This window comes from Rhinopithecus roxellana, chromosome 20, assembly GCF_007565055.1.
Source record: "Rhinopithecus roxellana isolate Shanxi Qingling chromosome 20, ASM756505v1, whole genome shotgun sequence".
NCBI lineage: Eukaryota > Metazoa > Chordata > Mammalia > Primates > Cercopithecidae > Rhinopithecus > Rhinopithecus roxellana.
The window spans coordinates 76,506,626-76,577,805 of NC_044568.1; the positions used below are offsets into that span (position 1 = coordinate 76,506,626).

Sequence of the window (71,180 nt, forward strand, 5' to 3'; positions counted from 1 at the left end):
TGATTAAACAAATTGTAGTATGTGTATGTATATATGCAATGAAATATGAAATATTTGTAATACCCTTTTGCCATAAAAAGAATAAAGTACTGATATATGTTATGACAAGGAAGAACCTTGGAAAAACTATGCTAGGTGGAAGGAAGCCAGACACAAAAGGTCAAATATTTTATAATCTAACTTATATTAAATGTCTAGTATAGGCAACTCCAAAGAGAAAGAAAGTAATTAGCGCTTGTCAAGGGCTTAGGGGAGGGTAATGGGAAGTGACTGCTGATGGTGAGGGGGTTCTTTTAAGGGTGATGAAAGTGTTCTGTAATTAGATAGTGGGGTTGATTGCATAACTCTGTGAATATACTAAAAACCACTGAATCATATACTTTAATGTGTGAACTCTGGGGTATGTGAATTATATATCAATAAATGTATGTGAAGAGAATCTCTTTCAAAGTAAGGCCATTCAAATTCCCATGGTTCATTCATTGTTATAGTCTTTATTTTATTTTATTTTATTTTGTTTTATTTTGAGACAGTTTAGCTCTGTCGCCAGGCTGGAGTGCAGTGGCGTGATCTCAGCTCATTGCAACCTCCGCCTCCCGGTTCAAGCGATTCTCCTGCCTCAGCCTCCCGAGTAGCTGGGGCTACATGCGTGAGCCACCACACCCAGCTAATTTTTGTATTTTTAGTATTTTCAGTAGAGACGGGGTTTTACCATGTTGGCCAGGATGGTCTCAATCTCTTGACCTTGTGATCCGCCCACCTCAGCCTCCCAAAGTGCTGGGATTATAGGTGTGAGCCACCGTGCCTTGCCATAGTCTTTATTTTATTTATGTGAGATGGGGTCTTGCTATGTTGCCCAGATTGGTTTTGAATTCCTGGGCTCCAGTGATTCTCCTGCCTCAGCCTCTCAAGTAGCTGGGAGTACAGGTGAGCACCACCATGCTCAGCTAATTTTTTTCTTTTTGTGTAGCGACTGGGTCTCCCTATATTTCCCAAGCTAGTCTCAAACTTCTGGATGCAAGTGATCCTCCCGCCTCAGCCTCCCAAAGTGCTAGAATTACAGGCCTGAGCAACCGCTCCTGGCCTATTTTTATTTTTTTAATGTAAGTGTGTATTACTCTCATAATTTGACAAGTGCTAAAAAAGAAAACATAAAAGGAATGCAACAAATTTTCATGGCTATTCTTACAATTATATAAACATCTGCTGTTTGAAATGTGAATAATTCTAATAACATTAAGGGCAGACAGATCACTTGATTCAGAATTTCATGAGTTTTTTTTTTTTGAGACGAAGTCTCACTCTGTCACTCAGGCTGGAGTTCGGTGGCGTGATCTCGGCTCACGGCAACTTCCGCTTCCTGGGTTCAAGCAATTTTCCTGCCTCGGTCTCCCAAGTAGCTGGGATTACAGACATGTACCACCACACCCAGCTAATTTTTATATTTTTAGTAGATACGGAGTTTCACCATGTTGGCCAGGCTGGTCTTGAATGCCTGATCTCAGGCGATTTGCCCGCCTCAGCCTCTCAAAGTGCTGGGATTAAAGGCATAAGTCACCGAGCCCGGCCTTTTTTTTTTTTCAAATGAGAAGGATTCTTGCTCTGTTGCCCAGGCTGGAGTGCAGTGGCATGATCTTGGCTCACTGCAACCTCCACCTCCTGGGTTCAAGCGATTCTCCTGCCTCAGCCTCCTGAGTAGCTGGGATTACAGGCGTGCACCACCACACCCCACTAATTTTTTATTATTAGTAGAGATGGGTTTTCTCCATGTCTCAAATTCCTGACCTCAGGTGATCTGCCCACCTTGGCCTCCCAAAGTGTTGGGATTATAGGCGTGAGCTACCACGCCCGGCTTAGGAGGTTTGATCTTTAAACTGAGGAGTAGGCATTTGACATTCCTCCATTCCAGGTGGCATTGGTGGGAGAACTGCTTGAGCCCAGGAATTGGAGACCAACCTGGGCAACAATGTAAAACTATCTCTACCAAAAAATACAAAAAATTTTCTGGGCATGGTGGTGCACACCTCTGGTCCCAGCTACTCAGGAGGCTGAGGCAGGAGAATGGCTTGTACCCAGGAGGTGGAGGTTGCAGTGAGCTGAGATCATGCCACTGCACTCCAGCCTGGGCGGCAGAGTGAGATTTCGTTTTGAAACAACAAAAAAGAAACTCTTAGAGGTTAAATAAAGCTCAGGGTCATGGAAATCAAGCAGATAGGTGATGCTTTTCAATATTTATTCCTTTTTCTTTAGATTGTCTTTGCTAACTGACAAATACTTAGTATAGATCCACCATTGATGCAATTCAGTATCATTCCTTCTTGTATCTATGGCTGAAATATTATGTTCTTACAAGAAAAGGTCAGAAACTTCTGGAACAGTGTCTGAATTACATGAACAAGAAGAAGAGCAGCCTTCATTCTGCAAAAGCTCGGAACCTTTGGACTGTCCAAAGTGGTGTGTGGCTTTTGAAGCAGGGCCTGCAGGCAGCGAAATGGTTCAGCAGCGTTCTTTCCTTTGTCATACCTACATGTGCAGGCCTGGACTTCTCACGTGCTACCGGGAATACAGAAATGAAGAAATTGACATATCAACAACCATTGGTCCTACACTCCGCAGGCAGTTTTATTGATTGATTGATTGACTGAGATGGGGTCTCACTCTGTCACCCAGGCTGGAGTGCAGTGGTACTATTTCCGCTCACTGCAACCTATGCCTTCTTTGCTCAAGCAATCCCCTCTCAGCCTCCTGAGTAGCTGTAACTACAGGTGTGTGCCGCCATGCCTGGCTATGTTTTGTATTTTTTTGTGGAGACGGGGTTTCACTATGTTGCCCAGGCTGGTCTTGAACTCTTGAGCTCAAGCAATTCTTCCGTCTTGGCCTCCTAAACTGTTGAGAATATAGGTGTGAGCCACCATGTCTAGCCTCATAAAATATTTAACTCATATACCTTGTGACTCTAAAATACTATTTCTAAGGATATATATTTGCATAAATACATGTATACACGCAACGATGTTCACTGCAGTACATATGTACAAGATGTTCATTATGGCATTGTTTATAATAGCCAAAGACTGGTCACAACCTAAATTTGCATCAATAGGGGCCCTGTTAAATACTGTATAGTGAATCCATACAATGAAATTCTTTGCATTATTTTGAAAGAATAAATAAGTCTTTAGGTCCCAATGTGGAGACATCCAAATTACGTTAAGGGAAAAAGGTTTGTAGGATAGTGCACATAAAATCATCTTTTTTTTCTTAAAAGGGGACATACTTGTATATAGGTACACACACATATACACACATGATGTACACATACACACATGACATACACATAACTCCGTTTTCAAAGGTCACAAGTTATTTCCTGGGAATAGGATTGGGAGGATGTAGAATGAGCTAGGTAGAATGATTTTTGTTTGCTTTTCATTTTATATTCTTCCCTAAAATTGGAAATTTTTTTTAGCCACTGCATTCGGCCTAATTTAGCATTTTAGATAGTGATCAATGTTAGGAAATAATATAACCAGGCAATAGGAGAGAGTGTGAAGGGTGCTACTTTAGACTTGTCCTAGTAGGCTTCCTAAACAGGAGCTATCTGAGGAAAAAGGAAGAGGAAGAGCTTCCAGAGAGAGCAGACTGGGGCAGGAAAGACCCTAGTGTCTCAGGGAAATAAGGCAGGCCAGCGTGTGAGCGTCCAGGCGGGGGCGGGAGAGCGAAGGGGAGGGGAGGGCGGGGGAGAGGGAAGACGGGGTGAGTGGAGGGGAGGGGAAGGGGTGCGCAAGGTACAAGCCAAGTAGGGGATTGTGTGAGAGGCGCCAGGGCCAGATCTTGCAGGGGTTTGCAGGCCACGATGAGGGGGTCAGACTTTCTTGCAAAGCTGCCTTGCTCTGTGCAAGCGCACTATCGCAGGCTGCGGGCAACACTGCACCTGGCCGGCCCCCTCCGCGGCTCCAGGCCGGCTGGTCCTGCCGTGGGCATGTAGGTGGGGATGGTGGGTTTTGCCTCTATGCGGTCACCGCCTGTCTGCGTCGCTGCCTTCTCCCGGGTCTCAGATCCGGGAGAAAGCCCCGGTAGGGGAGGGGGGCGCGCAGCCGCAGGGGCGCCCGGCTGTTGCGCGCTACTGGGGAGCAGGGGCGGGCACCGCGCTCTGCACCGCCATGCGGGTTCCGGCCGGGGGAGGCAGTGGCCGGTGCGTGACGCGGGGCGTGCACGTGGCCCAGGAGTGTGCTTTTCGGGACAGGTGCGGAGGCCGCCGAGCGCGCGAAGGCGCAGACGCGTGCGGGCACCCGGCAGCCTGGGCAGTCGGGTTATCCTCGGCTCCGTGGGCGGCTGCCTCTTGTCCACCAGGAAGGCGCGACGTCCTCGGGGACGCCAGGGCGGAGGGGCAGCTGAGCCGACTTCGCAACTCTTAAGTTTTTCTTTGGCGCTGTTGCTCGATTTGCCCGTATAATAAATGGGACTCTGGGCCGGGCGCGGTGGCTCAAGCCTGTAATCCCAGCGCCTTGGGAGGCCGAGGCGGGGGCGGGGGGGATTGCTTGAGGCCAGCAGTCTAGACCTCGACAACGTAACAAGACTCCTTCTCAAAGAAAAAAAATAAAGTGGGGGGGGGCACTCAAGAATAGGAAAGTGCTTTGCAAACTTGGACACGAGTCGGGCGTTTTATTCACTTTCCCTACTCCCCCTTCTATCTTTGGGAGCCCCAGGGACTGGAGTAAGCACGATACCACCCACTACACCTCTCAATGCCCGCGGCACAGTAGCCGCACTCGATTTTGCATCCCCCAGGGCCTGTAAACGCCGGAAAAGCTCCCGCGGGGTGCGGTCGCTGGGCCTGGTCACGTGATCCCCACTCGGCGCCCCAGAGCTCGGGGCAGCGAGCAAGTGCGCATGCGCATCCCTTCAAGCTCTTCCTCCCCACCCCCACCCGCTCCCTTGGCTCGGACGCAACCACTGTCAGGTCCTCCCCCTCCTCCCTCTTCATCCTTCCTGACATTCACTCCCTCCCCCCAGCCAATTGGTTACGTCAGGCAGACAGGCCGAAGAACCAATCACGGTGCTGTGCTCAGAAGCCGGCACGCGGAACCGGTCGGATCCGCCTAATAGGGGCCCTTGGAGCGGCCACGCCCCAACCGGGCAGGGGAGCTCGGGCCCAGTGGGCGGTGCTTCTCCAGTCAGCATGTGGGCGGGGTAGGGCGGGGACCAGCAGCCGCAGAGGCGTCCTTCGCGGCGGCGACGACGACGTTGCTCAGTCTTTGGGGTGGGCTCAGCGGTGTAGGCCGGGCTGCGCGGAGGGCTCGGCGGTCAGCGGCGGCGGCGGCAGTTGGGAGGCCGCAGCGTCATGGGGGAGCGTTAGACAGGCTGCGGCGGGCGAGGCGAGGGGCGGCAGCGGTCATCTGGTCCGCGGCGACCTCGGCGGGGCCCCGGGGTGGGAAGGCCTGGGGCGGGGGTCGTCCCTGGTTGCACGGGGCCGCGGGGCGGGGCTCGCCGGCCGTCGGGGTGCAGGAGGCCTGGGCCGCTGAGAGGAGGAGGCGCCGCCGGCCGCCGGGCCCTGCCGCCGGGCCGCTTGACGACGACGCTCCCGCGGGGGCCCCGCCTGAGGAGGACGCGGCGGCGGCGGCGGCGAGGCCGCGGGAGGCCGCGGAGGATGGAGGAGCGGAAGGAGGAGGGCGAGGCCGAGATCCAGGAGCACGGGCCCGAGCACTGGTTCTCCAAGTGGGAGCGGCAGTGCCTGGCCGAGGCCGAGCAGGACGAGCAGCTGCCCCCCGAGCTGCAGGAGGAGGCAGCGGCCGCCGCGCAGCCCGAACACAAGCAGCAGAAGCTGTGGCACCTCTTCCAGAACTCGGCCACCGCCGTGGCCCAGCTCTACAAAGGTGAGGCCGCCGCCGCCATCTTGGTGCCGCTTGGCCGCCCCCGCCTGGGCCGGGCCCTGTCGGCTCGGCTGCCGCTTCGGGGGGCCGTTACTGCGGCGGCCCAGGGGGTCCCGTCCGGTGGCGCCGCGGCTCTGCCGCCCCCTCCCCGCAAGATGGCGCCGTGGGAGGGAGGCCCGGGGTTGGGGGGGGGCAGGCCAGGGCCGGCGTGGGGGGAGCCCCGCTTTGCGGTCGTCCGAGGCTCCCCGCTCTCCGGGCCCGGCCGCCCGGTGTCCCCTTCGGCCCGGAGACGGGAGGGGAGGAGCCCCCGTCACAAAATGGCGAAGGGAGACGGCGGGGCGGCCCCATTGTGCCCTGAGCCGGCCACGGGGCGGGGACTGCGAGGGGGGCGCTTCCCTGCGCCGCGACTTGTCCCTGATCTGTGACCCTGAGCCCTGCGGCATCCCCTTCTCCCCGCCGCGACCCCCCTGCCCCCCGGTCCTCACACTGGGTTTGGGATCCCGAAACCCTTGAACAAAATGGCGAAACCTAATATGGCCGTTCCGGAGTGATTGACGCCCAAATAACATTCTTGTTCTGTTTCTTTTTCTATGTGTGTTTCCTTTTTCTTTCTTTCTTTTTTTTTTTTTGGCTTACTTTTCAGACCGAGTGTGTCAGCAGCCAGGACTTTCTCTCTGGGTCCCCTTCCAAAACGCAGCCACCGCCGTCACCAACCTCTACAAAGGTAAAGATAACCTTGCTGCATTGCCGATTCAGGGAAGGGCCGCCTGCGTCAGGGTGTCTCCCCTGCGTTCCAAGTGTGTTTTCTGCTCCCCAGCCCAGCTGCTAACCTTGAATACCTTGCAACTTGAGTATCCCGGCGGTGCTCTAGCTAGATCCACCGGAGGCAATTTTGACAGCCCCCGGGACAGATGGCAACGCCTGGGGACGTTTTTGGTTGTCTTCTCCTAGAGGGGGCTGTTGTTGACACCCAGTGGATAGAGGCTGCTGAAAGTCCTGCAGTGCCCAAGATAACACCCCCGGCCCCTCAGCGAAGAATTAATTATCCTGTCCCTAAAGTCAGTAGTGCTCAGGTTGAGAAGCCTTGAGCTGGGAGACGCTGAGCCTTGCTTCCCACTGGAAAAGACATTGAGGGAAGAAAAGAGTTGATGTTTTTTGTGCTACAGTCGGAGGTGGGACGAACTGTATGGAAAAAATTCTTGAGTTAGGCATTTGAGAACGTGGCAGTCTATGTAGTTTTGAAGTGCTTGAAAGCTTGCTAATCGGTCATCTGCGTGCATGTTAACGTGCTGCTCTTTTCTAGCATTTCATCAAGTGTTTTCTGTCAAAACGATCCTATGTCTTATGAGTTGCTGGCAGGAATTCTGTTGAGGGTTTTGAGTTGATAGATTTGTGTTTTATGGTGGTTCCTTTCTGGAGTTAATCCACCCTTTGTGATGACATGAAGATACGTAAGTAAACATTCTTGCCCATTGTGCTTTCTTGGTAACGGTGGGTTTAGGTTTTGTGCCTTACTGATTTTGAAGACTGAGAAATTTGGGGTTGATTTTTTTTTTTTTTTGGCAAGGTTTTTATGGAAAAAGGATTATGACTTTGTTAATCTTAAGAAAAACGTAATTAAATGCTTTCAAACTTTTAAGAGTTGCTCAGAACAGTGATGGAATTTTGTGCATTTCAAAAATACCGGCATAGGTTGAAACGGGCTATGAAGCTGCTGCGTGACTCTCAAGTTTTAATTTTTGCGTAAGAATGTGCAAATGGCCACTGCATCTTGTGGAAAAATATTTCTTATTGTGAGATTTCTTGTGTAGACTACGGTTTTTTGGGACAGTAATTTGAGAACTGGTAACAAAGTGGTGAAAAGGAACGCTAACTTTAGGGAATGAGGAACTGTAATACTTCTAGTCCAGTCTTACTGAAAAAAGGGAACATGGTTAAATAGTGCTCCAGTGGTTGGCTTTGATTTTGTATAGCTGTTTCTTAAATTGTGACTGAGTAAATTGCTTCAACATCTGTAGTGCTTGACGGTCTTGAACATTTTGAAATGGCTCTTGGTTTTGTCCAAAAAGGGAATTTTGAAATAATATTTAATTTAAAAAAAGGTTTCTTGGAGTGTAATTTACATACGGTAAAATCACCGTTTTAGAATGTATACTTCGTTTTTTTTTTTTTTAAAACAAGTAGAATATATCTATCACCCCCACTCCAGCCCGTGGCAGTCACTGATTTGATTGCTGTTTTTTCTTCTCTATCATGTCCTCAATAGAACCGTGCAGTCCTTATAGCCTGTTGTGTCTGGCTTGTTCCACTTACTGTAAGATTCACCCATCGAGTTCGCATTGCAGGTGTGCATAGTTCAGTGCCTTTTAATTGGCGAGTATTGCTCTGTGGTGTGGCAGTACCATGATTTATTCTTTTGCTCTTGTTGATGCTGCTTTGTTCTTGAAGGGGAAGGCAACACATTTTTAGTGTTTTTATGTGCCAGATTCTCAGCCTAGGCCATATGAAATGTGAGTATCCTCTGGCTTTAGTGCTGTTGGGTGCTTGTAGAATGTGTCCTTTAAGGACTAAGCTAGCAGTTTTCTTTAGTGCTCACTTTTCGTGTAAGATGGATTCAGCATTTGAACTCTGAAATAATCCTTAATTTGATGGCTTCATTTTAAAATGTTTACAATTTGCTAGTTTTCCTGCTCAGAAAACTTAATGAGGAACATTAATTTTATTTTTAGGAAACATCATATATGATTCTTGTATTATTGTAAATGCTAGATTGTCAGTCTGAACTAGTTTTATTTTGTACCTTGTTTCTGTATGATGAAAACACATCTTTTGCCTAATAGAAATGGTAAGTTGTGTCTTGTGGAATTTGATAGTATAATGTTTTCTTATTTGATTCAAGGAGTGTGTGGGTAATACTCTGGATAGCCTCACTTTTTCTTCTTTTCAGGGTGTGGTCTTTGGAGAACAGGCATACAGCTGTAGGAATAATTGGTTGCCTTAAATAGAACCAATAAAATTAGCAAGGTAGTGTCACAAGTGCATACAGCAGTAAGTAGTACTAAATTTAAATGATATTGGTTATAGTTCTGATTAAATATTTAAATATAATTTAAGGGGGTAAAAATTTGGTGGATACTTCTAAGTGGGCAGCAGGCAGCATTCCTGTATTTTGTATAAGTAAGCACTTAATCTGACAAGGTAAAAATTGGTTATTTTGCAGCCTGGGGACAATTTGGCACTCCTACCAGCTTCTTGGTAACTACCAAGAAGTTCATTAGGTTTTTATCTCAATCCTGACCTTCTTAATGAAGGTCAGGATTGAGATAAATACCCAGCAGATGGCCCCTTTTAGTTGTCAGTGGGCTTTTGAGAAGTTGAAAATTCAGTTAATTGGTTTTGTTGGAATGTGGCTAGAAGGATTTGGAAGATAATGTAAATGTAAGTTGAACTTGTCCCTTCAGCAAGGACAGAATTCAATAAAATGGAGTGCGTGGTTTCTTCTGCTGTAGATAGCAGGGTCAGACTTTTCTTCCCCTTTTTGATAAAGGAAGCCAAAATCCTGATTGCTGGTTTTTGATTTGATAAATGCAAAGAGGATGGTGTTTTTTCAATATTCAGTAGTAGTCTTAGATCAGTATATTTTGTGATACCTGGAACTAAAGAAGAGGAGTAAAAAATCATTTTAATCTAGCTAGGGTTGATGTTTACCTGGGAAATAGTTGGCCAAGCGTGCCTGTGCTCCTTACATTGGAGATCCCACTTTCCAGCAACCTGTGTGAGCCCGAGTTTGATTGTACCCCATAGAGCCAATTCTCTAATTGTTCTTTCTCAGCTCTTCATGTTTTTCTTCTTTGATGTTTGTTTTCTTTGCCTCCACATTTTGAAACTGCATTTGTAGCATTAGTTGCATGCAGTCCTGGATATTGCTAAAAGATGTTTCTGGTTATCTTGAACAGCATTTCCCTGAGCATCTGCAGCCTAGCAGTGCTTGCAGAGGGCTAGTGTCATTGTGAGTTGGAGTCTACTGCCACATTGCCTGAGTTCAGATCTTGGCTCTGTTACTTCTTACCTTTATGGTCCTGGGGACAATGAAGCCAGGTGTTACTTCATCATTGTGCTCCTTGACTTAATTTAAATAGGGATAACTACCACAGATTCTAGTACAGGCTCTTAGCTTTGTGCCTGGCATAGTGAGTGCTCTGGCATTCATTGTGTTGGTCAAGTTTTAAGTATTTTTTGGATATTTCTCAATGTGGGCAGGGCTTAAAACGAAGGGAAGTAATAATAGTTTCTTTTCTTTTTTCCTTGTGTTGGAATAAACTCTGGTGTGTACTTCCTTCTTCATCTTTTTTCCCTAAATGGAGTAAATGTAAGTAGAATTGACAGGAAAAATAGTCTGATGCCCTTAAGTCCTGATTTTGGATACATCTTGATGCCAAGCCCTCTTTATATGTCTCACCTCATTGTGGCCATTTTGGACTCGTGACCTAAAGGAGAACTGAGCATAACTGTAAATGTGTGAGCCAAGTGGCAGGTGACTTAGAAACAAATGGCCAGAAATCATATTCTACCTGGAGACTGGTGGAGCTGGTTTGTGACTCACTTGGCTGCAAAAAATTATTACTGAGTTTGAGACTTTGTTCAAAATACCTTAGTGTGGATTATAGTGAGAAACCCTGAGCATTATACTTTTCATACCTGTAATCCCAGCACTTTGGGAGGCTGAGGCAGGAGGATTGCTTGGGGGAATATAGTGAGATCCTGTGTCTTAAAAATTTTTTTTTAATTTAAATATAATTTAAGGGGGGGAATTTTTAATTTAAAAAAATTTTTAGCTTTGTCAGAAGCAGTAGCTTCAGTTATTCGTAATACTGTTTGTAGATTGTAGATTTTTACAGAAGACTGCTTTTTTTGTGTGTAGCTCTTATTTTTTTCCTTTTTTTTTTTGAGACGAAGTCTCGCTCTTGTCCCCCAGACTGGAGTGCAATGGCGTGATCTCGGCTCACTGCAATCTCTGCCTCCTGGGTTCAAGCGATTCTCCTGCCTCAGCCTCCCGAGTAACTGGGATTACAGGTGCCTGCCACCACACCAGGCTAATGTTTGTATTTTTTTTTTTTTTTTTTGAGACAGAGTCCTGCTCTGTCGCCCAGGCTGGAGTGCAGTGGCGCCATCTCTGCTCACTGCCATTCTCCTGCCCAGCCTCCCAAGTAGCTGGGACTACAGGCGCCTGCCGCCACGCCCATTTTTTTGTATTTTTAGTGGAGATGGGGTTTCACTGTGTTAGTCAGGATGGTCTTGATCTCCTGACCTCGTTATTCCCCCGCCTTGGCCTCCCAAAGTGCTGGGATTATAGGCGTGAGCCACCGCGCCCGGCCTAATTTTTGTATTTTTAGTAGAGATGAGGTTTCACTGTTTTGGGACAGGCTGGTCTCGAACTCCTGACCTCAGGTGATCCGCCCGCCTTGGCCTCCCAAAATGCTGGGATTAGGGGCAGACATGAGCCACTGCCCTTGGCTCCTTTTTTTCTTTTCTTTTCTTTTTTTTTTTTTTTGGAGACAGGGTCTCATTCTGTCACCCAGGTGGGAGTGCAGTTGTGCTGTCTCGGCTCACTGCACCCTCCACCTTCCAGGCTCAAGTGATCCTCCCACCTCAGTCACTGAGTAGCTGGAACCACAGGCACCCACCACCATGCCCAGCTAAGTTTTTGTAGTAGGGATGAGGTTTTGCCATATTGCCCAGGCTGGTCTCCTGAGCTCAGACGATCCACCTGTCTCAGCTTCCCAAAGTGCTGGGATTACAGCTGTAAGCCACCATACCCACCCTGTGCGTACTTTTTCTGTGAAAGGATATGTTGGTTGCAAGTATCAGAAAACACAAGTTGGGCTGGCTTTAGCTGTATGGACATGTACTGGACCCTTTGACTTAAAAGGCCACAGCAGGATTGGCTTAATTGAGCGGCCCAGGCTCCCCTACTCTGTTCTCCCCGTGTGTGCACTAGCATGCTTTGTCATCAGGCTGGCTTCATTATGTTGGCAGAATGGCTTGTGGCTCACGTCTTAGGGCCACTCAGTGAAGCTTAGAAGAGCCTAAAAATGACTTCTGTCATCTCTTGGCCATAAGGGGTCACTTGCTTACCCACAGCCATTAATAGGGGTACATAGGGTTATGCAGATGAGTTGAAGGGTAAGCCACAACCCCTTAAGCAAATGTGGAGGGAGTTTTTCTCAGAACATGGTTGCTATCTAAACAAAAACTTGGAGTGCTTTTAGAAAAGGGAGGACAAGGATTGGATGCCAGGCAGGCAACAAACAGTGGTTATTAAGATTCTTCCCCTGGGCTGGGCGCGGTGGCTCACACCTGTAGTCCCAGCACTTTGGGAGGCCAAGGTGGGCAGATCACCTGAGGTCGGGGGTTCAGGACCAGCCTGACCCATATGGAGATACCCCATCTCTACTAAAAATACGAAATTAGCCGGGCGTGGTGGCTCATGCCTGTAATCCCAGTTACTTGGGAGGCTGAGGCAGAAGAAACACTTGAACCCGAGAGGCAGAGGTTGTGGCGAGCCGAGATCGTGCCATTGCACTCCTGCCTGGGTGACGAGCGAAACTCCATCACCAAAAAAAAAAAAAAAAAAAAAATTATCCCCCTGGTTCCTGGTCCTTTGTTTTGTGTGCTAGGTGGAGATTAGGTAAATATGTAAGTAACTAGGAGGTATGCTTACTTTTGGATAACACTTCCTTAGGGAATACGATTGGAAAGTGTTTTATTTTGACTGTCCCTTAAATTGTTACATTCCTGAAGAAACATTACGTTGTCTTTACTGGTTGGAGTGCCATGGCTCATACCTGTAGTCCCAGCACTTGAGGCTGAGGGGAGAGGATCTCTTGAGGCTAGGAGTTTGAGATCAGCCTGGGCAACATAGTAAGACCCTGCCTCTACCCTTTCCCCCAAAAAAGAATAAAATACTTTTCTGTGTGGTGCAATCTAGACTAGTGCAAATCTAATTCTTAGGTTGAAATCTCATGTAGTCAGTAGTATTTCTTCAGAAGTGTTGTTTTGGTGTAGCATTGTGCTCTTACGGTTTGTAGGTTGTCTGTGATTGAGAGATGGCTTCTCATTTGAGGAAGAGATAGGTCATAGAAGGAACTCTGTCACTGAACTTTGGACACAAGGCCCTTTGAACTTCAGTTCCTTGTTATAAACTTGAGATACCTGCTCTAATTCACATGAAGTTTTGTGTGTATCAAAAAGCTGTAAGTAGTGTAATCAGATAAATTTTATTCAGTCACATAAGAAAATTATGCATTTGGTCTTCAGAATCAATATAATTATTTGCCCTCTGCCGCCACCCCAGCCCATTGTGATGGGAGTATTTGTCTTCTAAAATCTGTTGGATTCAGTTTCACATGCTTATATAAAAGCATTTAAAAAAAATAAAAGAAAATATGGGATACCTACTATGACTGGTGTGTGAATCAGTTCGTTTTCTTTTCTTTTGAGATGGAGTCTTGCTCTGTCACCCAGCCTGGAGTGCTGCGGTGCAGTCTTGGCTCACTGCAACCTCTACCTCACAGGCTCAAGTGATTCTTCTGCCTCAGCCTCCCAGCTAGCTGGGATTACAGGTGCCTGCCGCTATGCCTGGCTTATTTTTATGTTTTGAGTAGAGATGAGGTTTCACCATGTTGGCCATGCTGATCTCGAACTCCTGGCCTCAAGTGATCCGCCCACCTCAACCTCCCAAAAGTGCTGGGGTTATGTGTATGAACCACCGAGCCACGCCTGCCCAGTTCCTTTTTTGAATAGGGAAATGAATGTGTTGTGGTTAAAGGTTAGATTGACATTTCAGTGTCTTTGGAGTTTGCCTAACCTTCACATATGTGGCTCTTTTCCACAGTGACTTTGGTTTCGGGAAAATAATGTTGGACACAAGACTGGCCACGGTTTCTGTGCTCTGTTTTTCTGGAATAGGTACCCGAAAGCCCACGCTTCTAGAACTGGGGCGTGCTCAGAGCAGTGTTTGAGAGCCGTCAAGAGGCCATGTGTGTGTGTGAGAGAGATTATCCACTGGACAGTAGTTTGTCCTGGGATTACGTTAAAATGTAGTCATGCCTAACATTATCCAGTAAGCATGCAGGTCTCCTAATTAGCCCAAGGTATGAGAAAGATTTATTTTCAATCAGGTAACTATTTAAAAAGAGCTCTATTTTAAATACTTCACGATGTACATGAGACTTTAACTGAGGTTGGGTTTGAGTGGTAAGGCAATTGGACTTGGTTTTCAGAATATAGTGTTAATAGTATAAAACTACATTATGGCCAGGCGCGGTGGCTCAAGCCTGTAATCCCAGCACTTTGGGAGGCCGAGACGGGCGGGTCACGAGGTCAGGAGATCAAGACCATCCTGGCTAACACGGTGAAACCCCGTCTCTACTAAAAAAATACAAAAATCTAGCCGGGCGAGGTGGCGGGCACCTGTAGTCCCAGCTACTCGGGAGGCTGAGGCAGGAGAATGGCGTGAACCCGGGAGGCGGAGCTTGCGGCGAGCTGAGATCCGGCCACTGCACTCCAGTCCAGGCGACAGAGCGAGACTCCGCCTCAAAAAAAAAAAAAAAAAAAAAAAAAAAAACTACATTATGCCCCGGTGGTGCAAAAACACACCTAAAACCTTAAATGTTGTATCTGCTTTTCTCTTCTAGGACCTTCTAGTCTGTAAGTGTAGTGTTTGCAAAATGCATTACTTTTAGTGTACTCACAGTCAGTTCTAATGTTGAGACTTGGTCATCTCAGAATTTTTGAGGTGAAATAATTGTCAGTTGCATAATTTTTTAAAGAGGTTCACAACTTGTTACATAACTGTCTTAGATCTAAGCCAGGCTACTAGTGATTATTGAGTATTCCCAGTGTTCAAATCTGTGATGAAACCATTAGTCCCTTGCTGATCTGACTGTTGGACTTCTTGTGTCTTCAATCAAAACAAACCAAAACCTGGCCAAGCTCTTCCCAGGATAGTTTTCTTTTTTTTTTTTTTAAACCACCTCACGTGACCCCTTCCCTTTGGCCCTTGAGTTTTGTATCAAGTTTAGCTTCTCTTTTTTTGCTCTCTGGTTTGGCAGGTGTATGTTTACATGCCTACTTCATTTTTCTTTCTTCCTTTTTTTTTTTTGAGACAGAGTCTTATTCTTTCACCCAGGCTGGAGTGAAGTGGCACACTCTCGGCTCACTGCCACCTCCGCCTCCCGGGTTCAAGTGATTCTCCTGCCTCAGCCTCCAGAGTAGCTGGGATTACAGGTGCCCGCCACCACGCCCGGCTACTTTTTGTGTTTTTAGTAGAGATGGGGTTTTGCCATGTTGGCCAGGCTGGTCTCGAACTCCTGACTTCAGGTGATCCACCTGCCTTGCTAGGATTTACAGGCATGAGCCACCACGCCCGGTCATCTTTCTTTGCACTCTCCAAGCCTGCTTCAGACTTGTTTCTTGTATCCCTTTTACTATGCTTCAGACTTTTTTCCTCTGTTTCTCCAGGTCTGGGCTTACCCCCATTTGGCTTTTGAAGAATAAAATTTCCTTGTTCTCTTCAGAAACAGAAACTTCTTCATTTATAAGCTTGATTAAAAGCAATTCTTCTAGGTAGGATAGGTTTAAAAACCTGATTGCTTCTAGGTTAACACATTTTACATTTATCCTTTATGTGGTCTGATAAGATAAGTTTTAGTTGCTCAGTGACTTGGTTTCTCAATGCCTCCAGCTCTTTCAGAATCATTTAAGTTTTGGGTACAGCATTACAAAGTCATCTTTAGGTTTGCCCACCCATTTAGGGTTGGCTCATCTAACTCTTTTCCTAAAGAGATGGGAAAGTGGTGATTGTCTCTAATGCTATTTATATTCAAAATGGTGGAGTCCTTGCTTTGTTTATGAAGAAGTGAGAAATCAAGATGATTGATTCACATTATACCAGTAGTGAGACACTGGGGAAGTTACTTCACTCTTGAGCTGCTTTTTATGTTTGTAAAATAAAAAGTTGTGATGGAGAAGATATGAATGCACTCTATAGCATATCAGGTTTCCAAATTGATGTTGAATTCTAGTCCTGGTCCTTTTTATTTTGAAGTCTTTTTTCTTTTTAACATCCCAGGTCCTACTTTGATTATTTTTTTAAGAGAAAAGATCTGTGGACAATATCCTTGTTTTTCTTTCTTCAGCAATAAAGACTGTCATCTGCCAAAGAGTCGGCCTTATTATAAAGTTCTGGTTGTTCTGCTGCCCTCTTGACATTTTCTTTAATAGTGCAAATTCACCTTGGGATCCTCTGTGATGTCTGGATGATTGTCGTTTTTTTTTTTTCTGAAACACAGCTTTACATTGTTTGACTGTTGCCCATCCTTTCAGAGTCTACTGTAGACGTAGCAGACAAGAAATTAAAGCCGCCGGGTGCAGTGGCTCACGCCTGTAATCCGAGCATTTTGGGAGGCTGAGGTGGGCGGATCATGAGATCAGGAGTTCAAGACCAGCCTGACCAACATGGTGAAGCCCGGTCTCTACTAAAAATACAAAAATTAGCCAGGTGTGGAGGCGTGCACCTGTAATCCCAGCTGTTCAGGAGGCTGAGGCAGGAGAACCCGGGAGGCAGAGGTTGCAGTGAGCCAAGATCGAGGCACTGCACTACAGCCTGGGCGACAGACTCCGTCTTAAAAAATAAAATAAAATGAAATAATCAAAGCCGGGAAAAGTAATAGAGAAATGTACACAGTGTTGTTGCTTTTACAAAAAGTTCAAGGATAAAGTAAAGATGTTGGTTAATGCTGTTAAAGACATACTGGTGATTTTCTGCTGGCACAGCAGCTCAATTAAAAATAAATTGCAGTGACTTAAATTTTCAAATATTTTTTTAACTAGATGAAACCACTAAAAGGTAGGGATCATTTTACCAAAACCCAGGTGGAGTATACACAAAGAATCAAGTCTGGGAGATCTATTGGGAATGGTTGAGTTACAGGAAGCTGTTGGGAACTGGAAGGAGAATGAGAATATACCCAGGGAAATAAATAAAGGTTTTTGTTTCCACCATGCTATTTGGTTTTAGTGTTGAGCCGTCAATCAGAATTAATTTTTCCTTGTAAAACGTTTGTTGCTGTCTTCAGCTCGTTCCTGAATCTTGGTGCTGAATCTGTCAGTAGGAGTGCATCTCCACAATGATGTGGTAAATGCAGATGAGCGTGGCCTGAGGCATGTGCAATACTTAGACCTATCTGTTGAATGATGTGATGCAAGTTATTTTAGGTAGTTCCATTACAGATAACTAATCTGTTTCTGTTAAAAAATTTTTTTTAACAAGACAAGCTCCAGGACCGTGTTAAGTAAACGCTGAATTTAGACCATTAACATTAAATGTTATATATAACATTTTCATTATGACTGAAATCATTTCAGTTTATATTACCGATATAGAGGCCACATCATGGTATTCACTTTGGTTAGCTTGTGAAATGGTTTTCTTTAGGAGGGAATACAATTTGACTCTTAATGATAATGATACATGTTTTCTTTTTCTTTATTTCTAACAGAAAGCGTGGATACCCATCAACGAAGTTTTGATATTGGAATTCAGATTGGCTATCAGCGACGCAATAAGGATGTGTTGGCTTGGGTTAAAAAACGCAGAAGAACTATTCGTAGAGAAGATTTGATCAGCTTCCTGTGTGGAAAAGTTCCTCCACCACGAAACTCTAGAGCTCCCCCAAGACTGACTGTAGTGTCCCCTAACCGAGCTACTTCAACGGAAACTAGCTCATCTGTAGAGACTGATTTGCAACCCTTCCGGGAAGCCATAGCTCTGCATGGTAAAGCCGTTTAAACATATTTCTTTGGAAAAATGGTTAAGAGGGTGCCTGTGGACCCATTTTTCACTTTTAGGTTTAGGTCCAGATATGCTGTTTTTTGTCTATTACAGTAAACAGCTTGCTCTAGAATTGTTTACTAGAATGTAAGCTAAGAACTTACATGGGCGATTTCTGTCAGCTAACCCATCCTAGAAAATGTTTTTAGAAAGTTAGTTTGAGCTTATTGGTGTTAAAATGACATATCTTTCTGCAGCGTTGATTAGAACTTACCGCTTTACACTTATGTGTTGTACATGTTTTTCTCCTCTTCTGAAGTCAAAGAGGAAGTTCTTGTGTCTTAAGAATTCTGTTATATTTCTAATGGTCCATGACAGGCAAGTAAGGTGGGAGATTGTTGGGTTAGTTCTCATGGGACCTGGGACCTCCCTTGACACCTTTCTTACTTGCTCTGCTATAGATGGTGGGAGAGGATGGATGTAAGACTCGACCTTCTGCCTATGTCCCTCAGGTTCCTTGCGCTTTAAGAGGCGGGCCCAGCAGAGTGCAGCCAGTGGACAGGTGGATCGCTGTCTCCCCAGACCAGACCTGTCATAAGAAGGCACTCTTGGCTAGGGGATTTTAGTATTGCTGGAGAAACCCAGGGAATGTAGTCAGTGATAAGTCTGTTGTTGCTTGTTGCTCTCTAATACAGACTTCCAAATAGAACTGGGAGAGTTAACCTGTGTGACAGCATTTAATACTGCTTAAGGAGAGAAAGCAACAGAATAATAAGACTTGCTTGAAACCATGGTGAAAACATGGATCACACAGATGGCTAAGCAGGTAGAAGTAATTAGGTCATGAATTATTTTTATGTTTTTTTTTTTTTTTTTGGGGATGGAGTTTCGCTCTTGTGGCCCAGGCTGGAGTGCAGTGGTGTGATTGGCTCACCACACCCTCCGCCTCTGGGTTCAAGCAATTCTCCTGCCTCAAGCTCCTGAGTAGTTGGGATTACAGGCATGCACCACCACGCCTGGTTAATTTTTTAGAGACAGTGTTTCACCATGTTGGTCAGGCTGGTCTCGAACTCCCAACCTCAGGTGATCCACCCACCTCGGCCTCCCAAAATGCTGGGATTACAGGCGTGAGCCACTGCGCCTGGCCGTGAGTCTTGTTGACAGTTAACATTTTTGGGCCTTAGTACAGGTCATCTAAAACAAAGTAACCTGGTAAGGTACTAAGAAATAGTGGGATATAAAGAAACTTTATTGAAGTTGAATCATTGAAACTTTAATACCTGTAGAGATTTTTTTCTCTCCTGCAAACTGTAGTTCTTTCCTGAAACCCCAATGTTGTTTTTTCTGTGATAGTGTTTAGGACAATTAAAAACAAAAACATGAGAAAGTTCAGGTTGTATGGATGCAGTACTTAAGACTGCACACTGTTCCTGATAGAGTGGAGTAGTTAGGCTGTCAGAACTTTGGAAGCTCGGGCAAAAATGGGATTGATCTGTTTCTACTGAATTAGAGAGTTTCACATCTTTCCCCCTAAAGTTTGGGAAAACAGTTAACTAGAGGTGTACATAGTTTGTTAGATTAATTTTAGTGCATGGTAATATTTGATGCAGTTGTCTCTTAAGTATTGTGATTTTCTTCCTTTATTAAGAGGGTTGTGGCTCATTCCATGCTTCTCTTAAGGTATCTTTTTTACTCTATTGTACTGTTATATTTTAGAAGAGAGTTTTAAGAAACATGAAAACCACGCTTGTTATCTTAACGTAGCAGTAGTGTACATAGTAGTAAAAAGGGCAGGCCCAGCCCCCTCTGCCCTCAAAAAACTGTATCCTCCAACTCCCATGTATTTTCTTATATTGCAAGTGTTCCATCTGTGATTTATTGTTTTCCTGAACTTTGGGAGTTTTAAGTAATGATATAGTTGAAGGGACTGTTTATAATTTTCGGATGTTTAAGTTGTGAGGATTTAAAACTTAAATATAAGGTTTTGTGTAGGAAAAAGTGATCTTTACCTCCAATAAATTTCTTATGTAGCACTAATCCAGTACAGATTGGAGACTGAATGCATTCTTACTCTTAGGGTTCATACCTTTAATTCATGGGTTAAAACAGTGTTGTGGTGAAGTAATAGGGCCCCTTGAAAGGCTCTACAGAAACATAAATTACACTGAGTTGTGCCCTACTGCTTTGTGAGAACATCAGTGTATTAAGGAGAATGGTAGTTTAATTTGAATATTTAAAGTAATTTGAATGGTTCTAATACTAGGGCCATTGTTAACTACTAATGCTGATTAGTGACTTTAACTGGGTGTTCTTATCTGATTTGTCTGAAGTGAACACTGTTAAGGTCCTCTTTTAAGATGTACTTGGAAACACCATAGTTAGGGTAAATACAATGCCAGAATTCAGTCTTGCATATTATTTGCTTAGCCAAATTCATGAAGTATAAGTTAGGCCATATTGAAGTTTTTGGAGTTTTGCATTGAGGGTGGGACTAAATTCCTGTGTTTGGAGAGCAAAAGCATATGGGAAAAGAATTGGTATATTGAGGCAGGCTTGAGTTTATAATCAAAGCAAACTCAACGTTCCTCTTCATGTCCTATGTATTTAAGAGAGGACAGTTTTCCCTCAGTTTTTTTCCCCTTCCTTACCCCTATCCCCATGAAATACAGCCCAACCAAACAAATATGTTCTTAATTTAAAGGAGTATGGCAGACTTGATGCCTGCTGAATATTTCTTTTTTTTTTTTTTTTTTTTTTTGAGACGGAGTCTCGCTCTGTTGCCCAGGCTGGAGTGCAGTGGCCGGATCTCAGCTCACTGCAAGCTCCGCCTCCCGGGTTTACGCCATTCTCCTGCCTCAGTCTCCCGAGTAGCTGGGACTACAGGCGCCCGCCACCTCGCCTGGCTAGATTTTTGTATTTTTTAGTAGAGACGCGGTTTCACCGTGTTAGCCAGGATGGTCTCGATCTCCTGACCTCGTGATCTGCCCATCTCGGCCTCCCAAAGTGCTGGGATTACAGGCTTGAGCCACCGCGCCTGGCCTGAATATTTCATGTAGATAGTGTGTGACAATGAATGAGATCCCAAGTCATTACGCTTGTAAGCCTCGGAACCCAGTTTAGTGGGAGAGACTAATGTAAACAGCTTTAATCAAAAGTCTATCAATTGGCCAGGTGCTTTGGCTGACACCTATAATGTCTGCGCTTTGGGAGGCCAAGGTGGGTGGATCACTTGAGGTCAGGAGTTTGAGACCACCCTGGCTAACATGGTGAAACCTTCTCTCTATTTAAAGAAAAAAAGGTATATCAATATCAATTTATGGTTATCAAACAGGTTTTTTTTTTTTTGGAGACTGCATCTTGCTCTATAGCCCAGGCTGAAGTGCAGTGGCGTAATCTCGGCTCACTGCGACTTCCGCCTCCTGGGTTCAAGTGATTCTCATGCCTCAGTCTCCCGAGTAGCTGGGATTACAGGCGCCTGTCACCACGCCCAGCTAATTTTTGTATTTGTAGTAGAGACGGGGGTTTCACCATGTTGGTCAGGCTGGTCTTGAACTCCTGACCTCAGGTGATCTGCCTCAGCCTCACTGCTTGCCCGTAAGTGCTAGGATTGCAGGTGTGAGCCACTGCACCGGCCTCAAATAGTTTTTATCAAAGCTATTTCAATTAGTGGCTAGCAAGGCTTAAAGACTAATTCAGTGCTTTATTTTGACACTTGTCTGTAACATGTTGCTTTTTTTCCTGTGTCCTATGGGACCTAGTCATTTGTATGTTAGACTCACAGAGGAATTAAAGAGATAAACATGCATGTGCTTGCTTTGTTATCCTGTCTTAAAATTATTATAAATTTCCCAAGAGTTGAATTAATACTAATAACTGGTAACTCGTTTTTCTGTAAACAGCATACTTGAGACCAGAAATCTTCTGGACTGCTTTATGGATCTCTGCCTGCCATTCTCATTGGTCCTCTGTTCATCCCTTCTCTTCTAGAGCTTCTCCTTACCTTGGCTTCTCTTCTGCCACATTGGCCTGCCTGACCTGTCCTCAGGCCCCATCACTGCCCTAGATTACGTTCCCCACCTCTTCACTTCCAAATCTGGGCCTCTCGTTTAGATCTTCTCTCCTGACTGCCAGACGGCATGTCCCACTGTCCTCCGGTGTACATCTCCAAAGTGTCCCACGGGCATTTGTCTCAGATGAAGTTTCAGGCTGGACTCATTCTTCTGCCCCAATAGCAGAATGACTGATTGAGCCATTCAGCACATTCTCTATATGGCAGATTCGGTGCTGTCTCTGGAAATACATAAATATACAGCGATTCCTTTTTCTGTTGAGGCAAACATAGATTTGGATAATTTCTATTCAGGTCATGAATGTGGTATGTGGAAGATATTCTGAGAGCAGAAAGGGATGTTTCACAGCACAGTCAGCTGTGTGGCGCTCATGGCAGGCCCTCTGGAGGAGGTGAGCCTGGGCTCTTGGGCTAACGTTTCAGCTCTCACTTCCTTCTGAGCTGTTGTCGCCAGTCCATCTTTCATGAGACCATTGGAGTGATCTTTCTGGTCTTGTCACTTCATGGTTTAAAGTTTTCCTGGGGCCTACGCAGTGAAGTCCAAATTCAGCATGTTGTATTACAAGACGCTTATGATCCAGTGTTAACCATGGGTTAGGTATCCTAGCCATACTGTTTATCTCTTGAATACCTCTGTGCTCTTTGACGAGTCCAGCCCCTACATGTTCATACCTCACTTCTGTGACACAGCCTTCCTTCAGGTCTCCCAATCTCTGTAGCCTCCCTGAACTATGCATTTGCTCTGCTGCTTGATTTGTTTCTGTGACTGTCCCATTCCCCTCAGCACACATTATAGTATGGACCTTGTCTTGGTCCTTTTTTTCTTTTTGGCTTTAACAGAACATAGCAAAGAACTTGACGTAGATGTATTCTGAGTTTACCACTGGAGTTACCACAGAGGTCTGCTAAAGTGAATACAACACAGTCGGGACCCAGAACCTCTAGAAAGGGTTGAGAATTACAGCCCCCAGATAGCTACAATCAGGGAATAATGTAACCTGTTTGCCTAGGTGCTACATGGTAATCTTGAATTAGAACAACTGAGACTTCCATGGGACCTTAGGGTGATAACCATTAAACCTACTCTTTCAGTGTTTTACTTTGTAAAAGCATCACACTAAGGAGGTTGTCATTTAATCCTCATACCTACCCTGGGTTATTTATTAACACTGTTGAAGAAAGGTTTACTTGGCTAAGATAATGGAGCAGTTTAGTAAGTGGTAGAATAGATATTCCAGTCTTGTCTCCAAAATGCATATTTTTTTGAATTTAAAAAGTTTTTAGTTTTCAATGTATTTCTTATTTTTGACTTTTTATTTTCTGTGGAGTTGGAGTTTCACCATGTTGTCCAGTCTGGTCTTGATCTCATGGGTGCAGGCCATCCCCCAACCTCGACCTCCCAAAGTGTTGGGAATACTGGCATGAGTCACGGTGCCTGGCCTCAAAATGCACACCCTTAACTACTATACCCTTATGTTTTTAGATGTGGGATTTTTGTCTATCACATCATTCCCACTAAGACCTAGGGCTTAGGTGTTGAGGTGGGAAAGATCTTTAGGCTTTTCTTCTCAAAATTAATCAGAAACGATGTGAATTTTATGTCTCTTTGTGCGGTTTTCCCTATAAGCAAATCTGGATTAGTAGACTTAAAGGTGAATGAACAACTGTATCCCTGGTTCACTGGTTAGGAAGAGTACGTAGTCTTTGTGTATAGGCTATTTTCCTTGGTAACCTTGGGCAACATGCTCCACCTCTCCAAGCCAGTCTCCTTTGTGAAAGGTGATATAAGATAATACATTAAATGAGAACCCAGGCAGGTTACCTACCCTACCATGACCCTGGAAGTATTCTTTGCCTTGAGGAAAGGAGAATTCTGGTTTGTTTCGGGTTCTGTGGGTACCCTCTTTTCCCCTGGGCAATTTTACTATAAAAATAGACCAAGGATCTCAAGGCCCAGTGGCTTTGGCCTTCTGGGATACTTTTTTGCCTCCCTGTTTAGTAAGGGTCATGTTTTAAATTGCAGCTAACACGCTGGAGGGGGTCAGATCATTTAGAACTTTGACTTCTTAAGTATTACTTGCTAAGATCTTGAGCTTGTCTGATGTTGTGACAGACTAGTGAAGTTGGTTACATTGTCTTTCTCCTCACTGGAGGGAGAGATTTGGAGTTGCTGTGTCCAGCCCTTTGCTATCTCTGGAAAGGGTTGGATTGAAATCTGGTCTCCATTCTGAGCTGTCATCATGAGGGTTAGGTGAAAAGGGTCCCGAGTAAGAAGATGGCGTGGGTCCTAGGGTGGGGAGCCAGATGCCAAGTCAGACTTCACTCAGTAGCTTTATGCAAAGCCCCGCTCTCACTCGTAGCATCTCATAGGTGGTCTCTGCAAGTTGCTGACCCTGATTCAGACTGTTCCATAAAAACCAGACACTTGGTTTTAGTTCCCAAACTGATTTTGATGACATTCTTGACTGCAGGGCTTGGAGGTAACCCCACTGGGCCTGAGTTGTCCCTCTGTAAAGTTACACAACATTTCAGACTCAAAGGCCTCTAGCATGCAGGGTCTGGTGTCATAATAGGCACTGATGGGAACCATTACTATCATTCGGTTTTGGCTTTACTCTTACCAGTTGTAAGTTCCTTTCCTGTTTAAAACAAGTTTTAAATACAGGGGGACTTAGGCAAGCCCAAGCAGTCCAGCCTTTAATATGAAAATTTCAAAACAGGAAAAAAATTTTGTAAATTTTTTTTTTTTTTTTTGAGACGGAGTCTCGCTCTGTCGCCCAGGCTGGAGTACAGTGGCCGGATCTCAGCTCACTGCAAGCTCCGCCTCCTGGGTTTACGCCATTCTCCTGCCTCAGCCTCCCGAGTAGCTGGGACTGCAGGCGCCTGCCAACTTGCCCGGCTAGTTTTTTTTTTTGTATTTTTTAGTAGAGACGGGGTTTCGCTGTGTTCAGCCAGGATGGTCTCGATCTCCTGACCTCATGATCCACCTGTCTCGGCCTCCCAAAGTGCTGGGATTACAGGCTTGAGCAACCGCGCCCGGCCGTAAATTGTTTTTTTTTTTAAGCGTGCTTTGTGAGTTACAAGACAGCAGCAGCTCCTCAGTGTTGATTGCCGAGGCCTTTTTGGTTTGAAAACTCTGCTTTCTTTGTGGATTTGGTATTAGGAGTTCTTATTGTTATTCTGCAACCTTTACTATTGTCCTTTATTTACTGAACACAGTGAATACCAAGCACTCTGTTTATTAGAGGCCAAGAGTAGGGGCAGGTGATTAAAGAAACAAAAATGCTAATAATCTCCTCAAGGAGTTTCTGGCCTAATAGATTATAGTAGACAGTGTGAAGTATCTAAACCCAGGGAATCAGATTGAGGCACAGTGTCATGTCCTTGAGAATTAATAGGCTGCATTTCTGGGTTCCTCCCCCCCCACCTTTTTTTTTCCCAACAGAGTCTTTCTGTGGACTGCATGGAACTTCTTATTCTCTTAAATCATTAAGTTGCTTGATAATATTCTTGGATTTGGAGAAACTAGGTGTAGGGCTCTATGAAAAAATCATTCGAAATCAGGTTTAGGGGTATAAGGCTGGATAGGATGTTTTACAAAGAAGAATGTAAGGCAGATAACTAATTTGTCACATCCAAAGTATAAAACTGCTACCGTTTCCCTAGAAAAGGAAAGGTCATTTTAGGCAGCCTAAACCAATAAGATTTTCTTTTTCCTCCAAGTGCAGATTTTTGTACCCTTTGTTTGTCAAAACATTCTTTGGCCCTACACATGCCAGAGTGATAAGGAAGTTACCACATTTTTTTCGAGGACAAATCACTCCTGATAAAATTTCTTAGACAATTGATCATTTTAAGAATAAATTTAATTGTGTTTGGCTGTGTCTCGCCCTTTTCGTGTCACTCTTCTACCTCTTCCATCACTTTAGCTAAATATTTAGAAGTATGTCTTGACAGCAGCACCAATGTTTTGGTTAAGTATTTTAAAACTGATGGATGGTATGGCCGGGCGCAGTGGCTCACGCCTGTAATCCCAGCACTTTGGGAGTCCGAAGTGGGTGGATCACCTGAGGTCAGGAGTTCAAGACCAGCCTGACCAACATGGAGAAACCCCGTCTCTACTAAAAATACAAAAAGTAGCCAGGCGTGGTGGCACATGCCTGTAATCCCAGCTGTTCAGCAGGCTGAGGCAGGAGAATTGCCTGAACCTGGGAGGCAGAGGTTGCAGTGATCCGAGATCGTGCCATTGCACTCCAGCCTGGGCAACAAGAGCAAAACTGAGTCTCAAAAAACAAAACAAAACAACCTGATGGTATAGTACGAAAGAAACATCTTGCAGTTTTCGGTTGCAGAGAATTAATTAGAACCAACCTGTTGGATTATACCATTCACTTTTCAGAATCCTTCCTTCTTTCTGGAAACCCACACTCCTCCCAGCAGTGTGTGGAACATAGTTGATTCTTAAGGAATGCTTGTTGAATGTTGCAGTCTGCATCTTCTTGAAATAATAGAAATGTTGATAGCTGTTTAAAAGTAAAATGTGTCTAAAAAACATTTGGAAATTAGATGTAAGAGATTAATGCACCAAAGCAATCTCTTAATTACTTAAAATGAATTATTTCAAAGAATCTTCTTTAATTGAATTTTCTGTGAAGTCTGGAATTTGTAAATTATGCCCCTTTGTTCAAACCAGCCCCTGAAAGGAACAATTAAGGCAATTAAGATACCATTAAAATTTTTCCATAAAAAGTTGGCATTTTCTGTGTATTAAGATTAGATGTTAGCTGCTGAAGTTTGTGGAGGTAGGACATAAAGCTTCCAACATCAGTAGTGCAAAATTGTGTTGAACCCGCAGTAACACTGTTGAACATTTTTTTCATTGCAATGGAAAGGGCCATGTAGCATGCCTCAAAGCCAGGTTACTCAGCCTAGTGCTTGTTTAAGCAATTTTGATATTCAAGTTTAATTTTCTCACTAATTTTATGATTAATTTCTTGGAAAATTTGAAAGTTTCAAGAAGTAAAAAATGAGTATCTTGTTATCCCACTTTATAGAGATTAACTGCAGTTGAATGTTTGGTGCATTTTCTTTTAGTCTTTTTTTCAATGTATAAATATTAAAATTATTTCATAGTTGAGATCATACTGCATATATGATACTGTATCTTGCTTTTTTCATTTTAACGTCGTGAGCAATTTTCCCATGACATTAAAAACTGTCTTTGAAAAATGGAAAGCATTTGGGGCTGTCAGCATAACTGAAAATGTTTTTTTGGTGTGACACATGTATCTTTGTAATTGGTTTGATTTAGTGTGCTTTATTTCAATAAAAATTCAGTATTATAATTTACAGATTGGGGTGGGGAGTGGTATCTACTTCAAATTACCGAAATCTTCCTAGTAGAATTTCTTTTTAAATGTTTGAACTCTCCTGGTACATCTTAAACACGACATTGACACTGCAAGTGCTTGGATGTCCTGGCACCTCAGAACACAACTTTGTGCAAAAGGAGTGCTGTGCATCTGAATAGTGCAATTCATTGCCAATGCAAGAATGCCAGTTTCTTAGGGCCCCGGTCAGGATATTACCCACTTTGTTTAAGTTGTGATTTCAAATCCCATTTTCTATGGGAGATAACACTGGTGGAACAGATCTGCAGAGGGCCCTGCACCTGCGCTGGTGGATCAACGGTGTCTTCTCACCTCCCAGGGCTAGCTGCCTTACCTTCCCTCATGTGGCTTAAGTGGCTGGAAAGCAGATAGACAGTGTAGATAAAGTCCTGGGCCACTGGCTGCTGGACTGAGGCAGTGAGATGACTGGACTGGCATTTGTTCTTTCTCTGCCTGTATGTGACCTCTAACTATGTGCCTGGAAACTGAATTACATGTAATTAATGCTGCAAACAGGATTTTCTTACTGCCTAAGCATGAACTTGGTGTGAAAATAATAGTTAATAATTTACCATGTAACTTGGATTCTTATAACCTGGACTGTAAATTTGTTTTAGCTCCAGTGGGAGTTTTCCTTTTCAAAGTGTGATGAAACCATCCTCATCTTTTCCGCCCCTGGACTAATCATTTAAAATGGATACAGAAACTTTAAAACTGCTGAGTTTATCTTGTGTTAAGCAATTAAGACTTCTCTGTCTAATCATGCTACTTGTTCTGCTTTTGTCAATTGCTACTCCCGTAGCCCTTTTGCAAAAGTATGTTTTTGGTAGAAATTAAGTTGTATGCCCTCAGGACGTACAACTTGGTTTTTTTTTTTGTTTTTGTTTTTGTTTTTAGTTCTGAAGCATGTTTAGATTTTTCTGTACTTGTATAGGTCTGATTATGTGGCTTAGCTAAGGTTTCCTAAAGCATCTTCTAGTAGCTGTCATTGGTTTGTAAAATAAAATTTGGGCTGTCAAAATGCACCTTTTTTGGTTGTTAATCTTAATTATTTTTGACCCTTGTGAAAAGTCTTGTTGGGGAAGATTAGGTAGGCAGACTTTGAAAATATTTTCACTGCTGTGAGAGTCAGTCATAGATCATATTGCACATTACAGTTATCAAGCTAAACACCCAGGTCATACACCCAGTAGAAAAAGTTCATTTCCCAGAAACTGCCGGAATTTTCAGATTGACAAAATTGATGTTTAACACCTCTTCTTTTTCATGAAAAATGGCAATTGAAACAATAAGGAACATGTGCTTGAAATCCCTAGTCCACTTCCAGGGATACAGTGTTTTAAGCCTTCCATATTTGTTGTTAGGTATGAAACATGCTGCCATGGGACTCCTATGTTAACAACGACATTGGGGTGGGGTTTGTTGAATTCTTTTTGTCATTTGAAATGACAAAGGGGATCTTGATTTTAATTATTGAAATAGCCCAGTTTATTGCTGAATGTTCCCAATATTTTGCCATTGTACCTTTTGGATTATGAAACAAGTATGAAAGGTTATCTTTGAAGAACATGGGCACCTTGTAATACGTTACAGGCTGAGACACTAGGATATAAGAAGGCATGGCTCTCCCCTCAAGTTTAGTCTTGCTGTAGAACTTTAAAAAAAGCCAACAATGGGGATAATTGAGTTTTAAACTTGATGGCAGTGATTTAAGTGAAGAGAACCACCTGAATTTATTTCCTGGTGTTGGAGAGGTGAATAAATACCAACAGCTGAGCCTTGGATTTCAGTGGATTTCAACATGAAGGGGTAGGACTTTGAGATACATTCTTTTTCAGAATTCAATGAATGTTATGTGCCAGGCACTGTGTTAAGGTCATCAGATGGAGATGAAAAGATATTTTCTATAGGAAGAGGTGGTTGGTTGCACCATACTATAGAAAAATAGCTCAAGATGTTTTTTGTGGTTTATTTTTTTAAAAATGAGCTTGTGCCGGTTGCGGAAGAGGAAGTGAAGTTCCTTTTTGATGGTGTTGAGTTTGAGATGTCCAGTAGACAGTTAGAAATCTGGGAAGGCCCTTGAGCTCATTAGTCCAGTTTTGGGAAACGTGTGGGTAAGGTAGGGGTTGAGGATATCACCCAGGGTGGCACCAGCCTTTCAGGAACAGAAGGGAACCTCCTCCTGCGACTGAGGAGGGAGCGGAGAGTTGCAATTCCAAGGAGGAGGAAAGAGGAGCCCGTAGGAGAACCAGGAAAGGAGCCTCAGAAGAGGGTGCTGGGGAACAGATGGGCTCACTCAGGGAGTGACAGACATTTGCAAATGTTGAAAGAGATAGTTGCAGGCCTCACTATTTCAGAGAGCTGCAAATTGCATGATTGTTGGTAGTGGGGATTTGGTCTAAGGGTGAAGTGAAGAGGGCAGGAAGGGAAGGGAGAGAAACTGTTCAAAGAGATGAGGCCTAAGAGGCAGGCTGACCCTAGGACCAACCTGCAGCCACCTTTTTTTTGCTAAAATACTCTAGGCTTGGAAGAGGATCAGAATAACTGAATAGGAATATAGATTACATTTGAGTGGGAGTCCCAGCTCTTGTTTACTACCTGTTGACCTTGGATGAATTACTTTTAAACTTGGATTTTCATCTGCAGAATGGAGATATTATAGGTATCATAGGAAGTAATTGACATAGTACCTGATGCAGGAAGTACTCTCACGTTAATGCTTTTATTTTTTAATAGGTTCTAGCCTTGGAAAGGTTGAGCGGCTAAAGAGGGACAGTTTGATTTTCTCTGACCACCAGCGGGAAGGGAGGATGCGTCTTCTGCAGGGAGAGCAGCCAGGGGATTGGTTGGATTAGTGCAGAATGGAATGGGGGTGGCACCTAGAGTTCGGAGTTGAGCACCTCAGAAGGGAGGTGTGGCCCGGAGGACATTGTCAGCATGTGCGATGATAGTGGGAGGCCATGGTTTTGAGAACATTCACAGAATATTTGGTGGAGAAAAGCGTCAAGGGGAATGATTTGATGTGATAGGAGGCAGAGACTCTTTTTTCAACTTAAAGTTCAAATTTAAACAACGAATTTATGGAATTCATGATTAGAAAGAATGGGCCCCTGTCAAATGAAACTTCTAAGCTTACTTGAAAATCTAGGATATAAGTCCTATTATTTGAAAATTGATTATACTAAATTGTGTTATAAATTTAGTCAAGCAATAACAGATCCTTAGGTGAGGCGAGAATAGTGGAAGGGGAAACTCCTAAGGCAGATCACTGCCAATGACGGTAGGTTTTTAAAAATGCAACTGTGATTCATGTTTCCTGGCCTGACTTGTACTTTCACAGGTTTATCCTGAACATTTAGGAGTGGAATGTAAGTTTGGCTCCTTTACTGTGTAAGAGTTTAAGGAAAGGAATGAGTATCTATGAGTGCTGGGTATATTCTGGATTCAGTAAAGTAACTTGCTTTTGAGGTGAAGTTTTGCTCTTGTCACCCAGGCTGGAGTGCAGTCTCGCTTCATTGCAATTCTCCCTCAACTTGGTTCAAGCGATTCTCTTCCTCAACTTCCAGAGTAGCTGGGATTACAGGCGCCTGCCACCACACCCGGCTAATTTTTGTATTAGTAGAGACGGGGTTTCACCATGTTGGTCAGGCTGGTCATGAACTCCTGACCTCAAGCGATCTGCCCGCCTCGGCCTCCCAAAGTGTTGGGATTACAGGTGTGAGCCACCACGCCCAGCCCTGGATTCAGTAACTCTTAATGTTGAAAACAAAGCAGCAGGATTCTTCACAACCTTTCCCCTCCCTCCTTCTCTGAAGGATTAGAGAGGATCATGATTGAGGCTGTCCTGAAGGTTATCTACCAAATACATTCCAGACCTTAGGTGATCACATAACCCGATTTGTCCAGGGCAGACTGACTTTGTACCTGGTGTCCCAGTAGAAATTTTAACAGTAACTCTTTTCGGGCTCAACAGTAATACTGTTTTGGATGATAAATTATGTGATCACCTTATCTAGAGGGGATGTTGGAACAAGCCCACCCAGGCCTGGAAGTAATTTCTGGCTCTCCTGAATGCTTCACACTCATACACACTCATTAGAGGGGTCTGTTGGAATGGTAACTTTGGGTAACCAAAAATGTCTTGTCTTTAAAGCAAATGCTCCTGTCCTTATCTGTAAATTGTGTGCAGTACCTACCTCATAGATGGGAGAATTTCATGAGATATTTGTACACCTAGCATGGTGGTTGACACATAGTAACTTACAGTAATTGGTAGTTACCAATATTGTAGATATTGGTAGTATTACCAATAAGATACATGTCAAGACCACATGATATGTTTTTCCAGAATAAAACTTAATTGCTTGCCAGTAATCCCTTATAAAGAAAATAGGCAGACATGCTTTGACATTGTGACAACATGGAAAGTAAGTGGGCTGCTTTCAAAAGGGTTAAAAAATTGAGCAACTCTAAAACCTTTTTTCTTCTTCCTAGGTCTTAGTGGTGCAATGGCTAGTATAAGCGTGCGTTCGAGTACCCCAGGCTCTCCTACACATGTAAGCAGTGGATCGAATGCTAGTCGAAGGAGAAATGGACTCCATGATGTCGATTTGAACACTTTCATATCAGAAGAAATGGCACTCCACTTGGACAATGGTGGAACTAGAAAGCGTACCTCAGCCCAGTGTGGCGATGTCATTACAGACTCACCAACCCATAAACGCAACAGAATGATCTAAACTGCAAACATTTTCACACCCACCATGCTGCTTGAAAGCCACTTGATCCTCAACATATACTATAATTGCAAAGGAAACATGAGGCCATCTTCCCTTGTTCACTGTTTAAGACAAGTGAATTCTATAGTGGTTGCCATAAAAGGAAGTTCTAGGTATTTATAGTAGATGCCTCTTGTAATTATGGCTTTCTTAAAACTATAATCCTAGCAGAGGACATCAGATACTGTGTAGTCGTTAGCAAGATCATCATAGGCAAACATATATCCGTTCCAAGGCTAAAAGTGACCTTAACTGTATTTATTCTCAAAGGGAAAGGAAATATCAGATGTTTATTTGGTTATAGAATGCTTTTTTTTTTGGGGGGGGGGGGTCCATTTCCTGCTGTGTTGAGTATTTTGCTTCAACAGTATTGCCAGGTTCCTAAAATTGTCTAAAAACATGATTTGGCTTCCATTTTTGCAGCTGCACTGTACCGTGCACCTGGTTTCTATATAGTAACAGTGTGCAATTCTAATTATTGGACTGTGCCCTGTTTTTAATTTTCAAAGCAGTTTCTAATTCTGGTGATTGTGTGATGTAAAGAGGTGCTATGATGGTCATGCAATTAATACTTAATATTGAATCAATGCACAGAGCTTTATTGGATTCACTTTGTGTGTGTTAGTGCTCTAAAGTAGCAATATTAATATTAAACTGCCCCCAGATTAACCCTGTAGGCCTAAAGTATTCAGTTTTAAGACAAACACTACTTCCCATGCGGGGTACTTTCCTTATGGTAAATGTAAACATGTAGACTGCATTCGAGGTGACCTAAAGTAGAGAGGTCATGAACTTTGAGAATGGGCTTCCTTTTTGGTTCAGTATTAGAGGGAGAGGGAGATGGATGGTGGGGTAGGTTTTCTAGTCTATCATTTTACATTTTTCATGGAGGCCCTGCTTAGTGCAGTTTCCATTGGAGTGGGTGGAAGATGATAAAGCTCTCTTTTATCTACTAATAATGTGATTGCAACTTAAAATAGCAAAACCCAACTCTCCTTGTTCGTCCAATCCCTCTCCTAAAAAGTTCAGTTTGGAATCTCATTCTGGAAAAGATGGAATCGCATGGAGATTCTCTAGCTGTTAGGTAGACCTAAATAAAAGTTCTCAATAGATTCCTCTTTTGAGTAAATATAAGACCTCTTGTAGCTACAATGTTTTAGAGCATGTTTCATCTTCATTTTTAATATCCTGAACTGAATGATAGTGTTTTTTTAGGTGAAGAACTGATGTCAGCCTGCCAGGTACTGTAATTTATTCTATCATATTATTATATTATATATCAAGTAGGACAGTGAAAAATGTTTCCTTGCAAACTTGTAGTCCAGTATCAGTTACTTCTATTTTTATCCTTAAAAGACCATTGCAAATCAGTGTAAGGGTTTTTCCGGTAATTACTCACAGCACTTTGTTAAAGTTTGCAATTTCTTCAGCCATTTAATAATATCTTTCTGTGAAGAAACTTTGCTAAGTTAACCATAAATATTCATTCATTGACTGGGTGGGATGTGAATGGAATGTTAGAAATGTGTGAATTGAAGTTCTTGTATTCATTATAGATGTAGCCCTTATTTAAAAAAGTGAATTCCATACTAAAACTAGGAATGAAAGTGAGATATTTCTAAATTTTTGCAAAAGTGGATCATTTTTTGTTGACTATAATAGCAGGAAGAATTACAGCATCTGTCATTTTACCTGAAACAGACAAGCCTATGTATTATGAATACTTTCAAGCTTCCCTTTGGAATATACAAGACATGCATTTGGAGTTACCTTTGTTTTTCTATCGTTGTAAATTTAGATTCTGGAATTGGGGTTTGGTGGTGCAATGTGTTGCTCACAAGTGGCCAGAGCTCCTATTCCTAGAAGGATTTTGAGATGGAGGAACACATATTTAATTCCCCTTTATGCCTTGGTTCTCGTTCCTCTTTCAAAGTTGGATAACAATTTTTTGGTTGTTTTGTTTAAGTTGGTGCTCTGAAGCTTAATCTCAGTACCCTTTACTCTGAATTGTCAAATTTTGATAAAACGTGCCATTTTTCTTTGGTAAAAGAAAGCAGGTCTTAATGTCTGCCAGAACACAATTTATATGCCTTATTGGCTTCATTAAACTTTTACAAAACTTTAGCATTTGTTACTTTTTTCCATTGCATTTACTTTCAAATGCACCTGATGCATTTGTCACCCAGTTGCAACTTTTCCCTTCTCTGTCCCATTGCTCTCTCCTGTTCCCCCACGCACGGAATAAACATGAAGCTCACCAGTAGACGCGTAATGATTTCTCTTAGGAAAACTTACTTCGGACAGCTAGATTTTTGAAATGTTTCCCTGTGCTAGTTTAGATGCAAAACAAATCACGGAAGATTGCATACCTGTGTGGTACTTTAAAAACAAGGTGACTCTTTCAGTTTCTTGAACAGTTAAGGGTGGATTTAAAAACGAAACAGTTTAGTTTGAACAGAACCTGTCTTCATCTTAAGCCAGATTCTCTGATTCTTTTAGACATCATAGCTCCTTAGTTGTGCTCATGTCGCCCTAACTTGGCATGAGCAGGTTGAAGTTCATCCTTACACTGCAGCGTTCTGAGCATGGCTGAAATACTATAATGTTTAATATTTTATACAACAAAATTAATGGAAAGCATTTGGCTGAATCTAAAGACCTGCAGTCAGATTCTTCAATGTGGTTTACCCAACTGGAGTAGTGATACATACCTTAATCATAAAATGAATAAAAACAACAAAACCATGGGGCTTGTCTGCAGTTTTGCTTTGGTCATCACATCTGAATAACTTTTTGATGCAATCAGATGAAGTTTAGGCTTCTGAAAAAGAATTAGCTTTCTAAATGTTTTTTTCTAAGGGCTACTGGAACTCATTAAACTCGAATAATTGTGGCTTTGGGCCTGAAGATTTCCATTCAACAGTGAAGACTGGCTAACTTCCTTTATAGTGAGAGGGATGGCCAACATCCAACCCAGAGGGTTAGTCAGCCTCAGAGGCCAGTGCAAGGACACCAAGAGATGATTTTGAAATGGGGCCATAATTTTAGAAAATTATGAACAGAATGATTAAGTTTTTGGCCTAGCTACTACCTCTAGTGGTGACTATGTTAGCAGATTAATCTCATTGCATTTTACTTCATATAGTATGTTATAACCTGGCATTTCATTCCTTAGATTGATAACTGAAGTATTTAGTTTTGGTGAGGATGGGAATCTTCAGAGATACATTCTGGACTTTTGGAATGAAGTGACTAGAAAAGTTCTTCCAGAGGAACCCCTTGTTTAAAGTTGTGTTTATGGTACCTGCTACCCCTTCTTGAAAGTTGTCAGCTTTGATAGTTCAGATGACCTTACCCCATAAGGGCAGCTTCTAGCCTCCCTTTGGAATATTTGAGGTGTGTGATGTTTTAGTGGGGGCAGCATTTAAGAGAAGAGCACGCCTGAGCACCCAGGCTGGCTGTCAGACCATGTGTTGTACTGTTGGGTTTGATGGGATGAGATCCAGGGTTTTACTTCCTATAATGGGACCTGCAGGCTCCTTGTGAAGTTCAGTAGACAGTTGCCTGTGTTGTGGCAAGTTAAGTTTTCGGTGGCCCCTCATTTTCTTTTTATTTAGTGCTTACAAAAATGATTTTAAACAGCAAAAATTGAGCCACACAGCAGCTTATAGTATATACAAGTCTTTTATACATTAAAATTAATATGGTGATATCTGTTTTTTTTTTGAGACGGAGTTTCACTCTGTCACCCAGGCTGGAGTGCAGTGGCACGATCTTGGCTCACCGCAACCTCTGCCTCCTGGGTTCAAGCAATTTTCATGCCTCAGCCTCCCAAGTAGCTGGCAGGCATCTGCCATCGCACCTGGCTAATTTTTGTATTTTTGTTAGATACGGGGTTTCAAATATGGTGAAATCTTATGACAGAATAGTATTCCCTTGTATAGATGAGCCTTGATACAGGTTCCAGTTTTTTTATAATTAGTAACGCAGCAGTGAATTTTTTTCTTTTTCTTGATTTTTGAGACGGAGTCTCTGTTGCTGGAGTGCAGTGGCGTGATCCCAGCTCACTGCATCCTCTGCCTCCCGGGTTCAATCGATTCTCCTGCCTGGAACTGTAGGTATGTGCCACCACGGCCAGCTAGTTTTATTTTTTATTTTTAATTTTTAGTAGAGACAGGATTTCACCATGTTGGCCAGGCTAGTCTTGAATTCCTGACCTTAAGTGATCTGCCTGCCTTGCCCTCCCCAAGTGCTGGGATTACAGACATGAGACAGTGTGCCCGGCCTATTTTGTAAGTTTCTCTATAACAAATTTCTGCGGATGAACTATCTGGGTCAAAGGAATTCATCTATAAAATATTGATGGGTCTTGCCAGAGTACGTTCTGCAAGGTACCAGTTAATACTTCGATCAGAAAGTTAAGAGTGCCTGTTCCCTTACACCGTAGACAGTGTTGGGTATTTACACTTCCTTCGGCAGAAGTGACTTTCAGTTTTAATCTGCTTTTTACCTGATCATATGAAGGAAGACTTTTTGTTTGATAATCATGTGGGTTTGAATGCTGACTCTACCAGCAGGTCTGGGAACCTAGGTAAGTTTGCCTCTCGCGGCTCAGTTTTATCATCTGTGAAATAAATAGAAAAAATAAATAAATTTTAAAATGTGAATGTTAGTGACTTGTGTTCCTTGAAGTTGGATACATTTACATCTCCATTTATAATTCTCCCATCAGCAGAGCCCTGGAGAACTCTGGAATGTGGCTGGTAGCTTATCTCAACATGCCATTGAAAAATTAGCCCTTTTTGTCTAGGCGTGGTGGCTCACGCCTGTAATCCCAGCACTGGGAGGTTGAGGTGGGCAGATCACAAGGTCAAGAGATCGAGACCATCCTGGCCAACATGGTGAAACGCCGTCTCTATTAAAAATACAAAAATTAGCTGGGCGTGGTGGCACGCACCTGTAGTCCCAGCTACTCGGGAGGCGGAGAGATTGCAGTGAGCAAAGATTGCACCACTGCACTCCAGTCTGGCAACAGAGCAAGACGCCGTCTCAAAAGAAAAAAAGAAAAATTAGCCTGCCCTTTTTTTCTTTGAGACAGGGTTTTACTCTGTTGCCTAGGCTGGAGTACAGTGGCACTATCATAGCTCACTGCATCCTCAATAGGTAACAAACTAAGTGGTGAGTTTTAGGGAAAGGGCTTGTCAACATGTGAGAGATTTTAATTTTTCAAACTGAAGTTGAATGCCCTAGGAGATGCCACAGGTCAGCAAGTACAGGCTGCCTCGCTTTACTAGTACTTAACCCTCAAGCAGGGTAGCTGTTCCTCTTTAGCCCAAGTAGAGGAAGTATGGGGTTCTGGTGTGGTTGCTGTGCACTGCCGCTGTTGGGGAGGGCTATAGCATTTGCTTGTTTTTTAGGCCTGGCGGGCGTGTTCTCTGAGTTGCTGCTGGAAGTGTTTAGGGCTCGCATCACTTGGTGGAATTGCATTTGGGAGCTTCAGGAGGCCTGGCGTTTTCTCCAGCTTCAGCAACAAGGACGGCTCAGCTGGCTGTTTTGCAGCCTGACCCTGGAAGAAGGGTTTGGGGGTACCTGGGGCAGCCAGCTACCATTGGGCTGCTTTTGGCCCCTGTGGGTCTAGTGGGCTTAACACTGAGTACTATTTGCTTGTGGACTCATATAATCTGAATGCCGTCTATAAACCCACCAAGGTATGTGCCACTATAACTTAGAGCTTTAGGGAAGGATTCTCAGACCATTCATACCTCTTCCTCAGGAGTGGCAGTGCCAGGGCTGAAGTTCCTTGGGGAAAAGGGGATCACCTGTTACACGGTCCTTGAGTGTAGTGGGCAGGAGCTTAAATCACTCCCAATTTCTTCTCCCCGTGGTAAGTCTCAAGATCACCATGGCCATGTTGATTCAAGGTGTATGTAGAAATTTGTAACTACCAAGAAGTTCTAATTTGCTGTTTGGGGCCTCCTAGGTTAACATGAATGTTGTATAGAACTGTGTTTGTGTACACAATTGCACTGGGCACAGGAAGGCTCACCTCTTGCCCATCCTCAGTGTTTCTCAGACAGGCTGGACTATGATCTGTGGTAAGAAATACCTTTCCTGTCAAGATCTTTTACCCATCCACACCTTTGGTGAATGAACACACGCACAACTGGTGAAACAAGTCTGAGCAGTTCTTGGCTTTCTGTGTCCAATTCTCTTCACTTTATAGCTTCTTGCTGTTTCACTGAACAGGATGCTGTATGTGACCAACTGTGTTGATTTCACAGCCAGCTTGAAAACCTGAGTTCTCTGGACCTCAGCATGCAGCACAGGGTAGGTATAGACATTTCTTGAATGAGTTCATAAGAAGTAGCTTGGAGTTTTCTAGGGTTTCACAAGGAACTGCCAATTTTCCCCCTTCCTGGGCCTTAGGTCTGTGGAGAACTAGGCTGGTGGTTAAGAGAAGGATTTTGGGGTGAGTAGGGTGTAGGTGACAGTCCAACTGGCGGCCTGTCTTCTGGGGCCCTGCCTCAAGACTGTGGTGTGGAAGATGCCTAGCACCACGCCTGGTGCGAAGTGAGGACTCAGTTGTTAGCGTTTAAATGTGCTCGTCTTGGCATGACTGGGTAAGATTCCCTTCTCAGAGTCCAAGGGCTCTCTCCTGGGTTCTGTACTGGCCTCCAGCCTCTGCTTCCCCCTTTCTCCTCTTTACTCTTTGTTTTGTGTTTCTCCATCTTCCTGCATGTTAGAATCAGCCACTGGGCATGCTGTACCCCAGAAAAACTAGATGGGACTCTGGGGTGGGGCCCAGGTACTGAGATTTTCCATGCTTCAGCAGTAGGGAACCTTTGGCACATTCCTCAGAGGGGAATGTTGCTTTTGCTCCTTTGCCGATTGTTAACTGGGCGGGTGGCTAGTGGCACTGGGCTTCTTGGGGCCAGCCCTGCGGCTGAGGACAGATGGGGCTGTCAGAGGATTCAGCGCCTACTCTTGGGCTGCCTGCCACCCACTCTCAGTCCCTTGGGCTTTGGGGAAGTCAGCACAGTCAGTGCGTTCCTCTGGGCCAGGGTGTTTGGCTTGGCAGGAGGAAGTTGGCACCCATGGGCTCCAGGGCATGGTGAGTCATGGCTCACCAGGGATGACCTAGCAGGTGTGCCTTGGAGACAACTCCCTGAACCTGGAAGCTGGTGGGGCTTTTTCTTCTGGAGGGAAGTTTAAATTACAGATTTCTGGACTCCCCACCTGGGCACACATGCTGAATCCAAAGGTCTGGGTAGGACATGGTATCTCCAAAAAAAAAAAAAGCAAATTAAAGAATTAAAAATGGGTTCTGGCCAGGTGCGGTGGCTCATGCCTGTAATCCCAGCACTTTGGGAGGCTGAGGCAGGTGGATCACTTGAGGTCAGGAGTTCAAGACCTGCCTGTTTAACATGGCGAAACCTCATCACTACTAAAAATACAAAAGAGAAAAAAAGATTCTAAAGTCCTACTACTTGTTTACCTCTTTACCTCTGTTTACACTTGGGGTTAGGACTACTTGGGAGAGGGGGAAATGGTAGAGGAAGGTACAGGTGAAATCTTGTGTAGGGTCTCCTGCTCCCAGATGTCACCTGCAGGTGAGCCTGGAGGCGCCGCAGCCTCTTGAAACTACGCGGGAAGCTGGACCAAGGTCAAGGCAGTTGGACGCGGCAGAAAAGGAAAAGACCCTTGGTCCTTAAGCAGTACGTCAGCCATCCTATTAAGTGGAATCCTATGATGTGCAGCAGCTTTCTGCTCATATTCCTCAGACCCCAAATCTACTCACCCGGCGGGGAGCTACACGGATGACAGTGTTACAAAATAGCTGTCTGAAATTTTTAGACTTAGTCCTTTTAGTTATACGAAGTGTTAAATAACATCTGTTAGCCTGTTTTAGTGTAGGCACTTTAAAATGTCAGCCAAACAGATGTTCCACTATAAACATGAATAACAATGAAGGATAGACTAAATGTAGGATATTTTATTATGTTAATATTTAAAATTCAGTAGTGATAACATTGTATATAATTAATGAAGATGACAAGAAAGACTCCCAAGTTTATAATTTACAAAAAAGTTGTAATTGGTTTAGTTATTTTTTAAGTTAAAAAGTAACTTATTAATTTTGAATGGTAAGAATATAGGAATAAAGTTAAACAGATATGAAAAAAACAAAACGAAACAAAATAACTGTCTGGGGAGTATACTGTATTCCCAGAAAACCATATACCAAAGGGGTCGTATACACACCACTTCTTTCCCTGTTCAAGTAGATGGGAGCCTTGTTGCCAGTCTATGCAGAACTACATCTTTCGTTACGTAAAGCATATTGCAGTGAAAAAGCTAAGGAGTGCTTAATGCCTTCCCATTGGGCGGGTTCTGATACCTCCATTCACATGATGAGCCCTGTGTGACCCAACGGTTCCCATACGTGGCCCCAGGCTGGGTACTGATTGGACCCCTGCCTTGTGCCCTGGGGACACCCAGCGGGCCCTTGGGGAGCCCTCACAGGCTGTGATGGCAGCTATACCCTGAGCTTCCAGGTGCAGCCTGTTGGTTGAAAGGCTGTCACTAGCCCATCTTGGCAAGCTCCTTAGCTTCTCTGCCTCAGTTTCCCCATCTAAAAAGAGGATAGGTTGTGAGGATGAAATGAGGTATTGCCTATAACACTTTAGAAGGGTACCTGGCACTTGATAAGTTTTTAGTCCTGGCGATGTGGCCACAAGATGGCATTCTCTCTCCATTTCTCCACGGGTGACTTGGAGCAATCAGGCAATTGTGAACCGTCCCCAGATGAGAAGAGGCCGTTCCCAGGTGAGAAGAGGGACTCTGGAGGAGGAGGGCGTTCACTGAGGTCGGCAGGAAGCTTGGTGGACAGTCACCAGGAACGGCCTAGGTGATACTCGTTCCCTGGTTCATCACAGACCCACCTCAAAGGAACTGTCCACGCTGTTGTCAACCTTAACCCACGTGCAAAGCAACAGGTGGGCTTTTGCGAAGCTGTTGTGACCTGAGATAGGGATGCCGATGCAACCCAGTGCAATCCCATTTTAAACCAATACACCGGGCTTGGCTTCTGGAGTCTTCACTGGGCCTTTGCGCCAGCTGCTGAAGCCTGGGCAGCCGGCATGTCACGAGGGCGTGGTTGCTGTCCTTGCACAGGCTGCTGGGGGAGCCGACTGGGTAGCCTCGAACAGGGAGTGGATTATTTCCAAACCTTGGGTGGCTGAGCTGGGCCTTCTGAGCCTGGTGGAGGGCTAGGGCGCTCAGTGGACCCAGCAATTGGGATTTCCCTTCTTTTCAAGGTGTGACCTAGCAGGGCCTGGTCTGCCCAATGGAACCTTCTCCAGAGGCCTCCCTTGTTAACATTCACTTCAGCTGCAAGTTCGACGAATACTGTGGTTTATGTCTGCTCCCGGGACGTCCTTCTGCCCATTCTTTTGCAAGGTCATCCCCCTTACTGTGGCCCATCTGATGTGTCCTCCCAGGCATGTTTTCACCCTCCCCTCCTGCGTTAGTCTCTGGGCGCCTTGTTTCTCATTCTGCCTTGTGATGATTTTCCTTGCTGGTTTACTGGTGTTTGGGGTCTGCCATTGCTGGGGGGCAGGGTCTGCATGTGTGCGTTCACTGTTGGCCTGGCATTGAATAGACACCAGTACACAGATGAATGAGGGGATTCCCAACTTACAGATGAGAGGACTGAAGCACTGAAAGGTTTGGGGGGTACCCAGATCTGTCTGGCTTCTGTCCTGTCCGAAAGGTACTCGTGAGCATTTCTTGTCAAGCCCAAGCTTGGGTTCACATTCAGAAGGGGATTGGGGAGTGTGGGCTGGTAGGAACTTGGGCAGATAACTTAATCTGAGCCTCAGTTTTCTCATCTGTGAAGGTGGGCATGACAAAGGTAACTAACTCACTGGACTGCAAGCACATAAAACATTTGGTTGGCTCTTAGTGTGCATTCAACCACCTCTGTTTTTTTTTTTTTTTTTTTTTTTTTTTTTTTTTTTTTTGAGACAAAGTCTCACTGTCGCTCAGGCTGGAGTGCACTGGCATAATCTCAGTTCACTGCAATCTCTGCCTCCTGGGCTCAAGCAATTCTCCTGCCTCAGCCCTCCAAGCAGGTGGGATACAGGTGTGTCCCACCACACCCGGCGAATTTTTTTTTTTTGAGACAGAGTCTCTGTTGTGCAGGCTGGAATGCAGTGGTGTGATCTCAGTTCACTGCAACCTCTGCGTCCTGGGTTCAAGTGATTTTCCTGCTTCAGCCTCCCGAGTAGCTGGGATTACAGGCACACGCCACGACACCCATCTAATTTTTTTTGGATTTTTAGTAGAGATGGGGGTTTCACCATGTTGGCCAGGCTGGTCTCGAACTCCTGACCTCAGGTGATCCACCCACGGCCTCCCAAAAGGCTGGGATTACAGGCGTGAGCCACTGCACTTTGCCCTAATTTTTGTATTTTTTATTGGAGACGGGGCCCCACCATGTTGGCCAGGCTGTTCTCGAACTCCTGACCTCAGGTGATCCACCTGCCTTAGCCTCCCAAAGTGCTGGGATTACAGGTGTGAGCCACTGTGCCCGGCCAATGACCTCTTGTTTTGAGGGCCTGGCTTTGCCCGGCCAGTGACCCAAAGACGCCCATGAAACTTGTTTGACCCTGATCGACTCAGATGAACCTGGGCTGAGTTAGAGACCTTCCCCTCAGTCACACACCATTCAGTGATGTCAGCAAATGCTGAAATCATCTTTCCCCTCCCACAGAGCCATGCACACACAAATGCCTGACCCTCACAGGGACATCTGAGGTCAGCCTCGAGCCCCCAAGGCTAGGAACCCTGCATTTTCCTGTGGTGACTCACTTCCTGTTTGGGCTTTGGTTTTTGAAAGAGAAACAGCGCAGAGTCTGCTCCATGGAAACGGCTGGGCCCGCCCACCAGAGCCTTAAAGCGACAGTTTTCCCATGGCAGGGCTTGTCCTGGGAAGTCCCTGGTGGCAAATGGGATGCTGATGAATGGGCCCAGAACTTCTTGAATCAGGATTTGAATTGAGGGGGGCCTGCTGCCAGATTCCACAGGCCAGACACCACCTCTTTTCCCCACCCGGATTTTCAGTTCCCCTGAGGAACCACTTCTCTGTCTCTGAGTGTCCCATCTGGTTCACTGAACCTAGAAGGACCTGTAGTGCCGGGGCATTTACTTGCCAACCTTGTTTAACTCGCTGCCCTCTCTGGGCCTCCGCTGCCTTTTGTCTCAAACGGAGTGATAAAATCCCAGGTTGATTGTAAAAATCCATCCTGTTTGCTTGGGGTGGCACACTCAGATGCAGGCAGCATTAGGTGAGTAAGCAGAGCTGGCAGCCTGAGACCACGGCGATTCGCAGAGTGCACATCTGTTTAAGGACACTCAAACCCATGTGTTTAAAAACAGACCATGTTCACCCACCAAGCACATCTGTGGACAGGGCTGGCTTTGGCTTCCCGTGGGTCAGGGCACCTGGGAAAATGGGCGGGTATGCTTCCATGTTCTTTCGGAAACAGCTCTCTGGGCCTCACTTTCCCCATCTCTAAAATGGGCTCCCTCGCCTCTCCTGGATCTGGGGTTCTGGGCTGGAATGCTCAGGAATCAGTGAACGGTACTCGCAGGTGCTTATTCTATGGGTTTAGAACCTGCTCCTCCCGCCCCAAACATCTTCCGGTTTCCAGACTACCAGGTGGGGTCCTGATGGTGCCCTGGGCCTGCCCTTCGGGGCTCTGTTCTATAGGACCCTCCCTAGGTCCTGGTTGTGGCTGTAATCCTGTTATCCTTTGGCAGAAGACAAACCTATGGCTGTGTGCAAAGCAGGCTCCGGCTTCTCTGCAGGCAGCAGGGTGGGGACGAGACAAACAGGAAGTCCACCAATCCTGCAGGAATTCATGAAATGCCCACAGTGGGATGCGAGGGGCCGGTCACCACAGTCATCTTGATAACCAACCCCATTCCTCGGCCGGCTCCTGGGTGCTTTCCATGCACGTCCCCAAGGGATGTGTTTGTACCTGTTTTGCTAATGCTCAGAAAGGTAGAGTGATTTGTCTGAGGGTGCCCAGCTGGGACTCTCAGGAGTTTCTGTCTGTAAGGTCCAGGCCCTCTTCCCCTGTGTAGCGTTTCCTTACCTGGTCAGAGCACAACCCTTGCTTCCGTGGAGCGTGTGACCCAGGAGAATGACATGTGGGGTCACTTTTATGTGTTTAACTTGGCTTTTTATTCACTCCAGATAAGTGGTGGTCGTTTCCTGTCTAAGCAGAGAGAGAGAGAATAGTTTCCTGATGATGCTTTTTCCACTGAATTATGCCTTTAAAAAGTTTTAATTTAATTTAATTTTTTTGAGACAGAGTCTTGAACTGAGATTGAGCCACTGCACTCTAGCCTGGGTGACAGAGCGAGACTCTGTCTCAAAAATGGAAAAGCAAAAACAAAGTGATACTGAACACAGCTTCGAAAAGATAAGTGGCTATTACTTGGGGTTGGGAAGTCTGAGATGACGTGCCTTCTCACATGCTGCTGCTAAGAGTTGCTAAAACATTTTGAAAAATAAGTTGGCTGGGCCTGACACAGTGGCTCACGCCTGTAATCCCAGCACTTTGGGAGGCCAAGGTGGGCAGATCACTTGAGGCCAGGAGTTCGAGACCAGCCTGACCAACGTGTTGAAATCCTGTCTCTACTTAAAAAAAAAAAAAAAAAAAAAATTAGCTGGGCCCAGTGGCACGCCTGTAATCCCAGCTACTCAGGTGGCTGAGGCAGGAGAATCGCTTGAACCTGGGAGGCAGAGGTTGCCGGGAGCCGAGATCACGCCACTGCACTGCAACCTGGGCAACAGCGCGAGACTGTCTCAAAACAAAAAAAAAAAAGTTGGCTGTGTCTATTAAGATCTTCAAAAGTGGTTCTAATTTTGGGTTTTATAATCCTGTTGCTAAACATATGTTCCAATGGAATAACAGTTATAAAAGAGGATTTTTTTTTTTTTTGAGATGGAGTTTCGCTTTTGTTGCCCAGGCTGGAGTGAAGTGGTGCAATCTTGGCTCACCGCAACCTCTGCCTCTCAGGTTCAAGCAATTATCCTGCCTCTGCCTCCCCAGTAGCTGGGATTACAGGTGTGTGCTCAGGCCTGGCTAATTTTTTGTATTTTTAGTAGAGATAGGGTTTCACCATGTTGGCCAGGCTAGTCTCGAACTCCTGACCTCAGGTGATCCACCCGCCTCGGCCTCCCAAAGGGCTGGAATTGCAGGCGTGAGCCACCGTGCCCAGCCTTAGAAGAGGATTCTTTTTTTATTTCTTGGTTTGTTTGTTTTGAGATAAGAGTCTCGCTTTTATTGCCCAGGCTGGAGTGTGATGGCGCAATCTTGGCTCACTGCAACCTCTGCCTCCTGGGTTCAAGTGATTCTCCTGCCTCAGCCTCCTGAGTAGCTGGGATTACAGGCATGTGCCAACACGCCTGGCTAATTTTGTATTTTTGGTAGAGGTGGGGTTTCTCCAAGTTGGCCAGGTTGGTCTTGAACTCCCGACCTCAGGTGAGCCACTCACCTCAGCCTCCCAAAGTGCTGGGATTACAGGCATGAGCCATCACTCCCGACCGAAAGAGGATTCTTATGCAACAATAAGAAGTGTGGTACTTGGAGTGGAAGACAGTGAGGAATAATCTAAAGCCCTATTAGGGACTGGTTCATCACATCTTATTAGTTTCATTGGATGGAAAATTATGAATCTTTTGTAAAGCATACTTTTTTTTTTTTCTGAGATAGCGTCTTCTTCTGTTGCCCAGGCTGGAGTATAGTGGCATGATCTCGACTCACCGCAGCCTCCGCCTCCTGGGTTCAAGTTATTCTCCCGCCTCATCCTCATGAGTAGCTGGGATTACAGGCATGTGCCACCACACCTGGCTATTTTTTTTGTATTTTTAGTAGAGATGGGGTTTCACCATATTGGCCAGGCTGGTCTTGAACTCCTGAACTTGTGATCTGCGTGCCTTGGCCTCCTAAAGTACTATAATTACAGGTGGGAGACACCGCGTCTGGCCTAAAGTATACTCTTGAATTTTTTTTTTTTTTTTTTTTGAGCCGGGGTGTCGCTGTGTCACCCAGGTTGGAGTGCAGTGGTCCGATCTTGAGGCTCGCTGCAGCCTTGACCTCCTAGGCTCAGGTGATCCTCCCACCTCAGCCTCTTGAGTAGCTGGGAGTTACAGGTAGGCACCACCATGCCCGACTAATTTTTTATGTTTTTAGTAGAGATGGGGTTCTGCTGTGTTGCCCAGGTTGGTCTTGAACTCCTGGGCTCAGGTAATTTGCCCACCTCAGCCTCCCAGAGTGCTAGGATTATACAAGTGTGAGCCAGTAAGCACAGAATTTTTTTTTGAGACAAGAATGCTCCCTGTCACCTAGGCCGGTGTGCAATGGAATAGTCAGGGCTCACTTCAGCCTCCATTTTCCGGGCTCAGGCAATCTTCCTGCCTCAGCGTCCTGAGTAGCTGGGGCCACAGAGGTGCCCCACCATGCCCAGCTAATTAAAAAAAAAATATATATATATATATTTTTTTTTGAGAAGGAGTCTCGCTCTGTCACCCAGGCTGGAGTGCAGTGGCCAGATCTCAGCTCACTGCAAACTCCACCTCCCGGGTTTACGCCATTCTCCTGCCTCAGCCTCCCGAGTAGCTGGGACTACAGGCGCCCGCCACCTCGCCCGGCTAGTTTTTTGTATTTTTTTAGTAGAGACGGGGTTTCACCGTGTTAGCCAGGATGGTCTCGATCTCCTGACCTCGTGATCCGCCCGCCTCGGCCTCCCAAAGTGCTGGGATTACAGGCTTGAGCCACCGCGCCCGGCCAAATATTTTTTTTTTTGTAGAGATGGGGGTCTCCTTATGTTGTCCAGCCTGATCTTGGACTCCTAGGCACAAGCAATCCTCCCACCTCGGCCTCCAAAAGTACTGGGATTACAGACATAAGCCGCCTCGCCTGGTCTTGAAAAATATTTCAAGTCATGGAAAAATGCTGGTCATATCATAAGAAATATAAACAGTATGATCTCAATTTGGCCAGAGAACAGTGACTGGCAGCAAATTTTCAGTAAATGTTAGCTACTAGCTATCATTAATAATTCAAACTCTCATGATCTTCCTCCCTCCCATTCACCACTCAGTTGACAAGTGTCTTGAGCGTCTGGGGTTCCAGCCTGGCCACACCTGTGTGTGAGCCGGTTGCGGCCGGTTGTGGGACCTTTGACCTCTGGGCTTTCCCCACCCTCCCATGAGCAGCCTCAGGACTCAACAGTCTCCTGCATCCGTCCCTCTGGCTCTATTTCTGGCTGGGCACTGCCATCTAGAGGCTCATGGAGCACAGGGCACCTGACCCTTACAGCCCCAGTGCTGAGCTCCAGCCCAGGGGCAGAGGAACCTTTCTCATTATTACTGCACCCTCCACCCTTGAAAGGGCCATTTGTTTTCTGGAAGCCTCTGAGAATGTCGGTGCTATAAAGACACTTCAAGATGCCTTACACTGATTCTTAGGTAGGTCCAGGAAATCTTTGGGGTAACATTCTTAAAATATGGTCCTTGGACCTGCATCAGACGTCCGAGGTAGGAGACAGAAATAAAGATTCCAGGACCTATCGCAAACCTGAAAGTCAGACCGTGCTGGGCGATGAAGGGTGCTGAATATCTAAATTTTTACAGACTTTCCCGTGTTGTTGTTGTTATTATTTTGAGACAGAGTCTCACTTTGTTTCCCAGGCTAGAGTGCAATGGTGTGATCTTGGCTCACTGCAACCTCTGCCTCCCAAGTTCAAGCAATTCTTCTGCCCCAGCCTCCCCAGTAGCTGGGATTACAGGCACCCACCACTATGCCCGGCTAGTTTTTGTATTTTTAGTGGAGACAGGCTTACGCCATGTTGGCCAGGCTGGTCTTGAACTCCTGACCTCAGGTGACTTGCCTGCCTCAGCCTCCTAAAGTTCTGGGATTAGAGGCGTGAGCAACTGCCCCCGGCCTTTTCCCTGGTTATTCTGATGCATACTGAAGTTGGAAAATGATTGACCCAGACCCAGGATACTTATGATTTGGTGATGGTGGGCTTGGCATAGACCCTTTGAGAATCTACTGACAACTACAGACCTTCTTCCTAGAAAAATACACAGACATTTCAGTAGGTTTCTTGATTGTCTGAAGCTCACTCCTGTATGCATGGACTGAGGTCACGCATCTCTTCTCTGATTTAACCCGAAGTTTAGATGAGGACACTGAGGATCAAGTATTCATTGATCTCTTATCACCGGCCAGGCTCTGTGCCCTGCAGAGGATGTGGTTTCTGCCCGTGCAGTTTACAGTTTACAGGCTAATGATGGGAGACAGGTAAATACAGGCGGTAAGAATATCCCTTCCAAAGGTCCTGGGTCAGTGACTAGAAGGAAGTGTCTGGAGCCCCTGGGGAAGCTGGAGGGGAGTGGCTGATGAAGTGGAGGGAGGAGCAGGCAGGGCTCAGACCATGCAAGACAGGACAGGTCAGGATAAAGAGCTCAGATTTCATTTCAAGAATGATGAAGAGCTATCAGACAGCTTTGAGGCCAAGTATGTACCCAAGAGAATTGAAAACATGTTCATAGAAAAACGTATGGAAAAATGTTCATGGAAGTATTCTTCATATTAGCTCCAAAGTGGAATAATCCATGTATTTACCAGTGAATGAGTGGATAACAAAAGTGGCCTATCCATATAATGGAATATTATTTAGTTACAAAAAGGAATGAAGTACTGACATATGCTATAACATAGAGGAGGCCTGAAAAGGTTATGGTGTTTTTTTTTCTTTTTGAAATGGAGCCTCTGTCACCCAGGCTGGAGTGCAGTGCAGCTATCACTGCAGCTTCTGCCTCCTAGGTTCAAGCAATTCTCCTGCCTCAGCCTCCAAAGTAGCTGGGATTACTGGAGACCGCCACCACGCCTGACTAGTTTTTTGTATTTTTAGCAGAGACGAGGTTTGTCATGTTGGCCAGGCTGGTTTCGAACTCCTGACCTCTAGTGATCTGCCCGCCTCGGCCTCCCAAAGTGCTGGGATTACAGACATGAGCCACTGCGCCCCGGCCTTGGGTACAGAGGTTTGCTGTGGTTCCAGTTTGACTGATCTGGCAAGACTGCCCCGTAGGGGGTGTAGTGTCCTGTCAGGATGCACATCATGTCTGGTTGTCACTCTTTGGGGAATGGCAGCAGGTATGGGTGTGCAGTACCTGGAACCACGAAGTCATTTGGGGTTGCAAAGTGATGGTATTCTCATTCTATCGTTCCTTTTCATTTATTAGATGAAAGAGTTCTATATACAGAAACTTCCCCTTATCTCCCATTTGGTTACTCAGTGGTGCAGTTTGCCAAGAGAAGGAAGGATAAATACTTAATTCTTTCCCCCTTAAAAAAAAAATGAATTGACTCACTAGAATTTTCCAGCGGGGACTAATGAGCATTTAAAAAATATTTTTAGCATTGTTATAAACCCATGGATTGAGATATTTAGTATGCAGTTATTTTTTTTGTTGATGCTCAAATTGTCCCACCTTTGGCTAGTAGGAGCCTTTTTAAGTTGGTCTTTTTTGTTGTTATTGTTTTTTGAGACAAGGTCTCACTCTGTCGTTGCCTAGGCTGGAATGCAGTGGTGCAATCTCGGCTTTCTGCAACTTCCGCCCCACGTACGCAAGTGATTCTCCCACCTCAGCTTCCTGAGTAGATGGGACTACAGGCGCGTGCCACCACACCCGGCTAAATTAAAACAAAATAATTTGGGCTTGTCTTGGTTACTTAAACCTGTAATCCCAGCACTTTGGGAGGTGGAGGTGGGTGGATCACCTGAGGTCTGGAGTTTGAGACCAGCCTGGCAAACATAGTGAAGCCCCGTCTCTACCAAAAATACAAAAAAGTTATTTGGGTATGGTGGCGGGTGCCTGTAATCCCAGCCACTTGGGAGGCTGAGGCAGGAAAATCACTTGAACTCAGGAGGCGGAGGTTGCAGTGAGGTGAGATTGTACCATTGCACTCCTGGGCAACAAGGGTGAAACTCTGTCTCAACAAACAAACAAACAAAAAGAAATAGTTATTTTTATAGGGAAGAGGTCTCACCCTATTGCCCAGGCTGATCTGGAACTCTTGGTCTCGGCCTGGCGTGGTGGCTCATGCCTGTAGTCCCAGCACTTTGAGAGGCTGAGGTGGGCAGATCACTTGAGGTTGGGAGTTCAAGACTAGCCTGGCCAACATGGTGAAACCCCGTCTCTACTAAAAATACAAAAATTAGCCTGGTGTGGTGGCATGTGCCTGTAGTCCCAGCTACTTGGGAGGCTGAGGTTGCAGTGGGCCGAGATCACGCCACTGCACTCCAACCTGGACAACAGAGTGAGTCTCTGTCTCAAAAAAGAAAAAAGAAAAGAATTCCTGGTCTCAAACCATCCTCCAGACTCGGCCTCCCAAAGTGCTGGGATTACAGGTGTGAGCCACTGCACCTGGCTGAGCCCACACTCTTAATCCCTCCGCGTGGGGCCTCCCATCGTGTACACACAGTCCTCTGGCTTTCATTGTCCTAATAGCCCTCAAGTCCACCTGCCTCTCTTCACCCCTCCACAATTGACCTAGTTGAGGCCAACATCCCCCATCACCCAACACCTGCAGTGGCCTCCTCACAAGTTCTTGTCCTGTCTGCTCCCAACCCATGTTCGCCCCAGAAGCCATGGAAATCTAAATCTAAACCTTCATTGGAATAGACCTGATGGGGACACTGTCCCTGCCCATGGCTCTCTGGGGTGTCTGCTTTGCCCCTGCCACCCTGGCCCGCCTTCCTCTCCATGGGCAGGCTCAGTCCTAGCTCATCTGAAGTCTTCACACCTGCTGGTCCCTCGGTCTTGGGGACTCCCCTTGCCCCTCTTCCACGCCCACTGCATCTTCCCCTGGTCAGGTCCTCATCTTCAGCTTTTGTTTCAAACCAGGTACCACCCAGGCCCCTGCCAATTTTCCCACCTTCTTCCCATTCTTTGCCTTCATCATGCTTGTCCCAGTTTGTCATTATTCATTCAATTCTAGATGTCATTGTCCTGTTCCTTTTTTAGGGGTTGGGTGGGGACCCTCTTTGGAACCGTTGCATCCTTCCTCCCTAGCACAGCACTTGATAGCAGAGAGGGGCTGACATGGAGCTGGCAATGGGTGAGCTGGTGGGGCCCAGCTGGGCAGGAGAGACATTGCCTAAATGGGCTTCTGCACTCTGGATTTTCTGGCATGTAGGGGAAGGTAGCCCCCTCATGTGACTCCACAAAGCCCCGTAGTCCTGATTCCCATGTTCCTCCCTGGCCTGCTCCCCAATTTACTCCCTGGCCTGCTCCCCAATTTGCTCCCACGCTTCTCACAATCATGATCTTTCTTCATTGATCTCCCCACTTCTCTCCCTGTCCTTTTCTGCTCTTCCCACTGAAATTTCCCCATGCTTGTCACGAGCAAGGTGGGAAGGAGGGGCTCCATCTGTCTGTCCCCGTCCCTAGTGTAGCTGTGGTTGAGCTTCCATGTCGGGGCTCCAGGCGGGCTGTAGAGGGCAGTGATGCTGCAGCTATGGCCACAGGGAGCCCTGCCTGGATGGGGGAAAGCGGCATGGGAGCAGCTGACAAGCTCTCCGTGGGCATGAGGAAGGCAGACCCCTAAGCCCTCCTTGGGCATGAGCCGGGTGGACCCCTTTGCCCTTCTTTCCCCGGAGATAGAGAAACCCCATCTTTTTGTTAGTCTGCACACATTCTCTGCCTCAGGAATAGCTGCCCTGAAAAATTTCTATTTGATAAAATAAGCAATGACTTCAGTATAAACAGAATTTTAAATGTGCATTTTTTGTTTTGTTTTGTTTTGTTTTGTTTTTGAGATGGACTCTCGCTCTGTCACCCAATCTGGAGTGCAGTGGCGTGAGCTCAACTCACTGCAACCTCTGCCTCCCGGGTTCAAGGGGTTCTCCTACCTCAGCTCCCATATAGCTGGGATTACAGGCGAGTGTCCCCATGCCTGGCTAATTTTTGTATTTTTAGTAGAGATGGGGTGGTCTCGAACTCCTGACCTCAAGTGATCCACCTGCCTCGGCCTCCCAAAGTGCTGGGATTACAGGTGTGAGCCCTGCGCCCAGCCAACGTGGTGTTTTTGTCTCCTGGGCAATGTTGAAGAGTTAATAACTAAGACTTTACTAATGTAAGATGCATGAAAAAAAGTGTCACAAAATATTTTGCAGTCATCACCTATTCACACTGTGACTTTGATCAAGTCACTAACTTCTGGGTTTCCTCATTTGTAAAAGGGGATTAAAGATAGGATCTACCTGTGGCAAAGACTTCATACTCATGATCCCTCAAGACCCATTCAAGACTGAAATCCCTTGGTTTTCAGCTGGGGCAAATAGCTACACTGAATAATGACTGCATTTCCCAGCCTCCCTTGCAACTATGTGTGACCATGTGGTACGTTCTGGCCAATGGGTTGTAGGTAAAACTGTGGGAAAGTCCTTGAGAGTGTTGCCCTATTTCTCCTCTTTCCTCTTTCCACTGAGCTGGATTGCAGGTGCAATGGCTGGAGATGGAGCAGCCCTCTGGAACAAGACGTCGTCTTTGGAATGGAGAATGAAGAACATGCAACAAGACAGAAGAAAGTCGTTTTATTCTATGGAGACACTGTGGAGCCACCACACCAACCCTGCACTACCTTATACCAGATTTTTATGTCATAGAATCTTCTTTTTTTTTCAGATGGAGTTTCACTCTTGTCACCTAGGCTGGAGTGCAGTGGTGTGATCTTGGCTCACTGCAACCTCCACCTCCCGGGTTCAATCGATTCTCCTGCCTCAGCCTCTCGAGTAGCTGGAACTACAGGTACATGCTACCACGCCTGGCTAATTTTTTGTATTTTTAGTAGAGATGGGGTTTCACCATGTTATCCGGGCTGGTCTCAAACTCCTGACCTCAGGTGATCTGCCTGCCTCGGCCATTTAAAGTGCTGGGATTACAGGTGTGAGGCACTGCGCCCCGCTCATAGACTCTTTTTTATGTTGTATTTAGGCCACTGTCATTTTGGGTCTCTGTGACCCATAGTTGAACTTAATCCTAATAATGCACTATCTAATAGCTTTCTCCGGAAGATTAAATGAGATACTGTGTGCAACTTGCCTATTGCAGTCATGACAGATTGTAAACACTCAGTAATAGCTAGCTTTTTACTGTTAGCTTACCTAGCATCAAGTTATGATAACTGTCCCTTAGTCCCAGTGAAAACTCTAGGGATGAGTTCTGGAAAAAAGAAAAAAGCAACTGGGCACGGTGGCTCATGCCTGTAATCCCAGCACTTTGGGAGGCTGAGGCGGGCAGATCATGAGGTCAGGAGTTTGAGATCAGCCTGGCCAACATGGTGAAACCCAATCTCTACTAAAAATGCAAAAAATTAACTGGGCATGGTGGCAGGTGCCTGTAATCCCAGTTTCTCAGGAGGCTGAGGCAGGAGAATCGCTTGAACCAGGGAGGTGGAGGTTGCAGTGAGCCAAGATCCCACCATTGCACTCCAGCCTGGGCAACAAGAGCGAGACTCTGTCTCAAAAAACAAAAACAAACAAAAAATGGTCATGTTGTTAACTTCTTTTTTTTTTTTTTTTTTTGAGACAGAGTCTCGCTCTGTCACCCAGGCTGGAGTGCAGTGGCCGGATCTCAGCTCACTGCAAGCTCCACCTCCCGGGTTTATGCCATTCTCCTGCCTCAGCCTCCCGAGTAGCTGGGACTACAGGCACCCGCCACCTCGCTCGGCTAGTTTTTTGTATTTTTTAGTAGAGACGGGGTTTCACCGTGTTAGCCAGGATGGTCTCGCTCTCCTGACCTTGTGATCCGCCCGTCTCGGCCTCCCAAAGTGCTGGGATTACAGGCTTGAGCCACCGCGCCCGGCGTTGTTAACTTCTTTTAAAAATTCTGGCCGGGCACAGTGGCTCACGCCTGTAACCCCAACACTTTGGGAGGTTGAGATGGGCGGATGACGAGGTCAGGAGATTCAGGCCACCCTGGCTAACAGTGAAACCCCATCTCTACTAAAAATACAAAAAAATTAGCTGGGCATGGTGGTGCACGCCTGTAGTCCCAGCTTCTCGGGAGGCTGAGGCAGGAGAATCGCTTGAACCTGGGAGGCAGACATTGCAGTGAGCTGAGACCGCGCCACTGCACTCCAGCCTGGCAACAGAGCTAGACTCTGTCTTAAAAAAAAAAAAAAAAAAAAAAAAACGAAAATGGTCTGATCGCAAACAACAAATTCACCTAGAAATGGTATCATTTGAGTTGTTCAGTTAATTAGTTTTAGCTGACAAAGCTCAGCCTTACATATTTGCATCACATTTGCATGCTATTTTAATTGGGAGGAAAGTCATACATTCTTTTCAATAGCTGTGTTTACAAATACATAACTTTAATTGTCCCACATTTGAAACCCAGCTTTCAAAACAATTTTTTTTTTTTTTTGCTAGGTCTTATAGGATAGGACTAATTAAAAGAATTTAGTTACATTCTTTTTCTGGTCTTTCTCCATTTCCAAAAACATATCTGGGTTTTTTTTTTTTTTTTTTCAGGAGCCAGTTGTCCTAGTTTAACTTTGTACTTTGTAACCTATGGATGGTTCATTACATTTTTGTATTTTTAGTAGAGATGGGGTTTCACCATCTTGGCCAGGCTGGTCTCAATCTCCTGATCTTGTGATCTGCCCACCTCAGCCTCCAAAAGTGCTGGGATTACAGGCATGAGTCACTATGCCCGGCCAGTATCGTTACTTTTAACATTTAATAACCACAAACATTTAACAATATTAAATACAACATTTAGGAAGAAGATATAATGCCTGTTACTACTCTATATTGATATATTTTTTAAAAAAACAGTACTAATATTTTAATACTGGGATAAAGCAGTTTTTTTTTATTTTATTATCATCTTTTGCGACAGTCTCATTCACTCTATTGCCTAGGCTGGCATACATTGGTATGATCTCAGCTCACTGCAACCTCCACCTTCTGAGTGCAAGTGATTCTCCTGCTTCAGCCTCCCAAGTAGCTGGGACTACAGGCGTGTGCCACTATGCCCAGCTAATTTTTTAATTTTTAGTAGAGACAGAGCTTCACTATGTTGACCAGGCTGGTCTCGAACTCCTGTCCTCAAGTTATCTGCCCACCTAGGCTTCCCAAAGTGCTGGGACTACAGGCATGAGCCACTGCGTTGGGCCGAACCTGACTCTTTCTGACCTTCCCATATCCCATTCTGTGTCTCCTTAACAGCTTGAGTTTAGTATCTCTTAACAAGGAAGGGGAGCCACCAGTTAATTGCACATGAATTTTATGCAATGTTTAGTGCGGGAAACGCTCTTTGAATGAATCCAGATGGTGCCCTTTCTGGGAGAGCAGGCTGAGAACAATTAACCTGTCCAAAGTCCTCTGGACCTGGTGGCTGAGCAGGACTTTGGGAAAAGGCTTTGCATGGAGGCTGCACAGCTATGAGATTGAGAGGGAAGGCCTCCGGGCCACCTGCTGGAATCTGGCTTTGGAACCCACTTGACGTGTGACCTTGAGCAAGTCATGTGACTGCTTGGTGCCTCGGTTTCCTCATCTGTGAAACTGTGCTATGAATAGTACCCACCTCAGGAGGATTAGGAGAGGCAATGGATTTAGGGTGTTTAGCACTGTACTTGGCACCTGGTGGTGGTTCAATCGTACATGAATCTTCCGAGATGTTTAGTGCAGGAAAGCATCTTTGGATGGATCCAGGAGGTACCCTTCCAGGTGAGCAGGCTGAGGACAAGGAACCTGCCCAAGGTCTTCTTGGGTCTGGGGGCTGAGCAGGATTTGCCACTCATTTCAAGGCCATTCCTCTAAACTGCACCCTGGTGATGCTTGTCCCGTAGTACCGCCTAGATGTGGGCATGGGGAAGCTTGGACTCTGCAGCCAGGCACCCCCAAGTAAGAATCCTGGCTTCCCCACTTCCTGGATGTGTGATCCTGGGCAATTTGCTTCAGGTCTCTGAGCCTCAGTTTCTCCATCTTTTTATTTTTTGAAATGAAGTCTTGCTCTGTCACCCAGGCTGGAGTGCAGTGGTGTGATCTCAGCTCACTGCAACTTCTGCCTCCCAGGTTCAAGCGATTTTCCTGCCTCAGCCTCCCAAGAAGCTGGGACTACAGGCACATGCCACCACGCCCATCTAATTTTTGTGTTTTTAGTAGAGATGGGGTTTTACTATGTTGACTAGGCTGGTCTCGAACTCCTGACCTCAGGTGATCTGCCCGCCTTGGCCTCCCAAAGTGCTGGGATTATAGGCATGGTACTATACCCAGTCCAGTTTCCCCATCTTTTTTTTTTTTTTTTTTTTTTTTTTTTTGAGACGGAATCTCGCTCTGTCGCCTGGGCTGGAGTGCAGTGGCCGGATCTCAGCTCACTGCAAGCTCCGCCTCCCGGGTTTACGCCATTCTCCTGCCTCAGCCTCCCGAGTAGCTGGGACTACAGGCGCCCGCCTCGTCGCCCGGCTAGTTTTTTGTGTTTTTTAGTAGAGACGGGGTTTCACCGTGTTAGCCAGGATGGTCTCGATCTCCTGACCTCGTGATCCGCCCGTCTCGGCCTCCCAAAGTGCTGGGATTACAGGCTTGAGCCACCGCGCCCGGCCTCCCCATCTTTAAATAGAGTGAATGATATTACTAATCATAGAGTCACCATGAGGCATGAAGATCATTCATTCCAGCAAGGCACAGCGGTGAACACTTGTAGTCCAAGCTACTTAGGAGGCTGAGGCGGGAGCATTGCCTGAGCCCAGACGTTCAAGTTCAGCATGGGCAACTTAGTGAGATTCCCCGTATCCCTTTCAGAAAAAGAGGCCACTTATTCATTCATTCATCCAGCAAATATTTGTTTCTGTCTTTCATGAATCAGGAGTCTGTCTAGAGATAAACATTAAAAAATCACGGAATCATTCAGCAAATTGGAAGAATGTAGGTGCTATAGGGAAAAAGCAGAGAATGGGAAAGAGCAGTTGAAGGTACTCGGTTTACAGCCTAGGCAACATAGTGAGACACTTTCTACCAAAAAAAAAAAAAAAAATTAGCTGAGCATGGTGGCACGTGCCTGTAGTCCCAGCTACTCGGGAGCTTGAGGTGGAAGGATCGCTTGAGCCCAGGAGGTTGAGGCTATAGTGGGATATGAGTGTGCAACCACACTTCAGCCTGGGTGATAAAGTGAGACCTCGCTTCCCTCTCTTTCTACACACACACACACACACACACACACACACACACACACACATACACACACACAGCATAAGCTGGGTGGCTTAAACAGTGGACATTAATTTTCTCACAGTTCTGGAGGCCGGAAGTCTGAGATCAGGGTGCCAGGCATGGTCAGGTTCTAGTGAGGACTCTCTCCCTGGCTTGCAGATGGCCGCCCTCTTGCTGTGTTCTCACATGGCTGGGAGAGGGAGCAAATTCTCTGGTGTCTCTCTCTTTTTTTTGAAACAGAGTCTCACTGTGTCACCCAAGCTGGAGTGCAGTGGCGTGATCTTGGCTCACTGCAACTCCCACCTCCCAGGTTCAAGCAATTCTCCTGCCTCAGCCTCCTAAGTAGCTGGGATTACAGGCACGCGCCACCACGCCTGGCTGATTTTTGTATTTTTAGTAGAGATGGGGTTTCACCACGTTGGTCAGGCTGGTCTTGAACTCCTGACAAGCCACCGCACCTGGCCACTCTGGTGTCTCTTCTTAGAAGAGCACCAAGGCCATCATGGGGGCCCACCTTCATGTCCTGTTCTATCTTATTTTTATTTTTAAAAAATTTAATTATTTTGATTTGAGACAGGGTCTCCCTGTGTCACCCAGGCTGGTCTTGAACTGCTGGGCTCGAGTGATCCTCCTGCTTTGGCGTCCCAAAGTGCTGGAATTACAGGTGTGAGCCACTAGGCCCAGCCCCTTATGGCCTCTTCTAAACCTGCTTACCGCCCAAAGTCCCCATCTCCTTATACCATCCCATAGGAGGTTGGAAATTCAGTCCCTCAGAGGCAGAATGGGAAAGAACAAGTGGTAATTTTATTTATTTTATTTTATTATTTTTTGAGATGGTCGCTCTGTCGCCCAGGCTGGAGTGCAGTGGCCGGATCTCAGCTCACTGCAAGCTCTGCCTCCCGGGTTTACGGCCATTCTCCTGCCTCAGCCTCCCAAGTAGCTAGGACTACAGGCGTCCGTCACCTTGCCCGGCTAGTTTTTTGTATTTTTTAGTAGAGACGGGGTTTCACCGTGTTAGCCAGGATGGTCTCGATCTCCTGACCTCATGATCCACCCATCTCGGCCTCCCAAAGTGCTGGGATTACAGGCTTGAGCCACCGCGCCCGGCCAGTGGTAATTTTATAAAAGGACACTTGTGCAAAGCCCTGAAGGGGGTGACGGAGTGAGTCAGGAAGTTGTGAGATGAGGGCACAGAAAATGCAGATGCCCCGGGGCAGGAATGTGCTGATGGTTTGAGGGTGAGGATGGAAGGCAGTACAGCAAAAGCAGAGTGAGGGATAGGGGCTGCCGGAAGGACCTTGGCTGGACGAGGTCAAGTTTAGCTGTTGAAAACCATCCACTCGCCAGGTGTGGTGGCTCACGCCTGTAATCCCAGCACTTTGGGAGGCCGAGGCGGGTGGATCACCGGAGGTCAGAAGTTCAAGAGAAGCCTGGTGAACATGGTGAAACCCTGTCTCTACTAAAAATACAAAAATTAGCTGGGTGTGGTGGTGGGCACCTGTAATCCCAGCTACTCCTGAGGCAGGAGAATCGCTTGAACCCGGGAGGCAGAGGTAGTGAGCCAAGATCACACCACTGCACTCCAGCCTGGGCGACAAGAGCAAAACTTTGTTCCAAAAAAAAAAAAAAAAAAAAAAGTTAAAAAACCACCTACTCATATTTGTTGGGTGCCAGTTTTGTCCCAGGCACTGTGCTGGATGTTAGGGAGAGTTCGGGGCTCCAACAGCTCAGCCTTGCATTTGGGGGCATTTGGGAGCTCCCAGATGGGCTTTCTGGGGAGTCCATGGGTCATATTGATACAGAATGGCCGGGCCCTCAGCTAAGCCCCACTCTCAAGCCTGGAACCTCAGCCCTGAGAACAGCTGACCCTATTTTTCACCCAAATGATTGCCTTTCTGGCCTGCCACATCCCCTATCCTGTGCCCATAAAAAGACTTCAGCTGGTAGAGCAACAGGAGCGACTGATGCAAGTGGCTGGGGATGAGGGCATACATGTGGCTGAGCGTCGGAGACTGAGGATAGATGCGGCTAACTTCAGGCGGTGCAGCTTCTGGGAAGGATCACCTTCTTCCCACACCATCCTCTTTCCAATTCCCCATCCCGCTTAGAGTCACTTTTATTGTCCAATAAAGTCCTCCACATATACACTACCCTTCAAACAGTTTGTGTGACCTGATTCTTCCTGGACGCCGAACAAGAACTCAAGTGTCAAAAAGGGCAGGTGCAGGAGGCTGTCACCCAAACCCTTTGCTGAGCTGTTAACACTTAGGCATCCATAGACTGCAGGCTGAGTGAAATGAGCCACTCCAGTTCCTGCCCACGAAGGGGGTCCTGTCTCAAAACCAGGTGTACTTCGTGATGATAAACCGGTGTTCTGATGCAGAACAGATACACCCTTTCATCATCTCGTGGCTTATTTATTAGAAATGACTTGTAAGGTTTTTTTTTTTTTTTTTTTTCCCTAGGAGGGATTGATGTCCTTTGAGCCTGGGTCTCTTCTCCTCCTGTCCCCGCTGGCAGCAGAACTGGGTTCATTTTCCTTTTCCTGCAGCGCTCCAGGAAGAACTGCCAGCCTTTGGGATGGATACAGATAATATATTCTTTTGAAGCACAGGCATTTTTATTATTATTCAAATCTTTAAAATGTTAGTCTATTGAATTTGAAACTTGGATCAGATGGGGCCCGGGACCAGTTCTTTTCTTTTCTCCTTCCCTCCCTCCCTTCCTGTTCCCCAAGTTGAGTTTTCCCTTGTTCTGTTAGCTCCAGCAGATGCCAGTTCCTCGCTCTCTCTCTCAGTGTGTGTATGTGTGTGGGGGGGTGGGGGTGGGGGAGAGAGGGGTATGTATATATATATTGATTTTCTGTTTCTGATCTCTGTCTCTTTATTTCGACCTCAACTTCAGCAATGTTGACATTTGGGGCTGGATACTTCTTTGTTGTTTGCGGGGAGCTATCCTGTGCACTGTAGATGTTCAGTGGCTTCCCTGGCCGCCACTCACTAGATGCCGGGAGCACCCCTTCCCCACCTCCAAGTTGTGACCCCCTCTCGCAAATGTCTCTAGACATTGCTGAGTGAGCCCTGGGAGGCACAGTGGCTCCCAGCTGAGAAGGAGTCTGTTCTCTTCTGCATCTCCTGTTAGCTCTGTCCCTGGTGAACACAAGCCAGTAATCAGGGACTGAACTGTCCTCGAGGCTGGGAACTCAAGGCCACACTACCTCACCCCGTGTTTCTCTGATTAGCGGCAGCCTCCTCAGCCCCTCCAGGCCAATCGGGGGGATGGAACTCTGATCTGGCAAAGAGCGGGAATGAAGAGAGGGACCAGAAAGAGCTTTCTGCTAAGTGCCCCCGTTGTGGGCCTCGGAGCATGCACAGTCACCCGGGGCTGGTTAAAACTGGAGTTTCAAGACCAGGCATGCTGGTTCACAGCTGTAATCCCAGCACCTTTGGAGGCAGAGGAAGGCAGATCGCTTGAGCCCAGTGGTTTGAGACCAGCCTGGGCAATGAGGAGAAACCCCATCTCTATGAAAAATTTAAAAACTAGGGGGGCATGATGGCGCCTGCCTGTGGTCTCAGCACTTGGGAGGCTGAGGTGGAGGCATCAAGGCTGCAGTGAGCTGTGACTGCACCACTGCACTCCAGCCTGAGCGACAGAGTGAGCGTCTGTCTCAGAAAACAAACAAAAACCATCTGGAACTTCCTGGGCTCACCTCCAGCCTCTGGTGATCCATTTAAGGCCATTGCTTTGGGCTTTGACAACATTCAAGTGATAGTGTCATGTGTCCCATGTCCAGGATTCCAAAATGTGCCTTGGCAGGTGACAGTCCACTCTGCGCCGGCTGCCTGCCTGTCACTCTCAGGACCCTGCCTTTGCGAATGTCCATTCCATAAAGGCCGAGGGTCTCCTGAGTTTTTATGGCTTGGGCTCTGGCCTGTACCTTACTCAGTTATTTGGAACTAATCACATATAAATTCTAAGCTATTAGGCTGTAGAAGGAGAACATCATTGTCCTTAACCCATCTTGGATTCTTGGGCTAGGGCCCTGTGAATTAGATGAACAAAAGACTGGTGAGTGAGAGAAAAACAAATTCATGGACACGGGCACAAAATTTCCACTCGAGAGCCCTCAGCCATGGGAGTGCTTGGAACGTGGGCTTCTAGAGCAGTGTTTCCCAAACTTTTTGGCACCAGGACCTGGTTTTGTGGAAGACAATTTTTCCACGGACAGGGCGGAGTGGGGGATGGTTATGGGATGATTCAAGCACGTAACATTTATTGTGCATATTATTTCTATTATTATGACATTGTAATAGATAATGCAATAATTATACAACTCACCATAATGTAGAATCAGTCGGAGCCCCGAGCTTGTTTTCCTGCAACTAGATGGTTCCATCTGGGGATGATGGGAGACGGTTGACAGATCATCAGGCATTCGGTTCTCATAAGAAGTGGCCAGGCGAGGTGGCTCACGCCTGTAATCTCAGCACTTTGGGAAGCCAAGGCGGGCGGGTCATTTGAGGTCAGGAGTTCGAGACCAGCCTTACTAACATGGTGAAACCCCATCTCTACTAAAAATACAAAATGTAGCCGGTTGTGGTGGCGCACGCCTGTAATCCCAGCTACTTGGACGGCTGAGGCAGGAGAATGACTTGAACCCGGGAAGTGGAGGTTGCAGAGCTGAGATGGCGCCACTGCACTCCAGCCTGGGCCACAGAGCAAGACTCTGTGTCAGAAAAAAAAAAAAAAGGATTCTCATCCGGGTGCTGTGTCTCATGCCTGTAATCCCAGCACTTTGGGAGGCCGAGGTGGGTGGATCATGAGGTCAGGAGATCGAGACCGTTCTGGGCGACAGAGCGAGACACTGTCTAAAAAAAAAAAAAAGATTCTCATAAAGACTGCACCACCTAGATCCCTCGCTTGTGTAGTTCACAACAGGGTTCAAGCTATGATGATCTAACAGGGCTGCTGATCTGACAGGAGGCGGAGCTCAGGCAGCTCAGGGAGCAGCTGTAAATACAGGCGCAGCCTCCTTTGCTTGCCTGATCACACCTCCTGCTGCGTGGCCTGGTTCCTGAAGGTCCATGAACTGGTATGGGGACCCCTGTTCTATAGCATTTTCACAAAAGAACAATATTTTGTAGAGAAGTGACAAGAGAAAGGAAAGTGATTTTGGAGTTTCCGGGGCGGTGAGTTGTGGAAACGCAGCTATATTGGGGAAAGTAATGGTGGGAGGGGCTTGTTACTCAGGTTTGCTGTGGAGATTCCTCCAGGCTGATGAGGGGCTAGACCTGTTCCAGGGATTAGCTCCTGTCCTTCCTGGTAGAGAGGGGAAGGGACACCTTGACAAATGTATGTCCTGCTTTTAGGTAAATAGAGGGACAGCAGGGCGCTGTTCTGGTATCTGCTTTTTCTCCATTGCCTAAAATAATAAGGCAATCGCCTTAAATAATAATGAGCTTAAAATAATCCTTATGCCTACGTGGCGTATTTTGGGGTGGTGTATACTGCTACCCTTCAAGGCAAGCAGTGCTGCCCTAGAAACCCTCGTCCCTCTGTCCCACGCGTGGGCAGACTCGCTATCTCAGACACCACACACAACACTCCCTCCCTGCAGACGCCTCTCCGCAGTGTGCTCAGCTCCTTCTCCCTGAATTGCCACGTGTGGCCCTGCCTGCCTTCCCCAGGTGAGCTGTGAAGTGGTTGCTCTGATGTGCCCCAGCCCTGAAGGTCTCACATGTCAAGCCCTTCTTTCAGGGGGCGCCCACAGTATGTGTTGAAGGCGGCAGAATGGAAATGGATCTTAGTCCATTTTAGGTTGCTTTTAACAGAATCCCGGAAACTGGGTTATTTATAAGAAATGCATTTTATTTCTTGCAGTTCTGGAGGCTGGGAAGTCCAAGATCAGGGAGCCACATATGGTGAGGGCCTTCATGCTGGTGGGGTCTCTCTGCAGAGGCCTGAGGTGGCCCAGGGCATCACGTGGGGAGGGGCATGAGTGTGCTAGCTCAGGTCTGTCTTCCTCTTCCAATAAAGGCCACCAGGCCCAGCTGGGCACAGTGGCTCATGCCTGTAATCCCAGCACTTTGGGAGGCCAAGGCAGGAAGATCCCTTGAGGCTAGGAGTTCAAGGCTAGCCTGGCCAACATGGTGAAACCCTGTCTCTACTAAAAATACAAAAATTAGCCAGGTGTGGTGGTGAGTACCTGTAATCCCAGACACTCGGGAGGCTGAGGCAGGAAAATTGCTTGGACCCAGGAGACAGAGGTTGCAGTAAGCCGAGATCATGCCTCTGCACTCCAGCCTGGGTGACAGAGTGAGATTCTGTCTTGGAAAGAAAGAAAGAAAGAAAGAGAGAAAGAGAGAAAGAGAGAAAGAGAGAGAGAGAGAGAGAAAAAGAGAGAGAGAGAGAGAGAGAGAGAGAAAGAGAGAGAGAGAGAGAGAGAAAGAAAGAAAAAAAAGAAAAGAAAAGAAAAGAAAAGAAAAGGGAAAAGAAAAGAAAGAAAGAAAGAAAGAAAGAAAGAGTCACCAGGCCCACTCCCGTGGTAACCCATGCTTTCATGAATGGATTAATCCAGAGCCCTCATGACCCAGTGACGTCTTAAAGGCCCCACCTCTCAATACTGCCACGTTGAGGATTAAGTTTCAACACAAATTTTGGAGGGGACAAATATTCAAACCACAACAGGATCTCACATTAATGTGGAGAGACAGACAGACCTGATTTGAATCCAGATTCTGCCACCTACCAGCAGTGTGAGCTTGAACAAGTTACTTCCCCTCTTAGAGCCTCCATTTTCTACAAAAGTAGGGCTACACCACTCGGTGGCCTTTATAGCTTATATGACACCCAGACGGGATCTTCTTTTTTTTTTTTTTTGAGATAGAGTCTTGCTCTGTTACCCAGGCTGGAGTGCATTGGCGTGATCTCGGCTCACTGCAACCTGTCTACTGGGTTCCAGCGATTCTCCTTCCTCAGCCTCCCAAGGAGCTACACACCACCACGCCCAGCTAGTTTTTGTATTTTTGGTAGAGATGAGGTTTCACCATGTTGGCCAGGATGGTCTTGATCTCTTGACCTCGTGATCCACCTGCCTTGGCCTTCCAAAGTGCTGGGATTACAGGCAGGCATGAGCCACTGCACCCAGCCGGGATCTTTCTTTCTTTTTTTTCTTTTTTTTTTAATTTTAATTTTAATTTTTTTTTCAGACAGAGGCTCACTGTCGCCCAGGCTGGAGTGCAGTGGCATGATCTCGGCTCACTGCAGCCTCCACCTCCCGGGTTCAAGAGATTCCCCTGCCACAGCCTCCTGAGTAGCTGGGACTATAAGCGCCCACTGCCTCGCCCAGCTAATTTTTGTAGTTTTAGTAGAGATGGGGTTTCAACAGGTTGGCCAGGATGGTGTCGATCTCTTGACCTCGTGATCTGCCCTCCTCTGCCTCCCAAAGCGCTGGGATTACAAGCGTGAGCCACGGCACCCGGCCTGGGATCATTTTTAAACACTTCCTCTTCTTTTTAAAAAACATATGATTTCCATAATGTACAATTCACTCTTTTAAAGTGTACTTTTTTGGGGCATATTTCATTATTAATTAAAACATACGTGGCAAAATACATATAACATTAGATTCACCATTTTGGCCATTTTCAAGTGTACGAATCAGTGGCGTTAATTACATTAACCTCTCCTATATGACAAAATTATCTTCTGTAGTAGTCACATAATAGTAAAAATAACTATTTTATTGTTCTTTGGCTTTAAAACAAATGATTAACAATGGAAAGAGAAGATATTTCAATTTCTTTTTTTTTTCTTGAGACAGATTTTTACTCTGTCACCCAGGCTGGGGTTCAGGGACTCACTGCAGCTGGGTTCTCAGCTCACTGCAGCCTTGACCTCCTGGGCTCAAGCAGTCCTCCCATCAGCCTCCTGAGTAACTGGGACTACAAACATGCACCACCACACCCAGTTTGAGATGTTATTGGATAATCTGTAGTTAGATAGCAGAGAACAATTAGAATTTATTTTATTTTATTTTATTTTTTTCAGACAGTGTCGCCCTGTTGCCCAGGCTGGAGTGCAGTGCTGTGATCTCAGCTCACTGCAACTTCTGCCTCCTGGGTTCAAGCGACTCTCCTGCCTCAGCCTCCTGAGTAGCTGGGATTACAGTTGTCCACTACCATGCCTGGCTAATTTTTGTATGTTTAGTAGAGACGGGGGTTTTACCATGTTGGCCAGGCTGGTCTTGAACTCCTGACCTCAAGTGATCCACCCGCCTCAGCTTCCCAAGGTGCTGGGATTACAGGCATGAGCCACGGCGCCTGGGCAAAAATTAGAAAAAAAATTAAAAAAAAAAAGTTATTTGAGGCTGAGTGCAGTGGCCACAGAGGGTGACACTGTCTGGGGGGGAGGGGGAAAAAATAATGAAAACAAAAACCTGAAACAAGCAAACAAAAAAACCATTGTCTTCTACAGGGAAGTTAATTATGAGAAGCCCCAGGCACACAGCTACATGCCTTTGTTTTGCGAGTAGGTTTCCAGCCGGTGGAGATTGTTGTTGTTTTGTCTCCTCAGGGCTCCGACTACCTGCAGCACGTTGTATCCCTGAGCTCCAACAGTAGCTGCAGTGTAAACAAGGAGAGCCCAATGGCAAAGAACTGTAACTTCAGTGGCTTTCTTTCTGACATCCTGTCTGCAAGGAAAAACCTGGAGTTTGTATACGTATGTACAGTTTAGAACAGCGTGGCAGCGGGGCCTGGGAGGTGTGCCATTTTTGTCTGGTGAGTGCAGATTTTAGTTCACACACTCCAGAGACTGGAGTGCAATGGCACCATCTCAGCCCGCTGCAACCTCTGCTTCCCGGGTTCAAGTGAGTCTCCTACCTCAGCCTCCCAAGTAGCTAGGATTACAGGAACGTGCCTCCATGTCTGGCTAATTTGTTTTATTTTTTGTAGAGATGGGGTCTCACCATGTTGGCCAGGCTGGTCTCCACATCCTGGGTTCCAGCAATCCTCCAGCCTCCATCTCCCAAAATGCTGGAATTACAGAGGTGAGCCACTGACCTGGGTCACAGTGTGTACTAACGGAGAAGAAACAGCCATGTGCTAATCTGAAGGGCATGTATATATTATTAGCGCCCAACAGGAAGCACAGCACCTGTTTAGAGCTTAGACCAGGGAAAGATTGTTTGGGGGTAGAGTATTGCATGGCTCATATTGACAATAAAAAACAGACCAGCTCGTGCTTGGCTTCATTCTTGTTTTTTTTTTTTTTTTTTTTTTTTTTTTTTGAGACGGAGTCTCGCTCTGTCGCCCAGGCTGGGGTGCAGTGGCCGGGTCTCAGCTCACTGCAAGCTCCGCCTCCCGGGTTCACGCCATTCTCCTGCCTCAGCCTCCCGAGTAGCTGGGACTACAGGCGCCCGCCACCTCGCCCAGCTAGTTTTTTGTATTTTTTAGTGGAGACGGGGTTTCACTGGGTTAGGCAGGATGGTCTCGATCTCCTGACCTCGTGATCCGCCCGTCTCGGCCTCCCAAAGTGCTGGGATTACAGGCGTAAGCCACCGCGCCCGGCCATTCTTGTTTTAAAGTTCTTTTTTCTTTTTAGAGTCTGCTGTGCCACCTAGGCTGGAGTGCAGTGGTGTGATCATAGCTCATGGCAGCCTCTAACTCCTGGGCTCAAGTGATCCTCCCACCTCAGCCTCCCAAGTAGCTGGGACCACAGGCATATGCCACCATGCCTAGCCTTTTTTTTTTTTTTTTGGACAGATGGGGTCTTGCCGTGTTGCCCAGGCTGATCTCAAACTCCTGGGCTGAATCAGTCCTCCTGCCTCAGCCTGCCAGAGTGCTGTGATTACAGGCATGAGCTACCATTTCCGGTCTTTACCCTCTTTATAGACAATGTGGCCCCTTCTTGCCTGCACCAGGCGGTCTATCCCACTACCCGGCTAGGTTTGGGGAGGACTAGCATTGATGCGCACCATGCAGAAGGGACAGTTGCTACAGAATTCATGTCTATATTATGATTAACATGGGCCCATGCTGCCTATTTAGGACTGTCTGCATTTCTAATCTTGTGCGTGGTCCTCATTCAAGCATAAATTAGCGTGTCCCCTCTAAAAAGACCCTTCTCCAAGAGGACAAGAACATGGAATTTTCGACAGTTGAGCCTGCTGCTATTTTTCGATGTAATTTGCCGAGAAGAAAGAGTAGCTCACATGGCTCTGAGGCTTCTGCTTGGGGGATATCAGTAGAAGCACCAGTCAGATCCCCTTTTTATTAAAATCCTTAAAGTAAATTCCACCGACGAAGTGTCCACACGTTACAGAGAGTATTGGAATAGCCAGGCATTTAAAGACGGGCTGGGGTTGGTGCTGGAAGTAGAAGTTTGGAGTTTTAGCTCTGCCCTGGTTAATACTGGATGAAATCCTAGCGGAGTCCTTCCTGCCTGGCCCCACCTCCGTCTGCTCACCCCTCCCAGCGAGGCTTACTGCGCCCTTGCTGTGAGCTAGAATCAGATCTGTGCTGGCTTTCCTTCTGTCCTCAGCACACCCTGGGGGCTGGATGCTTGAACCCCATTTCGGGGTGAGGAGCTCACAAAGGTTAAATGAGCAATATCTGCGTCTCCAGTGCGAATCTTCCCACTCCTAAGTTCTTCTAGGGCACCCCATGCTTGAATTGTGCGTGTGCACGTGTGTGTGTGTATTTGTGTATGTATGTGTATTTGTGTGTATGTATGTGTGTTTTTTGTATGTGTATTTGTGTGTGTGTATGTGTGTATGTGTTTTTTGTATGTGTATTTGTGTGTGTGTGCGTGTATGTGTGTACGTGTGTATATGTGTGTGTATGTGTGTATTTGTATGTATATGTGTATGTGTGTCTATGTGTATTTGTGTGCATGTGTATTTGTGTGTGTATTTGTATGTATATGTGTGTATGTGTGTGTATGTGTGTTTGTGTATTTGTATTTGTGTGTGTATTTGTGTGTCTATGTGTATTTGTGTGTATGTGTATTTGTGTGTGTATATTTGTATATGTGTGTGTGTATTTGTGTTTGTGTATTTGTATTTATGTGTGTGTATTTGTGTGTATTTGTATATGTATGTGTGTATATGTATGTGTGTGTGTACGTGTGTCTGTATTTGTGTGTCTGTGTATTTGTGTGTATGTGTATTTGTGTGTATATTTGTATGTATATGTGTGTGTATGTGTATTTGTGTGTGTGTGTTTGAGTTTGTGTATTTATATTTGTGTGTGTGTATTTGTATGTATATGTGTGTATGTGTGTTTATGTATTTTTGTGTGTATATGTATGTGTGTGTGTATATGTCTGTGTGTGTGTATATGTATGTGTGTGTGTGTATTTGTGTGTGTGCATGTGTATTTGGGTGTGTGTATGAGTGAGTGTTCCTAGTATCTCTCACTTGACCCTCTGATGGCCAGTTTCCCAGGTTTGTTTTCTACCCCTTGGTTGTTGGTTGTTGGCTTTGTTTAGTGTCTTTGGGGTCCTCCTCTCACTGCACCCCACTCCTGGGCCCTGTTTGAGCTTTCTGAGTCCGCCATAAGAAATGATTACAGCCTGGGTGCCTGCGTCAGTATGACCACAGGGCTAGTTCCTTCTGGTGGCCCTGACTCTGTCCTAGACTCTGGGGCCCCCAGCAACCCTGGGCGCTCCTCGACTTGTGGCTGCATCACTCCAATCTCTGCCTCCATTGTCACGTGGTGTTCTTGTGTGTCCGTGTCCACATTTCTCTCTTCTTAGAGTTCATTGCAGTGACGGCTCACCCTAATCCTGTATGACCTTATTAAACGTAACTAAAGACATCTGCAAAGACTCTTTCTGAATAAGGGCCTATTATGAGGTTCTAGGTGGACATGAATTTTGGTCCATGCGCACACCCATCCCTATTCTCATCCCAAAACCTCTTGGTAACCCTCTGGAGGCAAAGGGCCCGATGAGACACCCTCCAGAGCACGAGGGCAGGGTAGCCAGGAGGCCGTCTAAATCGAATGTGCGCAGAACCAGAGGGCCGGGACGTGGCGGTCCATCGGGAGAGGGGATAAAAAGCAAGCGGCGGATGGGTGCGGGTGAAGGGCCTAGGGCTAGGATGCAAACCCAGCGAGGGAGCTAGAGACAATTTTTTTCTGTGGCTTCTGCTTGTGATGCAGGAGGAGGGGGTGCGATGAGCTCAGAGACAGCTGGGCAGGATGCGATGCCGGGAACATTCTCCAAGAGTGGGTAGCTCTCCGCTCAGATCTGCATTTGGGGTCGTGGGAGAAGTGCCGCGCTAAATACTGCGGTGATTTTCAACCGCACACCCAGACGCCTTACATCGGAACCGCCGGGGGTGGAGCTCAGGCCCCGGGACTTCAAAATCTCTGCAGGTGGTTGTATTGTGCAGGAAAGGCTGAGGACCGCTGAACTACTGCCCGATTCCCTGCAGGACAGGCACATTCCCCTGGAGAGGGTGACCGGGGTAGGCTCTGCAGAGACGCAACCTTGAATAGCCCTTTCTCAAGACAAATATTCACCCCCACACAGCTCAGGGCAGGGGCTTGGGGGTGTAGGAGTAATAAGTCATAGAGTACATAGGGGGCATGGGTCGCGGGAGTCGCTGCTGAAATACTGTCCTTGGGACCTGTTCCTGACAGCCCTGTTTCTCTCCAGTTACCCCAGTGACTGCAGCAATAAATCCTGTTCACAGGGTCTGGGTGCCTGATGGACTGGAGGGATCTGTCACAGCTACGCTGTCCTGCCCCAGCTGTTAGCAGCCTCCCCTCTCAGTGAGCTCCACACCTGTTTCTCCCGCTGGCATGTTCCCACTTCCTTCAGATGAACCCCGTGGGAGAGGTGACATTGCTTGCCCTAACAAACTCTATTATGAAATGCATTGCATACGCCCGGCAAATTCTCATGTTGAAGTCCTGACCCGCTGTACCTAACCGTGGGATTGCATTTGAGACAGGGTTTTTAGAGAGATGATTCCATTAACCACCCTAACTGGATGGGCCCTAATCCAATAGGCTTGATGTCCTTAGAAGAAGAGGTGATTGGCCGGGTGCGATGGCTCACGCCTGTAATTCCAGCACTTTTGGGAGGCTGAGGTGGGTGGATCACCTGACCTTTGGGAGGTCAGGAGTTCGAGACCAGCCTGACCAACATGGTGCAACCCGGTCTCTACTAAAAATATAAAAATTAGCGGGGTGTGGTGGCTGTAATCCCAGTTACTCAGGAGTCTGAGGCACGAGAATTGCTTGAACCTGGGAGGCAGAGATTGCAGTGAGCCCAGGTTGCGCCACAATTGTACTCCAGCCTGGGTGAGAGAGCGAGACTCTGTCTCAAAGAAAAAAAAAAAAAAAAAAAGAAGAAGAGGAAGAAGAGGTGATTAAGACCCACAGTGGGAAGACGTGTGAAGACACAGGGAGAAGGCGGCCATCTACAAGCCAAGGAGAGAGGCCTCAGAAGAAACCAATCCTGCTGACACGTTGATCTTGGTCTTCTAGCCTTCAGGATCGCCAGAAAATAAATGTCTGTTGTTTAAGCCACCCAGTCTGTGGTCTTTTGTTATGACGTCATAAGCAAAGCAATAGACAGGCCGGGTGCGGTGGCTCATGCCTGTAATCCCAGTGCTTTAGGAAGTCAAGGTGGGAGGATGGCTTGAGCCCAGGAGTTTGAGGCTGCGGTAAGCTATGATCATGCCACTGCACTCCAGTCTGGGTGACAACAGCGAGACCCTGTCTCAAACAAAAGAAAACAAAACAACAACAAAAATACACAAAATAACAAACCAATAGATGGTCCCACTCTGTCCCTGGGATTCTTGGGGCCAGCTAGGAATGACTTAGCGCCCATTCAAATGATCATTTACAAACTTTGTTTCTAAAGCCATGGAGCCCCCCCACCCTTTTTTTTTTGAGACTTGCTCTGCCACCCAGG

The 71,180-nt window shown here is 46.1% G+C and overlaps 1 protein-coding gene across 1 annotated transcript; it reads left to right on the forward strand.

Moving 5' to 3' along the window:
* The first annotated feature begins 4,937 nt into the window (after positions 1-4,937).
* On the forward strand, positions 4,938-34,688 carry C20H16orf72 (chromosome 20 C16orf72 homolog). Its single transcript, XM_010361151.2, has 4 exons — positions 4,938-5,876; positions 6,517-6,597; positions 17,435-17,710; positions 31,660-34,688. The coding sequence occupies exons 1-4, from the start codon at positions 5,651-5,653 to the stop codon at positions 31,902-31,904; spliced, it is 828 nt and encodes a 275-aa protein (XP_010359453.1). The 5' UTR covers positions 4,938-5,650; the 3' UTR covers positions 31,905-34,688.
* The last annotated feature ends 36,492 nt before the right edge of the window (positions 34,689-71,180 follow it).

What these genes read in the sequence shown, in the direction of transcription:
- C20H16orf72 (XM_010361151.2), top strand. Translation starts at nt 5,651, where the DNA reads ATGGAGGAGCGGAAGGAGGAGGGCGAGGCCGAGATCCAGGAGCACGGG. An exon ending in CGTCACCAACCTCTACAAAG is followed by an intron (nt 6,598 to 17,434) that starts GTAAAGATAACC and finishes TATTTCTAACAG; the next exon opens with AAAGCGTGGATACCCATCAA. An exon ending in GGAAGCCATAGCTCTGCATG is followed by an intron (nt 17,711 to 31,659) that starts GTAAAGCCGTTT and finishes TCTTCTTCCTAG; the next exon opens with GTCTTAGTGGTGCAATGGCT.